General features: G+C 37.0%; 2 protein-coding genes across 3 annotated transcripts; one reads left to right on the forward strand and one right to left on the reverse strand.

The window, feature by feature from the left end:
* Positions 1-5,642: 5,642 nt before the first annotated feature.
* LOC110798032 (cysteine-rich receptor-like protein kinase 25) lies at positions 5,643-24,381 on the reverse strand. Its single transcript, XM_056830868.1, has 9 exons — positions 24,255-24,381; positions 23,030-24,049; positions 22,172-22,303; positions 21,947-22,068; positions 8,206-8,416; positions 7,473-7,713; positions 7,019-7,075; positions 6,467-6,617; positions 5,643-6,053 (listed from the first exon to the last, which is right to left on the reverse strand). Exons 2-9 carry the CDS (start codon positions 23,964-23,966, stop codon positions 5,841-5,843), a joined length of 2,064 nt encoding a protein of 687 aa, XP_056686846.1. The 5' UTR covers positions 23,967-24,049; positions 24,255-24,381; the 3' UTR covers positions 5,643-5,840.
* A 561-nt stretch (positions 24,382-24,942) lies between these two features.
* On the forward strand, positions 24,943-30,250 carry LOC110798030 (cysteine-rich receptor-like protein kinase 44). 2 transcript variants are annotated; one of them, XM_056830869.1, is made up of 8 exons: positions 24,946-25,817; positions 25,902-26,033; positions 26,604-26,699; positions 27,635-27,657; positions 27,739-27,949; positions 28,593-28,821; positions 28,908-29,067; positions 29,652-30,249. In XM_056830869.1, exons 1-8 carry the CDS (start codon positions 25,058-25,060, stop codon positions 29,970-29,972), a joined length of 1,932 nt encoding a protein of 643 aa, XP_056686847.1. In that variant the 5' UTR covers positions 24,946-25,057; the 3' UTR covers positions 29,973-30,249. The 2 variants fall into 2 exon arrangements, with proteins under 2 accessions (XP_021858852.2, XP_056686847.1); XM_022003160.2 differs by lacking the exon at positions 26,604-26,699 and having other exon boundaries at positions 24,943-25,817; positions 27,608-27,657; positions 29,652-30,250.
* Positions 30,251-72,089: the final 41,839 nt, after the last annotated feature.

The following is a 72,089-nucleotide window of genomic DNA, read 5'->3' on the forward strand; positions in this document are numbered from 1 at the left end:
TTATTCAACATCATGCAACCCACATTCATTTTCGCCCCACCATGTATAAGAGTACGTGCATCACCGTCATTGAAATATTTTGACCCCTGCGCCCCTGAATATATGGCCATTAAAGGCCCGAATGGAACAGGATCAGCATCGTGATGAGTGTTGAAATAATATGCAAGCCAAGCATAGAGATAATGATCTGGGAAGAAAGTCTTGGAATAAGAGGGCTTCGAATTGCTTGAAATGATTTAAACCACGGTAAGTGCTGGTAAACACAGGCACCGCAAGACTAAATGTATCACCTTGCGCCATCAGAGTAGCAGTCTCAAAGGTTCCCAGTCTAATCAGCCTGTCCTCAGACTGAGGAAGCACAAATGTACACAACCAACACGATAAAAAGGCTCCAACATAAGTGATTGCTCTCCTGTTAGCGCCAACAACTCCAAGAGAGTCAAACAAGTCATTTTCTTCTTGTGACCAAGATATTGGTTGAGCTTCAATGTTCACATCAGGGTTGCTAGTAACCTTCGGGTGACTCTCGGTATACCTTCGTCTTTTAAGAGGGACTTTGTGAATCTTTTCCCTTTTGCACCAAAAGTCAATCCATAACTGAGCGGTAACCCCTTTCTTTGACTTAGGATCCTTTGCAAGTCGATGATAGACCGTAAAAAGAATTACGCAAGATTGAGATATTTGTCGATTACCATTCTCATCTCGCGCTCCAAACATATGATAATCAGGGATCGTCTCATCATAAATTCCTCCAAGAATGGGCAACCCCCCAAGCTTATAAATATCCCATAGAGAAACGGACCATTCCCCAGTCATGGTATGGAGTGTGTTTGTGGTGGGGCTCCAACTCTCACAGAATGCACGGATAATGTTGGGGTCTTTATCGTATAAACAAAGAGAAGCCTGAACTGCCTTGTACACTGAGCAAACACGAAGAATGTCTCCAAAACGGGATAATACAATCTGTCCACTCCCACCAGCCAGGAAGAAAAGATGCCTCACCAGGGACCCTTAAATTTTTGGACTTTCAACTCACTGAACTCGAAAGAATGCGACGACCAAGAATTGGAGACAAGGCATCTAGTTTGTACCTATTAGGGAGAGTGCTCTTAAGAACATAAAAAGGAGGATCGCTAGAAGTTCCTGGAGTCACTTGGATTGCCATCTCACTGCGAAAGATTTCCTGATCGATAGTTGCCATCATACTGCCAGTAGGACGCCGAAGCGACCTCTGAATGATAAAATGGGTTCCAGTTTTTAGATCATCTTTCTCGCTGTCTCTAATCGAAAGATGGATGTCATCACCTTTCTTGAACTCTGAAAGGTATACCATTCATGCAATAACAACAAGAAAGAATGAGAAAGAATCAAACAGGATTGAAAAAAAAAACAAAAAAAAAAAACAAAACTTAGTTGCTAATGACATTAGGCGGTCTTCAAACGGATCATCTGAGGATGACAGGTTCACTGTGCAAACACGATGACCTGACACCCCTGATGGGTTCACTGTGCACACACGATGACCCATCACGATAAATCCTTCTTCAAAAGCATCCAGGTCGTCAAACGGATCATCTGAGGATGACAGGTTCACTGTGCAAACACGATGACCTGACACCCCTGATGGGTTCACTGTGCAAACACGATGACCCATCACGATAAATCCTCCTTCAAAAGAATCCAGGTCTTTTAACAGATCATCTAAGGATGACAGGTTCACTGTGCAAACACGATGAACCTGACACCCATGATGGGTTCACTGTGCAAACAAGATGACCCCATCACGATAAATCCTCCTTCTTTCCATTTGAGCCTCCACTAAGCTGCAACAAAATAAAACGGCATATAAAAAAAAAATGTGCAAGTAAAAAAAAATATAGTCTAAAAAGGTGTACAACAATCACGAGTACGAGGCGACGAAACAATAAGTCTGTCAAAATTGAAGACCTACACACACAAAAGTCACACGTATCAAGGATACACCCCTTCGCATCTCAATAAAAAAGTATACAAAGTACGTAATGCCAAATTTAAGTTAATGTGTCGAGCTACAAAAACTAAGTTATTGGAAATTCCCTCTTCAAGCAAGCAGCAGACTAATATCTCAAGTCACATATCGGCAAATAAACAAGAACAACTTACATATAAGACGGGCTTGCTGAAAAGAGTCGATATGATGTCAATAATTTTCTTGAGTAAATTTACTGGATGATGATATTTAGTAGGAAGAAAAGTCGACGAAATTAATTCTGCTGTAAAATATAGACACACGAAGTTGTGTGTTTAAAAAAATCTTGCGGATACTTTAAAAGAAAAGGGGGCAGCATAATTATTAATCAGGTGCATGCAAGTTGTATGAAGAAGTAAAACACTTTGATTTGCTAATTAGTCTATACAGTGAGACGCAATTGAGCAGTTTATAGTCAAGTAACAACAATATACTGATATACATAGCCAGGAAAGCATACATGGCATTGAGAACTCATGCATAGCAGTGAACATATTTCATATGTCAAAAAAAAAAAAAGGGGCTGCTATTACATATTTCGTACATCAAAGATAAATGTCAAAGGTCTAGGTTCAACACGATTGATCAAAGGAAAAAGGATCATTACTCTTTTGATTTAATTACCCATCATGATGATGATGACGACACAAATTGCCAAAAAAAAAAAAAAAAAAAAGATGATGCTGACACATTTAACTATAAAACAATAACCAGGCCAGGCCAGTAAATAAGTCTCAGCTGTTTGAAGAAGAAAAGACGCATACACAGGCGGCATCAAAGAAAGTAAAATACTTACCGGTTGCGAGTCGAACAATTGATATTTTGCGAACAATCACTACTTACGGTTGATATCTAGAAGGGTCTGCTGCAAGATATAAAAAAAACAGTCTTGATTAACTTATCATTGATCTATTGATTTTATGGATAAAACAAAGAAAGCCACAGTAATTTTCATTGCATCAAGGAAGGTGAACCAAGAAAGCATGCATGACATTAATAATTCATACGAAGTGGAGTATACGGCAGTAGATGTACTTCGCATGTCAAAGATTAGTTCTTGGAGTTAAGCCGACGATTCCTATCGCAAATTATGAACTCAAGGGGTTAAACCCATAATCATAGATAGAATGATAAAGCCAAACGAAGAGGGCGAAGTAAAGACGGAACAAAAAATGGGTTAACTCGTACGAATGGCCATAAAGTACGAAGTAAGGAGTATACGGAGTACTTGGGAAGAACAAGGTCAGCCTTTCTATTCTATGGTAATTGCGATAGGTACCATGCAAATCTCGGAAAAAAATATATACATAAACGTTGGTGAGATATCAATTACCTTCCTTGGAATACCACTGCAGATGTCGATCGAGGATGAAGATTTAGAGAGTAATGGGCTTTTGTGCGTGCTTTCTCTGTATTGCAGTTGTGGGATAGGGATGAGCCCCTTCTTATTATACGTTGTGGGGATCTCTAAGTGCAAAGTGCAAACCCTAGTACAATTCTAATCTACGGATGACAAGGATTTTGTTGGCGGTGTTATATCTTGGCAAACCCTAGTACAATTAGGATTCTTGGATGTGAAGGCTCTTGTATACTGCCGGGTAGAAACCAAGTGAGACGTAAACAGGAGACTGTTAAGTCAATTTTAAGTTGAGAGACTGTCAAGTTATGATGGTTCGAGACCACGTCACGCTCAAACGCTTCAAGTTGTATATGTGACATAGTCTCGAGGGGGCAATTTGTAGACACTAAAAATTTATAATGTATTACAATTTAAATAAATTAATTAATTTGAACCGATATCATAATATTAATCCATTTTTATTAATTTAGCCCACCCAAATTAAATATCCGAATTACTCAAATACAATTTGGATCAAAAGTGTATTGGGCTAAGTCGTACTGTTAGCCCAAAATAAACAAATCAAGTGGACCAGGTTAAAGACTCTTAAGTCACAAAATGGGCCCGAGCCTAAACCTATCAAGTCCAGTAAAAGAGTTTTCATCTCCTATAAATACTACTCGTCTATTTTAGTGGCGGGGGATCAGAAATTCATTATTCTCAAGAGTCCATAAATTCTCTGGGAATTCTCTCTGAAAGTAGTCAATAAACACATCAAATTTGTGTCGACTGCTTAGCCAAACTCAAACTCAGGTTGACATCATCAGACGACTGTCACCTAAACCCAAACTCAGGTTGACGTCATCAGACGACTGTCACCCTAAACTCAAACTCAGGTTGACGTCATCAAACGAATGTCACCCTAAAACCAAATCCAGGTGTCATACACGTGTCAACGTCACCTGCGGAACAGAATCAGAGGACTTAGTTATTTTCTTGTAAACTGTCAATATTAGAGATTGTACCCAAACATTCAAATATCAATAAAATTACTTTGTTGCATTATTTTCTATTTTATTTGCCTAGACTAGAAATTTTTTGTAAACAGAGGTATTTTGGTAATTTTCTTGTGATAGTGGGTCCCACTAAGAGGCCCGTACATTATCCCCACGCCAAATATATAAGACTGGTCGTCTTAAGATTTAAACAAGGACAATTAGATTGGGGATGACACTACAATATCATAGTAGGGGTTGCTCGAGGAATGCTTTATCTCCACCATGATTCTCGTTTGAAAGTCATACATCGCGATCTCAAAGCGAGTAATGTGTTACTCGACATGAATATGAATCCAAAGATTTCAGATGTCGGCATGTCAAGGATTTTCCAGGTAAATCAAACCCAAGGAAATACAAGCAGGGTTGTCGGAACTTAGTGTGTACTCCCTCCGTCCCTTAATACTCGTACCGGTTTGACCGGTGCGGAGTTTAAGACACTTGAATTGACTTATTAGTTTAATAGGTGGTAGCTAGTTGATAGTGGAGTATTTTTTAATATGGTTAGTGGAAAATGTGTAAGGGAGTAGTGGGGGTGTGAATTTTTAAATGATTTTTTGGTAGGGAGTGGGTTAGTAGATAAGTGTGAGAAATAATATAATATCGATAATAATTTCCATTTATAGAAGTGGTGCAAGTATTACGGGACGGCCCAAAAAGGAAAACGGTGCAAGTATTAAGGGACGGAGGGAGTATAATTCTAATTATAATTCCAATTATTTTCTTGTAGTGGTTATTTGTCTCCGGAGTATGCAATACATTGAAACTTCTCTACCAAATCAAATGTATACAACTTTGGCGTGCTAATCTTAGAGACCATTAGCGGCAAGACAAATAGCACTTTCTACCAATCAGGCTATGCGGAGGACCTTCTATCCTATGTGAGTATCGTTGTTTTCCTTTTACCTCTTTTATTTGCAAAGAAACTCCTAGAGGAAAGAATTGAATGAACTATTGATTGAGTATACAGGCATGGAAGCGATGTTTAGAAGGGACAACTTTGGAATTTGTGGATCCAACAATAAGATCGAGATTCGTGCTTAGCTAATGAAGTCGTAAGATGCATGCATCTTGGTTTGTTATGTGTTCAAGAGACCGACAATGGCGAGAGCTGTCCTCATGTTGGACAGTCACACTTAGCGACGCCTCAATAACCTTATTTTTTCGTCAAAAGTGGATCATACTCATTCATTACAAAAAACATCGAGTCCATACCATGGTATGTACACATGATCGTCTTAATCTTTTTGGAGGCCTTGTGGAGATTCAAAATTTGGACCCCTAAATATGAATATATATGATCCATAATAAATATATATTCTAAATTCGATGTCAAAAAAAAAAAAAATACTCTTATAATGTAGTTTTTTACAAATTTGCTAGATTAACCGTCTTTTTAAATTTGTAAATAGCTTTTCCTCTACAATATATCCCTTTCTCATTTCTCAAATTCTACTTCGAAATTAGAAAAAACCTGTACTACCATTCGCATTGTCGGTCTCACTTTCGGGTCCTTTTGAATGCACAACAGGCCTAGATGGATGCACATTAAGGCTTGATCTCTCATTTCTTCACTTGGAATTCCATTCTCTGATACTAAAGCCTCATCAATCAATGCTAAGGGAGTCCCGGCTTTCCATTGTATCCAAGCCTGTTGATTAAACAAAAAACAGATTTTAATTTATATAAGTAATCACACTATAAAAAGTACGTTGTACCATTAACGATAGGAAATACCGTCGCTAAAGTCAATAAATCGTTGATTAATGACGGGATTTCCTGGTTCGAACCCGTCATAAACCAGGGTCGTTGTTAATAGAAAATCCCGTCGTTAACCCGTCGTAAAAGACATTTTCGACGGTTGTTCCCCTCTTTGTTTGGTTGTTAACTCCGTCGCAAAAGGCTTTTACGAATAGAGTTTTGACCCGTCGTAATTAGATTGTCATTAACGATACAAATTCTTGTAGTGTCAGCATATGTGAGTAATAACAATAACTAATGATCGGTAATAATTGACATCATTTATTGATGGATAGATGTTGGGAGATGGCAATTGGTGCTTACATAGCTAAGCAAGTCCTCTGCTAAGCCTGATCGGTGGAAGCTCGTATTTCTTTTACCAGTAATTATCTCCAAGATCATCACACCGTAGCTGTAGACATCTGTTTTTACAGAAAACTGTCTTCTCTGTGCCATCTCCGGAGCCATGTAGCCGCTACCATATGTTACCATATAACACAAAATTCTTAGATAAGGTAGTTTGCAAAACAGTACTACATTCGTCCCAGATTAGTTGTTAGTTGTTACACTTATCTTTACACAAAGTTTTGGGTGATAATTGGTTATTTGGTTATCAATTGTTATTTTATTGAAAAAATAAATGTGATAGGAATTAGTGGAGTATTTTTTTAATTGAATGAGAGAGGATGTGGGGACCTAGAGAGACAATATAATAATTGTGGGGACATTCCTAATTTAAAAGTATAACAACTAATCTGGGACGGACGTAAAAGAAAAGTGTAACAACTAATTTGGGACGGAGGGAGTACAAAAATTCAAAGGTCAAGGTAATCATGCATGCCCTTACAAAAGATTACAACCACTTTCTAAACTTACATTGTTCCACCACCTCTGTGAGTACTCTGATGTGTTGGATCAATCCCAGAACAATTCCTGGTAAATAAACATATCACTTAAAACAAAAAATGATTGAATCTTTCCTTAAATATTAATGATATATATACTTCTTCTTTTCTTTTTGAAATGACACAATTATTTAGGCACGTTTGTCAATGCACAATTTCAAACATTAATATCTTCATTTACTGATACGAAAAAGTTATAAAAAGGTTAATATTTAAAAAATAATTATTGAGACGAATCTAATTAGACTCCACACGACTATGTTTTTTCTGAAATATGCAGTCAAAGCAACTTGTGTAAATAGTGTTCAAAATCCAATTATGTCATCTAATAAGAAACGGAGAAAGTATTAACAATTTAATTGCTTAGATTTTGGATATTTGACTGGTATGTAACAAATAAAAGGCATCAAAAGAACGACACGTACAGGGTTCCCCTAGCTTTAATCGCTCCCTCAAATTCTGCTTGCTTTAGGCCAAAAAATCTTGCCATGCCAAAATCTGCAATTTTGGGGTTCATTTGCTCATCTAGCAAAATATTGCCTGGTTTAAGATCGCGGTGTACAATACTGTGCCGAGTCTCCTCATGCAGATACAGGAGGCCTCTTGCAATGCCTACTATAATTCTAAAACGCGTCAACCAACTCAATTGATTTCGCTCTTCTGTACCTGTTTCATACATTGTATCAAGTAAGGCTCTAGATTAAGGATTTATTTGGTTGACATGGAAATTTAATTTCCGTAAGAAATTTAATTTCCATAAGAAGTTGTAATTCAAGGAAAATTAGTTCCCTTGTTAAATTCATGGGAATTTCTCTAAATTATTTGGTTGACAACATGGGAATTAAAAATTTCCATGAACTTTGATTGACCTAGCAGAGGCTAGGTAATTTACTTCCCACGTTTTGTAGGAATTCAAAACTACCCATGAATTTCAACTTCCTCTATTTTTACTTTTTTATGTCAACCAAACAACTAGTCAATTTATGAATTCCCATTGAATTCCACTTCCCAATTTTTAAATGTCAACCAAACAACCCCTAGATACCGTTATCAACCACGTAATAGCTTAGCTCATCAGAAATTACGGTGACTTTGTGTGAACAAAAAACTATCGCAGTCAATAATATTGAACTCAGGGTATTGTCGAACATATCATACCGAACAGTAATTTGTCAAGGCTTTTGTTTGGAACGTACTCGAAAACAAGCATATTTTCGCCTTCACCCAAGCAAAATCCAAGTAGTCTCACCAAATTCCTATGTTGAAGTTTAGCCAAGACTTCAACTTCATTCTTAAATTCTTGTTCAACTTGGCTGCTGCTTCTGAACAGCTTCTTGACAGCGATTTCTTGCCCATCTTGTAAGGTTCCCTGCAACAATAGTAGTAAGTTTCGACATTACAAGAATTTGTATCTTTAATGACAACCTAATAACGACGGGTCAAAAAAAATTCCGTCGCAAAAGTTTTTTGCGACGGGGATAACAACCAAACAAAGACGGGAACAACCGTTGCAAATATTTTTTCGGGATTTTTCATTAATGACAACCCCTTTCATGACGGATTCGTGACAGAAAATCTTGTCATTAATCAATGATTATTGGTTTTTGGCGACGAGGATTTCCATCGTTAATGGTACAATTTCTTGTAGTTCGAGTTAATATATCACTCCAAGAATTTGTATCTTTAACGATAACTTAATCATGACGGGTCAAAAATCCCGTTGGAAAAGCCTTTTGCGACGGGGCTAACAACCATCGCAAATGCCTTTTACGACGGGTTAACGACGGAATTTTCCATTAACGACGTGTAGAATTTGTGAGTGAAGGAGGAAAGAAGAAGAATAGAGGAAGGAGATAAGTGCGACGCCATTATTGAGCTTGAGAGCTCACTGAAGGAAATAATGCCCTTGGTCCAAGTATGCATTCTATGTTAAGTCTAATAAGTGCGGTTCAGTATTAATTAACAAGTTAATAAATTCAGTGAGATCAAGTGAGCTGAATGTCTAGCTAGAGGCCGCTTCAGTTCAAGTGGAATTAATGATATTAATCCACAGCTCACTCTTGACTGAACCCGTAGGGTCACACAAATAGTACTTAAACGGATCAAGTATTTAATGGCATTAAATACTCCATCTATGGATATTCGGAATCGACGGATCTTGGTTTCAGTGGGAGCTGAGATCGTCACAAGCAAGAAATGAATACTCCGGAAACAATGATATTGCCGGAAACGGAAATATGGATCGTATCGGAAATATAAATATTATCCAAGTCGTAGATGTTGCCGGAAACGGAAACATGGTACGTATCGGAAAATATTATCGGAAATGGAAATATTGCCGGAATCGGAAATATTGCCGGAAACGGAAATATTGTCAGAATCGGAAATATTATCGGAATCGGAAAATAGTTCCGGAAACGGAAATATTAAATATTTGTTCGAAACGGAAATTGATTCCGGAATCGGAAATATTAAATATTGTTCGTATCGGAAATGAATTCCGGAACCGGGAATTTAATCGGAAGCGTATCGTACGAATAAGCATCGGACGAGGCCTGCCGGACGAAGGCCCAGCACGAAGCCAGGCCATCGCCCAGCAAGCCAAGCGCGCCACACAAACAGCCAAGGCCACGCCAGGCCCAGCGCAAGGCCAGGCCCAGCAGGCCGTGGCAGCGCGCACAGCACGCGCAGCAATGGGCTGCGAGCTGTGCTGCTGCTCGTGTGGGCTTGCGGCTCGCGTGGGCCGAGCAGCCGTGTGGGCTGTGCGCGGGCATGGCCTGCACGCTCGTAGGTCATGCACGTGTAGAGTTTGTGTTCACATACGAAACCTAAATTGTATAGGATTTGTTTGATGATTAAATTCCTAATCCTAAAAGGATAAATATTAATTAATTAGAGTCCTACTAGGATTCTAGTTTAACTAATTAGTATCCTAATAGGATTCCAGTTCCTTTTCCATACCTCTATAAATAAGGGCCTAGGGTCATTATTTGCAAGAACGATTGAAGTATTCAAAGGGTAAGTTTTTGAAATAAAATTAGCCATACACTTGCAAACACTAGCCGAAAATCCTAGCAACCTTAAGGGCGATTCTAGTTGGTCTAACTTGAGGCGGATCCGGACGTACTGTGGACTATCTACGGAGGGACGACATTTGGAGTCCTAAAGACTTGTTCTTGTTCGGTTCGGGCGCAGCTAGGGAAGGCACGCTACAACATGTATGCATCAATACTATGCTAAATGATTATGTGAATATAATATGCTTTCCTGGCTTTATGGTTTTTCCGCATGATTTATGAACTGTCATATGTATCATAACCTAACAGTGGTATCACGAGCCTCTTATTATTTTCATAATCTTAATTGCATAAACATGGTTAAATATTACAAATTTGCAAGAATTAAAAGGGGTGATTAATTTTCGTAATTGTTAATTAATTGCAAATTGCGTTTATTTAATTATACGTACGCAGTTTTTCGGCAGTTTCTTCGTTACTCATCCAAATCGAGTGCTTTTTGTGTCAATTCCGCATGTAAAAGGCATTCTAAAATTTTGACAAAAATAGGATTTTTCGGCCGAACGCAGAATTCTCAAATTCGAAGCCTAACTATGACTTTTCGGAGGTTTTAGTTTTTCGAATGCAAAATTTCGTAAATTTAAGATGTTAAATTAAATATTTGCGATTCTTGTTGATAAATCTTAAATTTTTTATTGACCTACTTTATATGTTTAACAAGTTTGAATGCCTAGCCTTGTTAATTATGCAATCTAATTTGTAATTATGATTAATTTGTTGAAAATTGAAATAATTTAGAATTAATTTGATTTTCATAATTAGTTATAATTTAATTAGAGACCTATGATTAAAAACCACCATAAAAATTGTAAATTTATGTTAAATTTTAAATTTTTATGACCTAGACTTGAATCCATGTTAATCGGAAATCAATTAAATAATAAATTTTCGATTTTTTCGCCCTAAAATTATGAAATTAATATTATTTATTAATTTGTCATTAATTTTGAATATAAATTTTTAATTTTTATGCGATTCGCTCATATAACTTGCACGCACAAAGCAATGGACGCTACGTGTTACCCTTAATGGGTGTTGTATAGTGCGGGCGTGCGACGACGAGCAAGGGAGCTCGTTGCCCATGCGGTACGAATACAGCGAGCAAGGGCATGGTGCACGAGCACAAGGCAGCAGCTCTGCCTTGTGTCGTAGGCTGTGAGAAATGGGCGTATGGGCAGGGGCGAGAGCAAGGCACGAGCAGTCGCGTGTGGGCAGCAAGCGTGCTGCGCCACAGCGCGCACTGCCTCGCGCAAGCATGCGGAGCCTCGCGCGCAGCGAGCGCAAGCTCGCGTGCCACGAGCGCTACGCACAGCGTCGATGGCTCGCGCGCAGCGAGCGTCAGCTCGCATACAGCTGCCTCGTGCGATGAGCGCAAGCTCGCGTGCGGGAAAGGCAGGCGCGCAGCGAGCGATGGCTCGCATGGATCGAGCGCTGGCAAGCGAGCGCAGCGAGCAATGGCTCGCGTGCAGCGAGCGCTGGCGCGCGCAGCGAGCACCAGCTCGCGTGTTCGATTGATGCCTTGCGATGGTGAGCAGCAGCAATGCGACGCAGCGCATGGGCTGCGGGCACATGGCCAGCAATGGCTGTATGCGTGTAGCCCATGGGCGTGCGTTGCGTGGGATTGTTGCGTTGCGATTAGATCGTTTTGAAATTTTAATTTGAAATTTTCAGTTTACGTAATTTTAATTAATTTTAAAATTAATAATTTAAATTATTTTCTTGGATTTTAATTTTGAATATTGTAATTATAATAAATTTTATTTATTCTAATTATTTTACTAAAATTAAAATCATAAATTAATTTAAATACGACTGAAATTAAATTAAACTTTTTGGATTCAATTATAAATTTATATGAGCTTTAAATTTTAATTAAATTTGTATGTTTCCGGTTAGACTAGAAATACATTTTTATGTTTAAAATTAGTAAAGCATATGAATTTATTGGTTTAAGTGGGAGCATTTTTAGTCATAAACTCTTGATTAGGTCTACAAATCCTTAAGGTTAAAACAACTTGATTAGAATTAATAAGGACTGAATAATTTTTAGATTATTGGTGCCCTTGATTAATTGCTGCAAATGTTTATGTGATGCATAATGTGTTTTACTAACCAGCTATGTGGGCCATTCATGATAATGAATGGGTGAATGGTATATATTGTATATGTACTGTTTTGCAGGTTATGAAGTGACTAGTATGGCCCAAATAGGATAGAAAATATGGTCTGCGTACCATTAATTTGAATGTAATTGGTCTAAAGTACCAAAGTTATTTTTCAATTCAAATATGGTCTGTGTACCATCAAATAGTTGTAATTAGTTTTAATTATAGCTTATTCTATTTGAAGAAAATGGTGCCTCCCACGGAGATTTTCAAGACGGACTTTGAAGTTGAAGCTTCAAGATGAAGTCGGGCCATACTAGATCACATTTATCTTATGCATGTTTTAAGTTATTTATTGCTTTTAAATATGTCTTAAATATGCATGAGATCAAAGCTTGATTATGTTGCATGATTAAGGATTTTAGTTCACTTAAAATCTAACCAACATAGTAAGAGCCTTAAGTTCCAAACTTAAAAAAATTGAGTTAAAAGGTGCCATGCCAAAATATACACTTGCTTGGATATCCTTTACATCAATCTAGTAATAGTTTTCGCTCAGCGAGGTGTTACTTATTGGTCCTAATGGGGCAAGGTACACAAATAATTGTGAGTACATGTTAGTTTTGGTGAAACTCAACGATATAAGTAAGGAGTCATTTTATGTCATGGCAAAATCGATAGGTTTACCTAATAAGTTCTTAGACGTACCTATCAACCAAGAATAGTTTCTAGACTATTAGCAAAAGGCTTTTGCTTACCTAAGATGTTTTAGGATGAAGTCGACAAACTGTGCTTAGTTCTTCAATGATTTTAGGATCTTGGAATCATTTTATTCACACCTGCCGGAACACATAACTTGAATAAAATGCTTAATGAACATTGAATTATGCATGTATGCTAGAATTTAAGTTTATTAAGAGAAACTGTGAATGGTTATTTATTTGTTTATTCTTTTCAATTGTAGTTTTAACTATGGCAAACAACAATCAAAACATCATCATGGGTTCTGAGCTTATGGTCAAGCTGAACCTGGCAAATTTTCTTGAATGGGAAGCTAAGCTAGTTGAAATAGTCAGACTCAATGGACTTGAATATGTACTATCACATCCCATGCCAAGCTACTATGCCAGAGACATGACCCCTGAGAGATTTTTCGCCTGGGATGCGGATCTCAAAAAGGTTATGAGTCTCATGCTGAACAATATCCCTGATGATTGGGCTAGAAGGTTTGTAGCCTATGAACCTTTTACGCTCATCAAGAATCTGAGGGATATCTGTCGTGGAAGCACGGAGGAGAGGGACCTGAACGTCCATGAGTTGATTGAATCAATGTCTGGTCTAAAGGTTAGTTCTCCCAACAGGTGTTATAGGATGGAAGTCCAAGAAACACATGTTCAGCTCCTTCGCACTAAACAGAGGGTAGGCGTCCCACTGAGGTTCCATGTGGATCTTATGCGTTCATACTTTGATCGCCTAAGTCTACTAGGAACACCAATAAGCGAAAGGATGGCAGTCTCTATCTTGCTCAATTCACTACACAGTGGGTTTGGTCGCTTTAAGCAACTACCTAAGTGAACCAAGAGAAGAAACAGTTGCAGAATTTGTTCACCTTGTCAGAAAGGCTGAAATAATACTGGACTGTGAAGCCAAAGATTTACTCAAGGCTAGAAGGAGACCGTTCAAGAAAAGCGGAAAGTCCAAGGGCAATGCTAAATCAAAGCAGGACAAGTCCACATCAAGCTGTCTTTATTGTGATGGAAAAGGCCATTACAAAAGAGAATGTCCAAAGCTAAAGGAAGATCAGAAGAACGGAACAGTCGTTCCATCTTCAGGTATTTTCGTTATAGACTGTATACTTGCTAATTCAACTTCTTGGGTATTAGATACAGGTTGTGGCTCACACTTATGTTCCAATCCACAGGGACTAAGAAGAAGTAGAAAGTTAAGCAAGGGTGAAGTCGACCTACGAGTGGGAAATGGAGCACGGATTGCTGCATTAGCTGTAGGAACTTATTATTTGTCGTTGCCCTCCGGGCTAGTTTTGGAACTGGAAGAATGTTTCCATGTTCCAAGTTTTACTAAAAACATCATTTCAGTTTCTTGCTTAGATGCTAAGGGATTTTCCTTTTTAATAAAAGACAATAGTTGTTCGTTTTATTTTAAAGAGATGTTTTATGGATCTGCTAGATTAGTCAATGGACTTTATTTATTAGATCACGACAAACAAGTTTATAACATAAATACCAAAAGGGCCAAAAAGGATGATTCAGATCTCACCTATCTGTGGCATTGTCGATTAGGCCATATAAACTTGAAACACTTAGAAAGACTTCAAAAGGAAGGAATTCTAGAACCATTTGTCTTAGAGGATTATGGTAAATGCGAATCATGTTTACTTGGCAAAATGACAAAGCAACCTTTCTCTAAAGTTGAAGAAAGAGCTACTGAACTATTGGGTTTAATCCATACAGATGTATGTGGACCAATGAGTACAAATTCTAGAGGTGGTTTCAGCTACTTTATCACTTTCACTGATGACTTCAGTAGATATGGTTATGTCTACCTAATGAAGCATAAGTCTGAATCCTTTGACAAATTCAAGGAATTTCAGAGTGAAGTAGAGAATCAATTAGGCAAGAAGATCAAGGCACTGCGGTCTGATAGAGGCGGTGAATATCTGAGCTATGAATTTGATGACCATCTGAAAGAATGTGGAATTCTATCAGAATTGACTCCTCCTGGAACACCACAATGGAACGGTGTGTCGGAACGGAGGAACAGAACCTTGCTAGACATGGTCAGGTCAATGATGGGTCAGGCCGAACTTCCATTAGAATTTTGGGGACATGCACTAAATACAGCTGCACTCACTATAAATAGAGCTCCGTCTAAAGCTGTCGAAAAGACTCCATATGAGTTATGGTTTGGAAAGCCTCCAAAAGTGTCTTTTCTTAAGATTTGGGGATGTGAAGTATACGTCAAACGATTAATTTCAGACAAACTTCATCCAAAATCTGACAAATGTATCCTTGTGGGCTATCCAAAGGAAACAAAGGGGTATTACTTCTACAATACATCTGAGAACAAGGTGTTTGTTGCTCGAGTTGGTGTCTTTTTGGAGAAAGATCACATTTCCAAAATGACAAGTGGGAGAAAAGTAGACCTCGAAGAAATTTGAGTCGAACAACAAACTCTAGAGAATGCTCAAGATGACATTCAGGATGAAACTCAGATATCTTTAGAAGAATCTGGTGAGTATCATGGTCAATCTAGAAATGTTACCCCGCGTAGATCGCAAAGATATAGATCTCAACCGGAAAGGTACTTAGGTATTTTGACGAACGAGAGCTATGACGTTCTATTACTTGAAAGTGATGAACCTGCGACTTACAAACAAGCTATGACGAGCCCTAGCTCCAAGCAATGGCAAGAAGCCATGCAATCTGAATTAGACTCCATGTCTGAAAACCAAGTATGGGATTTGGTCGATTTGCCAGATGGCTACCAAGCCATTGGAAGCAAATGGGTTTTCAAACTGAAAAAGGAAAAGGATGGGAAACTTGAAGTTTTCAAAGCTAGATTGGTTGCAAAAGGTTACAGGCAAGTCCACGGCGTGGATTACGATGAAACCTTTTCACCAGTTGCAATGCTAAAGTCTATTCGGATAATGTTAGCAATCGCTGCATATTACGATTACGAAATATGGCAGATGGATGTCAAAACTGCTTTCTTAAACGGCGTTTTAACAGAAACTGTGTTTATGACACAACCTGAAGGTTTTGAGGATCCAAAGAATGCTAAAAAGGTATGCAAGCTAAAGAAATCAATCTACGGATTGAAGCAGGCATCCAGGAGCTGGAATATACGTTTTGATGAAGCAGTCAGTGACTTTGGTTTCATCAAGAACGCAGACGAATCTTGTGTATACAAGAAGGTCAGTGGGAGAAAAATTGCTTTCCTAGTATTTTATGTCGACGACATATTACTTATCGGAAATGACATTCCTATGTTGAACTCTGTCAAGATTTGGCTTAGGAAATGTTTTTCGATGAAGGATCTAGGAGAAGCACAGTACATATTGGGCATCAAGATTTACAGAGATAGATCTAAAAGGATGATTGGACTTAGTCAAAGCACTTATATCAATAAGGTGCTTGATAGGTTCAAGATGGCATACTCCAAACGAGGCTACCTACCCATGTCTCATGGAATAACTCTAAGCAAGACTCAGTGCCCAAAAACACTTGATGAGCGTAGACGAATGAATGGGATACCATATGCATCATTGATTGGTTCAATAATGTACGCTATGATATGTACACGCCCGGATGTTGCGTACGCACACAGTGCTACGAGCAGATACCAGTCAGACCCAGGAGAGGCGCATTGGACTGCTGCCAAGAATATTCTGAAGTACCTGAAAAGGCACAAAGATGACTTCCTGGTCTATTGTGGAGATGATGAATTAATTGTTAAAGGCTATACGGACCCAAGTTTCCAAACCGACAAAGATGATTTCAGATCACAGTCTGGGTTTGTCTTCTGCCTCAACGGAGGTGCAGTAAGCTGGAAAAGTGCTAAGCAAAGCACCATTGCGGAATCTACAACTGAAGCGGAGTACATTGCTGCACATGAAGCAGCAAAGGAAGCTATATGGCTAAGGAAGTTCATAGGTGAACTTGGTGTAGTCCCCTCCATTAAAGGACCAATAGCCCTGTATTGTGATAATAACGGAGCTATTGCACAGGCAAAGGAGTCTAGACACCACCAGAGAGTCAAGCATGTACTTCGTAGATTTCACCTTCTACGAGAGTTCGTTGAAAGAAAATAAGTCGAGATAAACAAGATTGGAACTGATGACAACATATCAGATCCGTTGACTAAACCTCTGCCGCAGGCGAAGCACAACTCGCACACTGCAGCTATGGGAATCAAGCATATTGGACAATGGCTTTGATATCCTTGTTTAATGTTTTAAAGTTTTAGAGTTTAAATCTTTGTAAAACATTATTGGTTAATCATTCACAATAAATGAAGAGAATTCATTTTTCCATTTAATTTGTGGTTTATTAAATGATGAGTCCCTTCAATTTGACGATATATTCAAGATAGACTGTCAGGACCAGTCCTGTGACTAAGAAATGTCTATCAAGTGAACTAGAATGTCAAAGGTTGAAAGTGGTCCCTAGTCGGAGTTTTCTATAAAATTGGACGCATAGAAAACGTTAGACGATTAGAATGCAAGATGACTAGTAGTTCTGTTTCTTGAACTATGTGGACATGGCAATGTCATAATCATTTGCATAGATACTTACTTTGGGAAGACTAGTATCGGACAAGACCTATGAAACTTTACTGTAAGAGATGAGAATCTGTCATAAGAAAATTTCATTAATTTTATTAGACACTAAATCCTCAATACCTGAGTGATTTGAGATTACTTGTTTGAGAACTGGTTGCTTTGACGTTGACCAACCGTCGCACCGTAAAAGGAGGCTATAAAGGCAACGCTCAGGTAATCACCTATCAAACGAAGTCTAATCTCAAGATCGCAAGATTGGGATTGTCCTCCCATAAATCGGGATGAGATGCTTAAAAGTTGTACAAGGCCACTCGGAGAGCTAGAAACTGTGAAATGCATGGCCGTGCTCGGATGAATCATAGGCTATGATTATCTGTTTATTTGATCAGTTGAACTCTGAAACCGAGAAACACCTCTGGACATAATAAGGATGACAACTCTTACCTTATGTTCAAGAGCAAGCATCGAGCGACAAAGGAATTAGGAAATGCACACTTGTCCCTAAGGACAAGTGGGAGACTGAAGGAAATAATGCCCTTGGTCCAAGTATGCATTCTATGTTAAGTCTAATAAGTGCGGTTCAGTATTAATTAACAAGTTAATAAATTCAGTGAGATCAAGTGAGCTGAATGCCTAGCTAGAGGCCGCTTCAGTTCAAGTGGAATTAATGATATTAATCCACAACTTACTCATGACTGAACCCGTAGGGTCACACAAATAGTACGTAAACGGATCAAGTATTTAATGGCATTAAATACTCCATCTATGGATATTCGGAATCGACGGATCTTGGTTTCAGTGGGAGCTGAGATCGTCACAAGCAAGAAATGAATACTCCGGAAACGATGATATTGCCGGAAACGGAAATATGGATCGTATCGGAAATATAAATATTATCCAAGTCGTAGATGTTGCCGGAAACGGAAACATGGTACGTATCGGAAAATATTATCGGAAATGGAAATATTGCCGGAATCGGAAATATTGCCGGAAACGGAAATATTGTCAGAATCGGAAATATTATCGGAATCGGAAAATAGTTCCGGAAACGGAAATATTAAATATTTGTTCGAAACGGAAATTAATTCTGGAATCGGAAATATTAATTATTGTTCGTATCGGAAATGAATTCCGGAACCGGGAATTTAATCGAAAGCGTATCGTACGAATAAGCATCGGACGAGGCCTGCCGGACGAAGGCCCAGCACGAAGCCAGGCCATCGCCCAGCAAGCCAAGCGCGCCACACAAACAGCCAAGGCCACGCCAGGCCCAGCGCAAGGCCAGGCCCAGCAGGCCGTGGCAGCGCGCACAGCGCGCACAGCAATGGGCTGCGAGTTGTGCTGCTGCTCGCGTGGGCTTGCGGCTCGCGTGGGCCGAGCAGCCGTGTGGGCTGTGCGCGGGCGTGGCCTGCACGCTCGTAGGTCATGCGCGTGTAGAGTTTGTGTTCACATACGAAACCTAAATTGTATAGGATTTGTTTGATGATTAAATTCCTAATCCTAAAAGGATAAATATTAATTAATTAGAGTCCTACTAGGATTCTAGTTTAACTAATTAGTATCCTAATAGGATTCCAGTTCCTTTTCCATACCTCTATAAATAAGGGCCTAGGGTCATTATTTGCAGGAACGATTGAAGTATTCAAAGGGTAAGTTTTTGAAATAAAATTAGCCATACACTTGCAAACACTAGCCGAAAATCCTAGCAACCTTAAGGGCGATTCTAGTTGGTCTAACTTGAGGCGGATCCGGACGTACTGTGGACTATCTACGGAGGGACGACATTTGGAGTCCTAAAGACTTGTTCTTGTTCGGTTCGGGCGCAGCTAGGGAAGGCACGCTACAACATGTATGCATCAATACTATGCTAAATGATTATGTGAATATAATATGCTTTCCTGGCTTTATGGTTTTTCCGCATGATTTATGAATTGTCATATGTATCATAACCTAACACTCGTGGCTTTTGAGAGAGGAAACCAGAGACTACATTTTTATTAATTGTGTTACTTAATGAGATAGTACAAATCTAGAGTATTTATACTAAGTAACAAACTAATTACAAGCTAATGTTCTATACTATGTTATATACTCCAATACCCCCCCCCCCCTCAAATTGGAGATGGTGTAAACATCTTCAGTTTGAAAGCTTCAAAACAGACTCTTTCATTAACTTTGCACCAAGAACTCCTCATGAACAAGCATAGATGGTGGCCACTGCTGTTGCTGTTGTACCAACTGCTCATATCAAACTGCAACGTCCAATATTGCCTTGAAGAAATGAGCCTCAATGGGTCTCATCAAAAGAATGATCACAATGGATCAATGAAAACTAACCTCTTTGGGTCTCAAAATTGACCTCTTTGGGTCTCAAAATTGACCTGTTGTTAGAGGTTCTGATTCTCCAGATCTGTTGCTGGGAAAAATGAACAAAATTGACCTGATTATACAGGTACTGAACTCCAGATCTGTTGCTGGAAATAAATGTTGAATCGTGCCAACATTCAAAAGAAAAAGAAATCCCAAAAAATGGCAACAAAGCATGCCAACAATCAACAATCAACCTTCATTATCTGCAGGATCAGTCCTGCATAAGAACAACCATTTCGGAGAAAAGTATCCTCCTCCTTTATTTACCCCACTCCACAGCAAAAGTATGCTTTGCAGAACTTCTGTTCCTGCATAAGCTTGAGTATAACTGCGGCAGCATCTTCGTTTATGAAACTAAACCTTCGTACACAAACTGACTTCGCACAACAATATCCCCAACTTCAGCAGGGTTTACATTAACAAGCAACCTGCAGCATCATCCAACAATACTCTTCTTATCACTCCTCGATTTATTCGCCTTTTCTTTGACAAACTCCTCCATTGACCTTAAAACATCTCACTAATACTCTCATCAGAAGGCGTAGCAGCAAACTCTACACCCTTACACCAAGAATGGAACTCAGCAAGATCATCAAATCTCTTTGCAACAGTAGCCCAAGTCCCATAAGTCTTAACAGAATTAAGATACTCCATCTCCCAGAAGCAATCAGACAAGAGCGAAAAACCCCCCACATACATCATCATACAGAACAATATTGTCCTCAATCACAGGAGTAAGAGCAAGAACAGGTCGAAAATCCCAGAAATCAGTCAACACACACAGCAATCAAAACAAACGCAAGAAAATACTCCATTAACGACACTGTGATATTCTCTACATTGCACAGAATTATCAAGAACTCGCCAAATTCACTGACTCAAGATCATCCGAGTCAACACCAATCAGACACCAACAAAAAAAAAATCAACCCAAAGCTATCAACCCATAAATCCAAACTCATAACCAGAGAAAAGTTTGGGTAATCAAACCTTGAAGTATCAGAAGCAGATGTCGAAGAAGACGACGACGGAAGAGCACGGTCAGAAATCGCAACCAAATCGATCACAGATCAAACCTCCGATCAAAAAAATTCGGTCAATCCTTCGATTAAAAACACCGAAGAACGTAGAATCACAAATTGCTTCAAGAATCTACCAACAATACCAGAATCTTGCAAATATTTCAAAAAAAAAATTTCAAGAACCCTAGAATTTGGGGGAAAACTCAAGAATCAAAATCGTTTGATTCAAGGTTGGAAATAAGATTTGTGAGCGGAATTAAGAGATATTAGGACGAATTACATCCTAATTCGTCGAATTTTGACTTAATTCAACCCAAAAATAAATTCGAAGCAGAAAAAATTGGGGAAAAATTGATGAGTTAAACCGAACGGAAATTTTATGCGGAATCGTAGAGTCGGGGTCGTTCCCGCTCTGATACCATGTAGAATTTGTGAGTGAAGGAGGAAAGAAGAAGAATAGAGGAAGGAGATAAGTGCGACGCCATTATTGAGCTTGAGAGCTCGTGGCTTTTGAGAGAGGAAACCAGAGACTACATTTTTATTAATTGTGTTACTTAATGAGATAGTACAAATCTAGAGTATTTATACTAAGTAACAAACTAATTACAAACTAATGTTCTATACTATGTTATATACTCCAATACGACGGCCCCCTTTTATGACGGGTTCGCGACAGGAAATTCCGTCATTAATCAATGATTATTGGTCTTTAGCGACGGGATTTCCCGTCATTAATGGTACAATGTTTTATAGTGTATGTCATATGTATTAGTTGCGCAGTTGTGTGACATACTCGTGGTGGGTGTGGGTGATAACAGAAAATAATAAACTTAAATTTCACATTAAGTATATCAGTATATATCTTTGCAATTGACAGTCAATCAAGGCCACTTTCATTAATCTAGCCATTGATCAAGAAGCATATGATTGACCAGCAATTTTATACCAAATCATTTTTATAAAATTAATAATAGTATTATTATGATGAGATATAATTTAGTCTGATGAACAGTTATTTTATACCTTGTATACACAACCAAATCCTCCATGACCTATCTTGTTAACATCAGAGAAGTTCTGAGTTGCAGCTTTAAGCTCATCCAAATTGAATAACAAGGACTCAACAGGATCAAAATCATCATCCCCTGGTTGCAAAATAATAATTTGTAGAACATGAAGATGAAAGTGACAACAATACACATATAATAGCCATTATTATTGAAACGAAATAGGTGAGAGCTTTTTTACTTGTTGGAAAGGTTGAATAGTTATTATTGTGCTTTGCTTTCCAAACACAGAGACCAATTCCAAATGTTGCTAGGCCTAGTAAGACGGCTGCAGGAACTGTGATGGCGATGAGTACCTTGAGAGATATCTTCCCTAAATGAGCAAATAATTATAAGTTGAAACTACTATATATTGCATCTCACAACTACTACAACTACTACGTACCTCTGTTTTAAAATAATCTTTGCGGTTGCTACTTGCACAAATATTAAGAAAAAAATAGGAAAAGTATGTAAAAAGATGCATGGGTGAATATATTAATATATGTATAAAGTATGGTAGATGGGTAAAAAGATGGGTGGGAGTTGGAAAAAAAAAAGAACAAAGTATGAGAAGTTAGTGGAAAATTGTAAATGTTGTTGGGTAAAAGGGGTTAGATAATAAATTTTCATGTTTGAAAATACAATAAAGCAAGGTGTAAGAAGTTTATTATGAAACTTACTAAAACAAAAAGTGTAAAAATCATTTTAAAACGGAGGAAGTAGCTCACTACAAGAAATTGTACCATTAACGACGGGAAATCCCGTCGCTAAAGGCCAATAATTGATGATTAATGACAGGATTTTCTATCGTGAACCCGTCATAAAAGGGGGCTGTCGTTAATAGAAAATTCCGTCGTAAACCCGTAATAAAAGACATTTGCGACGGTTGTTCCAGTCTTTGTTGGTTTGTTAGCTCCGTCGCAAAAGCCTTTTACAACGGAATTTTTAACCCGTCGTTATTAGTTTATCATAAAAGATACAAATTCTTGTAGTGAGTGTTACAATTATTACCGGCCAAAACAATTCTACTTTGAAACTAAAAGGTCATGATTATTACCTAATGGATGATTTTCCGCATTAGATGTCATAGGAGAAGCTGTGAAAAGACAAGGCAGAGAGGCCTCCATCGGCTTCATAGCTGCAGTGATATTGTAAAACGGATAGGCATCATATCTTATAAAACAATTTTGAGTAACCACTCTTCCACCTAACCTTCCGTTACAACACTTAGAAAGTTGGGATATCATGGATGTTAGGCACTTATTGCAGTCTTCCACGGAGAGGTCCGGTGTGCACTGTACCATCTCATACAAAGTAGTTACATGCTTCCGATTACCAAAACTATGCGTAGTAAAGTTAATTACCTTGGTGCCAAAATACTTGGATCCTCCTCCTAAAAAAGATGCTTCAATATTATCCATGTAATCAGTATTATTGTTGATTGCTACCTGTTTGGCTAACTCTGAAATGGTAGTCGCAACAAAGGCAGTTAGAACTGCAGTGTCGCCAGCTAACACTCTTTTGTTGCTCTTCAGGAACCATATAGGACTTGATGACTGATTATAGATTCCAAAGAAATTGATATTGGAATAGTGAAAACTGCAATCCTTGTACCAAATATGAGCTGATATCGACATTGGGCATCTCATCGATAGAAGCCTTGTTGCGTTTTCCACACAGTTTTTACATTCATCATTGCTGTAATCACCCTGACAGAAAAATTGGCTGTACAAAGTAGTGTTGGAATCAATTTCAGGACCTGTGATGATGTCAGAAAACAACCCGGTCGAGTAACCGTGGTAGGTGGTGTTTAAAGCATGGGACTCCAAGCGTGGTAGGTGGTGTTTAAAGGTTTCGTGTGAGCAATTAATAGCGAGGAACTTTTGTTTGGATAAGGATATGGGAACCATAGCAGAGAAACAAAGAAATACCAGACAGGAAAATAATGGAAGATAGGACATATTATGCTTGTATAGTTTCAGCAAATGAAACATTAAGAATTCAGAATATCAACTTTAAGATAATTGAAATGGTCGCCAGAAAACTTGTTGAAATTCTTCTTCTATTTTCTTCTCACCTACAACAGTTTGATTTTCGCGCTCGTTAATACAACAATCACATACATTGAGAAAAATATAATAAGTATCTCACATGACTATGTTTATCCTAAAGTATAAATTACAAAACGTTACTCCATGAATAAAGTAGGGTCAGTGAATAATAAAAAATCAAAGTGTTGAAACAGAGAAAATGTCACCAATAGTTATTCATACACCTATTACCTCTCTTGATATCACTTCTACTAGTCAAGCTTCGAGCATTAATGTGGCAAATTATGACAGGTGAAATTTCTTTGAAAATATGACTTCCTAATTTCCTACTCTATATATTAGCAGCCACCAATCTTTCCTTTACTTTTTTTGTTTTCTTTTACTTTTTCGTGGGGGTGGGGGACAGGGGAGGTGTACACACCAAAGGTGTTTGGTGTTACGTCCTTTTAACAAATTAATTGGTCTAAAAAAAAAAGAAAGGACCAACATAGTCAACAAAAGGGTGGTCATTGACTCATTCGTTTTCTTTTTAATCACGTCACCTCTATAATTTGCCTAAAACTTTATACTCCCTCCGTCTCTTAATACTTGCACCGCTTTTTTTACGGGCTGTCTATTAATATTTGCATCACTTCTATAAATGGAAAATTTTACCAATATTATATTGTTTCTCACACTTATCTACTAACCCACCTACACCCCTACTCCCTACAAAAAATCATTTAAAAATTCACTCTCCCACTCACCACTCCTCACTCCATACACATTTCCCACTAACTATATTAAAAAAAATACCCCACTATCAACTAACACGCATTAAATTAATAAGTCAATTCAATTGTATTAAATTCCGCACCGGTCAAACTGGTGCGAGTATTAAGGGACGGAGGGAGTATTGGTCAAACTTTATGTTATTTAAAAACGAAAGGGGTTGAAGTACTAAAGGAAAATAAGAAAAATCAAACCTTAATTGGGTATCCAATTATGAATTCTTAATCCCAAATTGCATGAACAAGCTAAGAAAAATTTGAAAAATGGCGCATCGATGTTCTTTGTTTTTTCCATTAATCTCACTGCATATGGCCTTGATGATCATATGTACACCCATTAAACCTGCCCCAACCTATTTAAACAGTATATGCCCAAGTAAAACAATGTTTCTTCCAAATAGCTCATTCGAGATGAATCTCAAGGCACTATTTGTTTCTCTCGCCTCAAGTGCTTCCATAAGTAGTAACAATTTTAACTATTCTATGGCTGGCCACAAGGCACATGATACTGTTTACGGTCTCTTTCTATGTCGCGGGGACTTAAACTCGACATCTTGCAAAGATTGTGTGGTTGCTGCCATTGTGGCTTTACAACGATCATACTGTCCTTTGAAGAAAGTGGCTCTGATATGGTACAACGAGTGCCTAGTAAGATACTCCAATGAGTCCTTAGGCGGAAAAATGGAAGACTCACCAAAACTTGTCATTGCAAATAGGCTTAACATAATTGGGAACCAGGAACATTTTGCAGAGTTATTGCAGAATATGATGATCAATTTATCAGTTCGAACTGCAAGTGATACGAAAAAATTTGCTATAAAAGTAGTGAATTTTCCTAGTTCTCGACAAGTTGTGTATATGTTGCAGCAGTGTACTCAAGATTTAACAACTGATGATTGTACTTTATGCCTAAACATCGCCATCCGTCTGCTTACAGTCAGAATTGGTGGGAGAGTTTTGCTGCCTAGTTGTAATGTTTGGTATGAAACCACCCTGTCTAATTCAATGTCCACTAGTTCAAAAGGTAAAAGTGATTTTTCTTTGTTAATTAACAGTTAAATAAAATGGTATGCCTTGTTATAATCATATGGAGATGTTATTATTGCAGGAAATGATCAATTAACAATCAAGGTGATGGTTGTGACCCTTCTTCCACTAGCTTCAATCATGATAGCACTTCTTGCTCTCTGCCTTATGATTCAGAAATCCAAGAAATCTAATGATGATGATGATGAAAATGGTAATTATATATGATCCACCTGAATTTAATGAATTACAACTGCAATTCTGTTTTGCTAATGCATTCAAGAGTCTTTAATTTATAATAGTGTCTTTTTGAGGGAGGATATTGCATTGTTAAGCCTCGAAGTAGTTCTGCACCATGTTGACTCCTTAATTAATAAACTAAAACTCAATAACTACGAAAATGATAAAGGTCGCAACATGCGACCTTTAAGCCTTGTCACAATGATGTCATAGCATGCTTATGTATCATGATCTAAATTGGAAATTAAAATATTTAACTTATATAACTTATTATACATGTTATAAAAAAATGTAGGAAATTCTGAATATTCTAATTTGTTTTCTTCTCATACCGACTACCTTATTTACATATTTTCATAGTGAAAATATTGTATTGATAGTAAAAATATTCTTATGACACATAGCTTACGTGTCGCCTATGTATACCAATTAAACTCCGACACGTAAGATTGCGATAACTAAATATTGTCGCAACTTGCGATCATTATCATCACCCCTATAACTAAGTATACGATAGCGTAACAGGTATAACGTACTCTTGCAGGGCAAGACATGGTTACCGTAGAATCCTTGCGATATGATTTTAGTACACTTCAAAATGCAACCAACAATTTTTCAGATGATAATAAAGTAGCTGAAGGTGTATATGCAGGGCCGGCCCTAGGCATAGGCGAGGAGTGCGCCCGCCTAGGGCCCAAGGCCGAAAGGGGGCCCAATCTTCCAACTGAACCACTATAATTCTGTACATATAGCAAAACACGCATGTTTGTACTTGATACGGTAATGTGGCGTAGTGGTTGTTGCTTTAAAGTTGCATGCATGCATCGCGGGTTCGAGCATCAATCGCAGAATTTTAGCTTTTAGCCTTTTAATTTCTCTGTGTTTTTTTTAAAATGTACTTTTTTTTTTTTACTTTTTATTCTTTTAGCTTTTAATTTCTTTGTGTTTTTTTTTAAAATCGAAATTTCTTTGTGTCTCTTGCCAAGAAGATAAATGTGTCTCGTTTTTTATTTCTTTGTATTTTTTCTTTTCATGGAAATTTGTTTGGATTTCTTATCTAGAAGATAAGTCTGTCTCATTTTTTATCTGGATATCTTCTATTGATCTATATTCTTTTTTTAGTGAGTTATTTTCAATATTATAAAACTAACAAAAATATCAAAATATATACTAGTAGTAAATATTTGTTTTGAATAAAATATTGTGATTACATTAGTTGTTGATTCAAGCTTAATAAGACAGTGTTAATAAAACAGACTTAAATAGTATATGATTAAATTGATTGTAGAAGTAAAATACGAAGTATAAATATTTAGCATACCTTTTTTTTTGTACGGAGTAATTAGTACTTCGTACTTCTTCTTCTTCTTTATTTTTTTTTTTTCAGAATCTTAGTTCCTATTATTTGGTTGATTAACGTAATTATACATAGTATTGGAAAATAAATTAAAATTTAACGAAATTCACTTTGGTAGCAATGAATTCTAGCTAATTCTTAATAGTAGATTTTTTTTTAAAGAAGGGGCCTTTTCTTCTTGTTTCGCCTAGGGCCCATAAAATGTCAGGACCGGCCCTGTGTATATGGTTGCATTTATAAGGTAACTTCTCTTTGTAAACTACGGAGTAACTTCTTAATTATAAGTTTTGTAAAAAGATAATTGCTCATATGATTGTCTCAGGGGAAACTGTCAAGTGGCCGAAAAGTAGTAGTGAAGAGGTTGTCTAAACGATATGAACAAAACGAGCAAGAATTCAAGATGGAAGTATTGTCACAGGCCAAAGTGCAGCACCGGAATTTGGTGGAGTTCATTGGATTTTGCTTAGAAGGGGAAGAAAAGCTACTAGTACATGAATATATTCCTAACCTGAGTCTCCACTATTTTCTTGTTGGTATAGTATTCTTCATTTTAATTGATCATGTATGTAACACCTGTTTCTTGTACTATACTACAAAAAATTGTACCATTAATGACGGAAAATTCCGTCACTAAAGGCCAATAATCGTTGATTAATGATGGGATTTTCTGTCGCGAACCAGTCATAAAAGGGGGCCGTCGTTAATAGGGAATCCCGTCGTAAAAGACATTTGCGACGGTTGTTCCCGTCTTTGTTTGGTTGTTAGTTGACCCGTCGTAATTAGGTTGTCGTTGAAGATACAAATTCTTGTAGTGTAGCTACTTCCGTTTCGAAATGATCTTTACATTTTCCGTTTTAGTATGTTTCATAATGTTCTTTACACTTTATTTTATTCTATTTTTGGACATGAAAATTTACTAACTTACCTTTCTTACCCTATAATATTTACAATTTTTCACTCACTTTCTCTTATTTTATTCATTTTTTTCTTACAACCATCCACCTTTTTACCCATTTCTCTTACTTGATCCATAGTTTATTATATTCAACTAACTTTTCTACTTTTATCTTAATCTTTGTAAAACAGTAACAGTAAAGATCATTATAAAATGGAGGTGGTAATATGCAAAACAAGTTGATTTATTCAGTTATGGTTCACCTTGTGATGTATGTGTAGACCCTGAAAGGCGCAAACATTTGGATTGGAATACACGGTACCATATTTTATGTGGCATTGCAAGGGGACTGCTTTATCTTGATCAAGATTCTAGGCTAAGAATAATACATTGTGATCTTAGACCCTTGAACATCTTGTTGGATGCGGGAATGAACGCTAAAATTTCACATTTTGGCCTAGCAGTCACTTCAGAAACTCAGCGACAAAGAGAGACATTTTTTGTGTCATAGTGAGTGTTATTTGGCTAAAAAAATCTGTTTGATTCAATTGGCAGTGATGTTGTGCATGATTAATTAACATATTCGTGTCTTGCAGTGGACACATGTCAACAGAAGAGACAATACAGCATGAATTCTCTATTAAATCCAATGTATTTTGCTTTGGTGTGTTACTTTTGGCGATTATTGGTAGCGAGAGGTACACTAATTTGACTAAATTCTTCAAACTAAATGATGCAGAGAATCTTCTAATCCAGGTAATTTTCACTTAGGCTGTATTTAGTTTGATGTAAAACGTTTTTATTGTAAAATGGTTTTTTATAGAAAAAGAAAATGGGAGTAGATGGTCAAGATCATTTCAAATGGAAAAGGTTTTCCACCTCTGAGGAAGTTGTTGAAAATTAAATTTTGTATCCATTGTCAAATCAAACAATGTAAAATATTGAAAATAGAAAAATCGTACTACAAGAAATTGTACCATTAACGACGGGAAATCCCGTCGCTAAAGGCTAATAATCGATGATTAATGACGGGATTTCCTGTCGCGAATCCGTCATAAAGGGGGCCGTCGTGAATGGAAAAATCCGTCGTTAACCCGTCATAAAAGATATTTGCGACGGTTGTTCCCGTCTTTGTTTGGTTGTTAGCCCCGTCGCGAAAGGCTTTTGCGACGGGATTTTTGATCCGTCGTAATTAGGTTGTCATTAAATATACAAATTTGTAGTGTCGTTTTCCATGAAAATATTTTACACTCTATCAAACGTAGCCTTAATGTTCCTATAAGGTTTAAAAAATTATGAAAAATTATTGTTAATACATGGTAAAATTTGAGAACTAGCAGGCTTGGAAGGAATGGAGAGAAGGGACACCCCTCAACTTCTTGGATCCAACACTCATGGATTCACGCTGGAGTGGTGAAGCGTTAAGATGTATGCATCTAGGGTTGTTATGCGTTCAAGGATCTCAAGATGACAGACCAACAATGGCATCGGTTGTTTTCATGTTACAACACGGCTCCAAGGTAACTCTTCAGCCACCTGAAGAGCCCGCGTTCTTCTTCCTGTGTGATGCAAAACCAAAAACTAGTATTAGTAAAGAAGGAGCAAACACAATCCCCTGTACTATAAATACTGCATCAATCTCGAAACTTCAACCAAGATAAGCTTGCTGATTATCTACAATATATAGTTATATACACAATGAGAAGGGGGGAGTATGTATAGAGTGTATAGCGTTACTTCCCTTAACGACTGATTTGTTCATATATGTAAAGTTTTGTAAAATGTGCATTTTTTTTTCCTCTGTTTTTAGAGTTAGACATTGTTAGTAGTACTAAATTCAGAATATGCAACACATGTTTCTAGAATTCTATGGTTTACACAATTAGCAGTTCATTTTATATATTATATTGCCTTTGCCTACATCCCCTCTTGTGTAAACGAGTTCTCAATTACCGCAAATATGATGGTGCAGGGGTGTGCACAGTGCTCTTGGTGCACTGGTGTCCAAACGACATGCAATAAATGTAAAACGCGGATATCTTGTTGAATCCGGAGAAGAAAAGAACAAATGTTATTTTTTTGATAAAAAAAGAACAAACGTTGTTCTTTTGGTAAAAAAAAGAACAAACGTTGTTCTTTTGTTAAAAAAAAGAACAATGACTGCTCTGTCCCTTTTTTTTTCGTTCTTTTGTTTTTCACTCTATTTTTCTGGTATATATACCTTCTTTTTTATAATTTTCGAATCAGAATTTGTGAAGAGGAGAGAGAAAAACTATGGAAAGGAGAGAGAAACTGTGAAGAGGAGAGAGAAAGTAATGGAAAATTCTCAGATATTGGTTGATTTTTCTACTTCAATATCAATTTCTATTGATTCTTCTTCTTCAAATTTGAATTCCTCTGCTGATAATCTGATTTGTGAAGGTAATTTTTCAATTTTTTAAAACGAATTACTTATTTATGATGATTTTGATTTCCATGTTCATTATTTTCATCATTTCAATTTATTTTGATTTTTTTGATCATTTCGATTTCTGCATTTCTCAATAACCTTGATTAATGTATTTTGATTCTATATTTTGATAATTTTGATGATTAATGTATCTTGATTATATATTTCTGATGATTTTGATTTCTGTTCTTTTTTCGATTTTATATGTTCTTTTAGTCTTATCTTTTGTTCTTTTATATATTGGTTCTCATATATGTATTAAGAGATTGTAATAATACAGAAAATAATTATTGAACATGTTGTTCTTTTTTGCTTTAGCTTGTTGTTCTTTGTTCTTTTTTGCTTTAGCTTGTTGTTCTTTTGATATTACGCACTTCAGATCAAATTGTTCTTTTACCATTTTTGTTGTTCTTTTATCTTTTTTGTTGTTCTTTTTTCACATGGTTAAAATAAGTGTTCTACATGATATGTTCTTTTTCTTTACTTTATTATGTCCTTTTATGCTCTATTGTTGTTTGTTTTTTTTATTGGTAATGTTGTTTTACATGGTTAAAATAAGTGTTCTACATGATATGTTCTTTTCTGTATTTATAATGTTCTTTTTCTTTATTTATAATGTTCTTTTAGGTTCATCCTCTTTTTGTTCTTTTGAGGAATTGCTCTGTTTATTCAGCCTCTCTTCTTGTTCTTTCAGCTGTTTTTGAAGATTTAACATCATTTGTTGCTGGTCAAGTAAAAGCTTCCTTTGCTCTTCAATACTGTACTTTTTGAAAAAAGAACAAACATAAAAGAACATTAAGATTTATATCAATAAACATAAAAGAACAGAACAACAAAACCCAAAAAAAAAAAACAAGTGCACCGTTCTTATCATGAACATGGCTTGTATTTCTTCTCCTTCCCCCTCTTTTGTTTTATTTTTTTTATTTTTCATTTTCTATATATATAATATTTCTCCTATTGGATTCATAACTTCTCATTTTAGAAACACATTCTTGAGAGAGAAAGAGGAGAGCTTTTAGTTTCTCCCAACAAAAGAGAGATTTTATGAGAGAGAAAGTTCAAAACAAAATTTCTCCTCCTTCTTCCTCTGAAATGTGATTTTAATTGAATTACGTTTACAAAAAACTAGTTTATTAAGCGAAATACTTTTTCAATTTCGCTATTTTTTGAATTTTTTTATTCATTCAAAGAGGTTTATGCTGTTGATGAAGGTGCATCGGGTGATTAAGGTAAATTTTCTCGTTCTTAATTCTATGTTCTTTTTAAATTTTAATGTTCTTTTCTTACACTACTACAAAAAGTGGCTAAGAAACCATACCAAATAGACTTAAGAGACCAAAAATAGTATGGTTTATATCTCAATGGTCTCTTTGCATAAGAAACCATACTTTGAGTGTGGTTTGTTAGAATGAACAGAAAAACCAGACTTTTAAGAAACATGGTTTCTTATACTCATTTAATTTTCAAAAATTATTAAGGCAAAGAAACCACTTTTCTTAAGTAAGATGGTATGTTTGTTGGAATCAAAGAAATCACATACGTAAGTAGTGTGGTCTCTTTGATCGTTAATTTTTTTTATTTTTTTTTATAATATAATTTTTGGAAGTTATCTTTCCTTGTAAACTGCCCATGGTTTACGCTTAAACCGTCATAGCAAAATTAATTCTATCAAAATGGAAAAGCGTACAATACAATTATACAAATCAATTCCTAATATTCTTCATTCATTTCATCTAAAGTTCTTAATCTACAAAATTAATGAGTACCAAGTAATTAATATGATCAATAATTGAAAATATAATTAAAAATATTATATATCCATCTCAAAAATACAGAAGTATATGACTACTCCGTATCTGAGTTTGAATAATCTTAAATGTGTTCTTAACGGATTGTATCCCTTTGGTTTTCTCTCTCCTTTAGAGGATGTGACATTGCGATGTGTGCTGCACCATTACGCTGCCCCCTGTGTGGATGTGTCTGTAATCTCCGACCTGTATGACGTTAAAACAAAGATAACCTAGTTAGTCCATCAGATATAATCAATGAAGGAGGAAAGGAATATAGACAACTGTATCTCACGTTTCACACTTGTTCAAACATCATTTACCCGCTGAATTATTTAACCACATCACATGTCCAGAAATAAGTTCTCAAATTAATTAATAAAAGAAATAACTAAACATAAATAAGGTTTTAAAGAAAACAATAAATCAACTCTAAATCAATCACGTAAAACCACCATCAAAATTAAAGGAAACATCCTAATTTACTTCAAGGTTGCAATATTCTACAAATATAAAAAAAAAAAAGTAAATATGAAAATTTTTAAACCAATCTTGTGTAGAAAGAAAAGCATTTCCATTTTCTAATTACAAAATCAGGCCCCAATTGGAGTTGTTCGTTCAATTGAATCTCCTTTTAACATAAAATTGAGATGCATCTGGTTATTAAACTTAACATATTTTGTTGATCAATCGCCTTAGTACACGCCATCAGAGTATGAACCAATATTAACAACCAAAGATGAAGAAGAAGGTGATGGAGGAGGTAAGCTAGCTTTACCTGGAATAGCTTTGAGATCATAATCCGAATACGGGTCCGATCTTAACAGGAAACTGAGGAGTTGGGTTGACAATAAGAGGATCTACACCAAACCCAATAGAAGGCAGTAGTATCGGATTCGCCGGGTCAAAAGTAGTGGTTTTTCATAGTGTTGGTGATTACATGTTCCGCCATTGTTGAGTGTTGCTTCCAGCGATAATAGAGGCGGCATGTAAAAAAAAAAATATGAAAAATAAGATAACAGAGGCGGCAAGGAGGAGAAAGTGAGAGAAAGATGAAGAATACCAAACCCTACTTTGATGGACTCTCGATGCTACCACGTTTAATAATTAGTTTTTGATTTTTTTTATTATTTTTTAATTTTAGATTTATTTCAATTTGTGTCAGATTATTTATACGGAGTTCACAACATTTGCATAATAAAACGGATACCACTTCTCATTTAAATGTGGTTTCTTTGTCCCCACTTTTCATTCAATTATTAAAAAAAATATTTATATTTATCTAAGAAACCATATTTTTTTTAACATTTGGTATCTTATTAATTTTCTAAGATACCATGTTTTAAAATAGTATGGTTTCTATACATAAGAGACCTATAAAGTGTCTTAAAAGGTTTCTTATCAATGGTTTCTTAGCTACTTTTTGTAGTAGTGTTATAACTTTCTATTTCTGTGGCATCAAAACAGTGTGTTCTTTTTTAGAATCAGCAATTGTTCTTTTTACATATTTATAGTGTTGTTTTCAGATATCTTTTGATAAATAAAATAACGAAATTAGAACATAAATTGGTTGAAAAAGAACATTTTCAGAACTTAAAAGAACAAGAAAAAATATAGATCTGGTTTTAAAGTTCATCAAAGGTTCGTCGTTTTATTTTTTAATTAGAACATAAATTGGTTGGAAAAGAACATTTCCAGAACTTAAAAGAACAAGAAAAATTATAAATCTGGTTTTAAAGTTCATCAAAGGTTCGTCGTTTTATTTTTTAATTAGAACATACTGTAAATTGGTTGGAAAAGAACATTTTCAGAACTTAAAAGAACAAGAAAAAATATAACTGCTTTTTATATTTGTACCTTTTGTCTGATTTGTCAATATTGATGTTCTTTTTGTTAGTGTTCTTTTTGTTAATGTTCTTTTGTTAATGTTCTTTTTTTTTGCGGTTTTTATTTTTGTTGCGTTTTAATGTTATTTATGTACGTTTTGGGATAGGTGCACCAAGAGCACCATGTACACCCCTGCACAATCTGAGCGTTGCTCAATTACGGAGTAATTAAATGTCATCCGTTTTCTTTCACTTACAACTGTTTAGAACGGATGGTACGGATCAAGCATGCAATAATTTAAGTCAGACGTGATACAGATTACAGAGTGCGCCGAATTTTTTTTCTTACAGATAGGGCCTGGGGAGCTAATAACCAAAGGAAATAGGCCAATTCAAAGTTTAACCCAGAAACCCAACTCTTAGTGCCTATGCCCCTATCCCTTTGGCCCAGCCCATTTTGACAGCGCACGTTCCCCAGTTATTTTTAAGTTCTTGTACATAGGACAAGCCAACAAGGTGGTAGGCTGTAGAGCTGTCAAAAGCTGATCCGACCCGAAAAATCGATCTGAACCGCCCTGTATTTTTAAGAACCCGGATCCGATTCGAGACTCGAAATGTTGTTAAAATAGAAAATCCGTAACACGATCATATCCAACCGTTAAAACTGGCGACCTATTTCGACCCGTTAATGCATGACCCGAACCTGGCACCCGACCGAAACATAGCCGGTAACAGAACCGAGTCAACTGGCCCGACCGAAAAATGACCCGAACCCGATTCAACACCCGACCCGATGTTAACCCGAAATCGATTATAACCCGATGAAACATGTTATTGACCCAACTCGTGACTTCGAGTTACCTGATTTTACACGACCTGTTGACAACCCGATTTGTCATTGACCTAACTAAATAAATATTATTTTTTATAATAACCTAATCAGGAACAAGTGAAAGGCGTTACACCAAATTTAACCAAATTTATAAAAGTTAATTATAAGGTTAAAACTTGACTAGACCTGATAGTTATCAGACTCGGTCTTAACTCGTGCCCGATAGTGAACCCGGCCTGAATTTTAACCGACCCAATAATTATCCGATCCGAACTTGAGTACTACAAGTCTGACTCAAACCCGACTCGTTAAGACCCGAACCAAAAATAGTACCCGACTAGGAAAAGACCTGACCAAACCCGACCCGAACCCAACCTATACCGAAATGAAAAAATAACCCGATATGACCTGACAAGTAATCAACCTGACCGAACCCGACCTGAACCCAACCTGCATCCGGGTGATAAATCACCTAACACGACCCGACCAGATCATGACCCGAAACCCGAGATGACCAGACCCGGGCCCGACTCGAGTAACAGTTTTGACGGCTATAGTAAGCTGTAGCCGGGAATCAAGATAGAAAAGTCAACGATTTATTACTCTCTTACTCCTTTTTAAAATGACTTGTACCCTTTCCGTTTCAAAATGTTCTTTAAATTGTGTTTTATTTTATTTTGGCAAAAAGTCTTGCGCGCATAAGGTGTACAATAAATTTATTGTACACCAAGATAACTTTTATGTAGTTTTTTGTAACTTTAACATAGTTTTTTATAACGTTTATATTATAAAAAAAGTTGATAGATAAACATTTTAAATGGTTAAATGATTAATTTTATACATTATTAGTGATTTTGAAGAAACTTTTTTATTAAAATGAAAAAAAATTATCACTAAAAAGTAGATAATTTTTACATATATAAAGGTAACTTTCAAGCATTTTGAGTCAACTTTTACTAAATATTGTACACCACTTGTAAATAAGAATTTGTGTTATTTTGGCTATGAAATTTTAATATCTTACACCTTTTACCCCACTACAATTATGATTTTCCACTTACTTTCTATTATTTTATTCATTTTCCTTACATCCACACACCTTTTACACTCCCTCACTTACTTTAATCCATATTTTATTACATTCACCCGCCTTTTACACTATTTTCTCTATTTCATCTTAATATTTGTGGAAATAGGAACCGTAAAAATCATTATGAAGCGGAGATAGTACTAGTTACTATCTTTCTTTCTACATTAATAAAAAAACACCTTCCTTTCTAGATTACACTTTTTAACTTTTACTTTAGTTGGGACTGAAAATGATCGTTATAGACAAAATATGTCCTATAACGGTCAAACGAGCCTCAAATATGCATAAGTTGACCAAAGTATATGTTAATGAGTCTTAGAAACCTAATACTAATTATATTAAACGTGTAAAGGATTTAGAATACCTATTTGGCTTCATTAGTTTAGAGTTGGGACCGAAAACGACCATTATAGTCAAAATATGACTTATAACGGTCAAACGGGCCTTAAATGTGCATAACTTGACCAAAGTTGATGAGAATGAGTCTTAGCAACCTAATACTAAGTATATTAAACGTGTAAAAGGTTCAAAATATTTATTTAGGTTCATTAGTTAAGAGTTGGTACCGAAAACGACAATTATAGTCAAAATATGTCCTATAACGGTCAGACGAGCCTAAACTTTGCATAAGTTGACCAAAGTAGATGTTAATGAGTCTTAGCAACCTAATACTAAGTATATTAAACGTGTAAAGGGTTTAGAATACCAATTTAGCTTCATCAGTTTAGAGTTGGGACCGAAAACAAGCATTATAGTCAAAATATGTCTTATAACGATCAAACTAGCCTAAAATTTGCATAACTTGACCAAAGTAGATGAGAATGAGTCTTAGCAACCTAATACAAAGTATATAAACGTTTAAAAGGTTCAAAATACTTATTTAGGTTCATTAGTTAAGAGTTGGGACCGAAAACGATCATTATAGAAAAAATATGTCCTATAACGGTCAAACGAGCCTCAAATATGCATAAGTTGACAAAAGTATATGTTAATGAGTCTTAAAAACCTAATAATAATTATATTAAACTTGTAAAGGATTTAGAATACCTATTTAGCTTCATTAGTTTAGAGTTGGGACCAAAAACGACCATTATAGTCAAAATATGACCTATAACGGTCAAACGGACCTTAAATGTGCATAACTTGACCAAAGTAGATGAGAATGAGTCTTAGGAACCTAATACTAAGTATATTAAACGTGTAAAAGGTTCAAAATACTTATTTAGGTTCATTAGTTAAGAGTTGGGACCGAAAACGACCATTATAGTCAAAATATGTCCTATAACGGTCAAACGAGCCTCAAATATGCATAAGTTGACCAAAGTATATGTTAATTAGTCTTAGCAACCTAATACTAAGTATATTAAACGTGTAAAGGATTTAGAATACCTATTTAGTTTCATTAGTTTAGAGTTGGGACCGAAAACGACCATGATAGTCAAAATATGACCTATAACAATCAAACGGGCCATAAATGTGCATAACTTGACCAAAGTAGATGAGAATGAGTCTTATCAACCTAATCCTAAGTATATTAAACGTGTAAAATGTTTAAAATACATATTTAGCTTCATTAGTTAAGAGTTGTGACCGAAAACAACCACTATAGTCAAAATATGTCCTATAACGGTCAAACGAGCCTAAAATTTGCATAAGTTGACCAAAGTAGATGAGAAAGAGTCTTAGAAACCTAATACTAAGTATATTGAACATTTAAAGGGACTATAATACCTATTTAGCTTCATTAGTTGAGAGTTGGGAGCAAAAACAACCATTATAGTCAAAATATGACATATAACGATCAAACGAGCCATAAATTGCATAAGTTGACTAAAGTAGCTGTGAATGAGTTTTATCATCCTAATATTAAGTATCTCTATCATATAAGCCAGCTCATGAGGGCATTTTAGTAACTTGAGTTTTCGTGTCCACTTGCTAAAAGATGAAAATACCCTCTTCTACTGTCAAAACACTTCGTGAACAATCCATGTTCCATTCCTCCGCCGCCCTATCGTTCTCACATACTTTCTTTCTCCAATCTTCGATCCCTCAAAACTTCATCTCCTTCGATCTCCCTCGAATCTTCGATCTCCTTCCCCCGCAAAGGTCTTCAATCACCTCCACCCTCAACCGCCGTCGCCACCATTATTTCCCCAAATAATGGTCATCGGAGGGTGGGTTCCTCTCTTTTCTCTCTCGCTTCCATCGTGCGCTTCCGATCTCTGCCGATCACCGCCTTCGCCACCATTATTCCAGAAGTTGAATTCATTTTTCCATTTTTGTTTTGGTGTTAAATTGAGATTTATATTGATTATCTTTCTGGGTTTGCTTTGATCTAATTTGTTTGGTTTTATTTGAATTATTTATTCGTTATTTTGATAATTTTGTTCTTGATAGGTTGTTCTTGAAAGTATAGTTCCTATTGCTAAAGATAGGATTAGTAAAATGCCGCCTTCTACTGCCGAAAAAGCGTAGTTCTAGGTTGTTCTCTCTCCTCTGTGATTTGAATTATTTTGTTTTTATTTTTTAAAATTATGATAGTGAAAAATACTTTTTGTATTTGAATTACTCATTTAATTGGGTGTTTTTTGTTGGTTCTTCTCTTTGGTAATTTGTTTGATTTTGATGGAGTTTGTACTATATTGAAACTATTTGTTATATTTATGTATTACAGGTATTGAATTTTGAATGAATTTAGTTGTTGAATTAATTTTCTACATTTTTGAATTAATATAGTTGTTGAATTAATTTGTTATACAGGCTAAGAGAACCAAGAAGGTCGGTATTGTCGGGTAATACGGTGAGTTCTGATGTGATGATAGATGTCATATTGCATAAATTTAAGCTTATTGTTTTGAAATAATGTCTGTGACCTCAGTGAGAAAAACAATAAATCATCTGGCATTTTTTATTAGTATGCAAATGTATTTTTGTCTAGAACAACTCGAGAACCAAGAATCAATTCTAACATTGCCTATGTTCTTAACAGGACTAAAGTTATCAAGGCCCGACTTGAGAAAATGGACCGCGCTACTGCTGTAAATCGCCGCCTATCTCCTGAATTGATCGGTAAGGACCATTGATCTCGAAACTAATTGCGGTTTGAATTGTTTGTAATGTTTGTTCTGCAAAATAAATGTTTGGGATTCTTATTCACCAGTGATTCGTGTAATTGAGGTTAAATGCATATTTAATCATCCAAGATTGTTGTTTTTTATTTGGGTTAAATCCTCATTAATAAATCTGATCTAAGATGTAATATGTACTCTTTTTATGAAATTGATGCCAAGTTTGTTGCTTGGAGCATTAAAAATCCCCTGCCTTTGTCGTAATTAGATTAATGAGATATCACTGCCATCTTAGGTAAGAATTTTTATTTGTCAAAGGTTTTGTCAGATTGATGAGCTTGATGAGCCGGAGAGATCTTCCGGCGTTGATGGTGGTGATATAACGGCTGATGGAGTTCCTACTGATTCTTATCTTACTAGGTGAGGTTTTTAGAAGGATCTGTATTTGACTATACATTCAGAGCTTTGCTTGGTGAATTTGATTAGTGTTTTGTATTTCTTTTTGCAGATTTGTCTAAGGATGTAGCCAAACCACTGCTCAACTGCTCATGCCAATTTAGAGGAGAGAGAAAATTCATCAGCATCTCTCAAATATCAAGAAGAGCAACAATGGAAGTTAAGGAAGAACAACAAGGGAAGCAGCAATTCCCAGCTCTTAAAGGACATAATTCGTTGTCTGGTTAGTGTTCTTCTTGACCATTTCTTACATTTTCGTGTTTCTGGGTTTTTATTTTCTGCCTTTATCACCTTAATTGATGGTTGTTGTTTCAAGTTGGTGCTAATTGAGTTACTGTGGATTAAGTGGGGTTTCTCTGCTATCTTTGCAGGTTTAGTTTCTGTGATTTTTACTGGGTTTGATGATAATTTGTGCAATTTGAGTTTGCTTGGTTATTTATGATCTAATATTTTGGCTGATTAACTGCTGATAAATGTTATGGATTGTGGGCTAAGGTAGGACCAGGATTGAAAAAATAATTAACTTTTGAGCCTTTTAAGGTAAATTGAATTTAGAAAGTACGCCAAGAAATTGAATTTATGGGCAATGGTAAATGTTACTTAAACTGTAGAGCATGGGATTCGTGTATGCTTTATCGTGTTGTTATGTCATTATGCCTAAGATTGTTATCTATGCATATAAGGCCCTTGATCCCTCAATAACATTTAACAATAAGCTGTAGTAGATGAGTCAGCTGTTGGAAAAAGCAAGTGAGAAATAGGACAACAAAAAAGTGTTCTGATTCTGAGTTCTGATTTCTGTTAACTCAAGAAAATTAAAATTATCCCAACATTATCTCTATTATATAAAGGAACAGCTGAGGGTATTTTGGTAATAACACTTTTGTGTCCCCTTGAAAAAGACTAAAACACCCTCTGCCTTTTAGTCTCAAACCCTTCGTGTTTCGCTCTCTCCTCCCTTCACTACTTCCTCCGCCGCTACAGTTCCCTCTGCCAGGCACGCCTCTTCAGTTCACTCTCCTCCCTTCACTCAAAAATCTCAAATCTCCAGTTCTCTCTCATCTTTGATCTTAGCCTCAGGTAATTCAGATAATCAATTCATTTTTTATAATTTTTTTTAATCATAGTCTTCATTGCAAATACCTCTTCGTAATATTACATTTCTGAATTATTGGGGAAATAATCTACACTTATATGATTACATGAATTGATTAGATAGAGAACGCCAGTAATCCCCAAAATTACGATAGAGTTCAATCAGTCAATTCCTCGATCTGGAGAAGTTTGAAATTATTATTTTTGATTTGTGAAAACAAATCCTCTATATTTATTTTATTACAAATCAATTTTTTTTTATCTGTAATTGAGTTACTGTTTTTTATTTGAGAGATTTTTTATTTGTAATTGACATGGCGTTGAAATTTATGCTCATGAAGATCTTCTTCCTGTTCTTGGCTCGAATATCAATGAGTTCCTTCTTTAATGCCCTATTGCCGAATCAGATGGTATTTACCTTTTCTTCTATTTAATTTGATTTGATTTTTATGTTTGTTGTTGTTGATCATGATGATGATTATGATGTTGATGATGGATTTGATCGGTTGATTTTGTATTGAAGTTGAAATTTTGGTGTTTGTTGACTAGGTTAGGTGGATTTTTACAGAAGATACTATTTCTCAAAGTCAATTTTTCTCAAACTATAACTGATCCCCTAAACATTTATCTAACTGACTGCTGCTCATTATGTGATTAATAACAAACCCTTTATAGCTATGGTAATTCATAATTCCTCTCCAATCCCACCTACCCTTTAGGCAAGAAAAATATACTATATTAATCAATATTTGAAAGATTTCAAAAGAAATCCATAACCGACACTATGCAATGATGTACTTTAAATCAAACCCCCAAGTCCCCTAACACTCCTACCGACAATAGAGGGTAAAATGGACTCATAATTTATACCTGAGTTATAATAGGAGCAGCACCACGAGTAAGTCCCGTGGAATGAAGAGAATTGAGAGATGGATCTGACCCATACAGTGACACTGCAAAATAAGGAAACTGCGATTTTGGTGTTTGTGATTATGTTAGGTGAAATTTGGTTTATATGATTAGATTCTTTGTGATATTTATGACTAGTGAATTTAAAGTAATCTTTTGGGAAAATGACCTGTTTTTATAGGTGATTAGAGTTGAATAAAAAATTGAGGTTAGGGATATGAGAATTGTTCTTGCACATGTCGAATCAGTCATTTTATAACTCCGTGATTGATCAAAAGGAGGTTTTTATATTGGAAGTTAAGGAAGAACAACAAGGGAAGCAACAATTCCCAGCTATGGTAATTCATAATTCCTCTCCAATCCCACCTACCCTTTAGGCAAGAAAAACATACTATATTAATCAATATTTGAAAGATTTCAAAAGAAAGCCATAACCGACATTATGCAATGCTGTACTTTAAATCAAACCCCAAGTCCCCTAACACTCCTACCGACAACAGAGGGTAAAATGGAATCATAATTTATACCTGAGTTATAATAGGAGCAGCACCACGAGTAAGTCCCGTAGAATGAAGAGAATTAAGAGATGGATCTGACCCATACAATGACACTGCAGAATAAGGAAACTGATATTTTGGTGTTTGTGATTAGGTTAGGTGAAATTCGGTTTATATGATTAGATTCTTGGTGATATTTTTGACTAGGTTTGATGAATTTAAAGTAATCTTTTGGGAAAATGACCTGTTTTTATAGGTGATTAGAGTTGAATGAAAAATTTGAGGTTAGGGATATGAGAATTGTTCTTGCACATGTCGAATCAGTCATTTTATAACTTTGTGATTGATCAAAAGGAGGTTGTTCTTTACACCATCATGAATCATAATGTAGCATTAACTTGGATTATGATCAGGAAATGAGGCTCAATTAGAGTTTGATCTGAGGTATTGGGATAATCAATGGAAATGGTGGAAGGAATTGAGTATCATTTTGGGTTCTAGGTGCTATTTCTAGAATTAATGTGGGTGATGAATCAATTTGTAGTTTCACCCTATTCAATTATGTTGCATGTGTGACTGATGATTTGTTTCTCATGTCAAGTTTGAATGTTCTTTTCAGATAATCAGTGATATGGATACCCTCCAGAATGTTTTTGCTCTTCTGACATCTGTTGGAATAAACTCCATTCTCTTCGGACATCATCTCTTCTGGTTTGATTCCAAGGTCCTTCATTATTCGGATTAGGACTTAAGTTTATGAATGGAGCATTGGTTGTGTATCTCCTCATCAAATGGCCGTGAAAAACTGTAGAAAGTTTTTCAAAGAGTATAATTGATGAAGTTCATAAATGGCGTTAATGAAACAAAATGGAGTAACTCTTAGGTAGATGATGGAATTTTGGAATTTATATTATTTGTCATGTAAAGGCATGATTACTCTCTTACACTATTTAGATGTATGATCGTATAGTATAACCTTAATTTTTTTTAAATATGAACTTTGTGAACATTTTTTTTACCTAATATTTATACTTCGTATTTAGTTGTTGTAATACAATTTTAAGTTTTTATATAATCCCGCACGCATTGCGTGCATATAAGACTAGTATTGAATATGTAAAGGGCTTAGAATACCTATTTAGCTTTATTAGTTGAGTGTTAGGAGCGAAAATAACAATTATAGTAAAATATGACATATAACGATCAAACGAGTCTTAAATTGCATAACTTGACCAAAGTAGATGAGAATGAGTATGGTCATCCTAATATTAGGTATATTTAATATGTAAAGGGCTTAGAATAAATATTTAGATTCATTAGTTGAGAGTTGGGAGCGAAAAGAACAATTATAGTCAAAATTTGTCCTATAACGTTCAAACGAGCCTTAAATGTGCATAAGTTGACCAAAGTAGATGAGAATGAATCTTATCATCCTAATACTAAGTATATTAAACGTGTAAATGGTTTGGAATACATATTTAGGTTCATTAGTTAAGAGTTGGAACCGAAAATGGCCATTTAAGTCAAAATTGTTCATATAACTCAATTATTGTTTTAAAATAATGTTTATATTATATTTTACAATATTCATTTCTCTTACTAATTTATTACGTGTTTTTTTGTTGGATTTGATTATAGGAATTCGTAAACAAACCAAGGGAGCTTACTTCACGACTGATGAAATACTATGTGTTCCTGACAAGTTGGCACGATTTATTACTAATGAATGTCTTTGATTGTTAGCGTTTTTAGCATTATAATGAATCTAATACTGTATTTTGCTACCTTTTCCATTAACAATTTAGATACAATATAATTTAACCCGTTGTTTGATATTTATTTTGATTTTTTTTTCATTTGTGTTATTGAATGGTGTATGGATGAGCTAAGGGCATGTTTATTGGTGTATAGTATATACATTGTGGTTGAATGAGGTTGTTTGGTGTAGGTACAGGTTTTATAGCTATAACATATTGTTCTAAAACGGTACGGGCCTGACAAAATTTACAAAAAAAATTATATATTATGTGCTTGGGGTATTTTTTTTTTAAATACCCCAAGCACTTGATAGTAGCAGATTTTATTTAAAAATATTGTTAATATCAAGTGTTTGGGTGTTTTGGAAAACCCCAAGCACTTCACAACTCAAGTGCTTGGGGCTTTCCTAAAACCAAAGCACTTAACATGTCAAGTGCTTGGGGTTTTCCATAAATCCCTAGTCAAGTGCTTGGGGTTTACGAAAAACCCCAAGCACTTAACATGTCAAGTGCTTGGGGTTTCTGAAACCCCAATCACTTAACATGTTAAGTGCTTGGGGTCAACCCCAAGCACTTGAAATATTACAAAGTGCTTCACCCTCAAGTGATGGGGGCATAATCACCAGCACTTGATGGCATTTTACCCCCAAGCACTTGAGGTTTTTTCTACTAGTGAAAGTTGCAAAGAACACTAGTTTTCTGAATGTTTTTGTTTTACATACTACATATATTTATAATAATTGTATGGGTGAATCTTGAACGACTAGTTAGGTTATATGTTGGCCAAAGTATGACATGATCCTCCTCAAATATACCAGTCCCCTGCTTAACTGTATAGTAGTATGTACACCATCCGTTCCTATTTGTTCTACCCGTTTCTATTTTAGGCGTTCCTATTTGTTTTACCCATTTAGAATCTTTTCTATTTTTGGCCATACATTTTTTCCCAAAATACCCTCACATTTCTATCTAATTACCAAAATACCTAAAGATTCTACCCATATTTCCACCTAAATTTACCAACTCCTAATATTAAATTAATTTATTTTCTCAACCCCTAATATTAAATATGTTTCCCCTTCCCTATATCCCACTTCCCTGAAGGAAATAATGCCCTTGGTCCAAGTATGCATTCTATGTTAAGTCTAATAAATGCGGTTCAGTATTAATTAACAAGTTAATAATTCAGTGAGATCAAGTGAGCTGAATGCCTAGCTAGAGGCCGCTGCAGTTCAAGTGGAATTAATGATATTAATCCACAGCTTACTCTTGACTGAACCCGTAGGGTCACACAAATAGTACGTAAACGGATCAAGTATTTAATGGCATTAAATACTCCATCTATGGATATTCGGAATCGACGGATCTTGGTTTCAGTGGGAGCTGAGATCGTCACAGGCAAGAAATGAATACTCCGGAAACGATGATATTGCCGGAAACGGAAATATGGATCGTATCGGAAATATAAATATTATCCAAGTCGTAGATGTTGCCGGAAACGGAAACATGGTACGTATCGGAAAATATTATCGGAAATGGAAATATTGCCGGAATCGGAAATATTGCCGGGAACGGAAATATTGTCAGAATCGGAAATATTATCGGAATCGGAAAATAATTCCGGAAACGGAAATATTAAATATTTGTTCGAAACGGAAATTGATTCCGGAATCGGAAATATTAAATATTGTTCGTATCGGAAATGAATTCCGGAATCGGGAATTTAATCGGAAGCGTATCGTACGAATTAGCATCGGACGAGGCCCGCTAGGCGAAGGCCCAGCACGAAGCCAGGCCGTCGCCCAGCAAGCCAACGCGCACCATCGCACGCCAAGCCTCGACCAGGCCCAGCGCAAGGCCAGGCCCAGCCAAGGCCTTGGGCGCGCGCGCGGGAGCACAGCAGTGGGCCGAGCGCTGTGCGCCTAGCGTGGGCCGCAAGGCTTGCGCGGGTGTACGGTGCTCGTGCAATGCTTGTGCGGGAATCCTGAAGCAATCGGGATTCGAAGTGTGATTAAATCCTAAAACTATTAGATAATGATTATTTAATTAGAGTCCTAGTAGGGTTACAATTAAATAAATTAGTATCCTAATAGGATTCCAAAACCCTTTCCATAACTCTATAAATAGGTGCCTAGGGTCACATATTTTCATAGATTATTCAAGTATTGAAAGTGAGTTTTTGAGAGAAAATTCAGACACATTCCTTGACTAAAAGTGCCGAAAATCTTTAGTACCTTAAGGGCGATTCTAGTTGGTCAATCTTAAGGCGGATCCGGACGTGCTGTGGACTATCTACGGAGGGGCGACACTTGGAGTCCTAAAGACTTGTTCTTGTTCGGTTCGGGCGCAGCTAGGGAAGGCACGCAACAAAGAGTATGCATCTAAACTATGCTATATGATTATGTGTAAATAATATGTATTCCTGGCTAAATGGTTTTTCCGCATGATTTATGAATTGTCATATGTATCATAACCTAACAGTGGTATCAGAGCCTCTTATTATTTTCATAATCTAAATTGCATGAACATGGTTAAATATTACAAATTTGCAAGAATTAAAAGGGGTGATTAATTTTCGTAATTGTTAATTAATTGCAAATTGCGTTTATTTAATTATACGTACGCAGTTTTTCGGCAGTTTCTTCGTTACTCATCCAAATCGAGTGATTTTTGTGTCAATTCCGCATGTAAAAGGCATTCTAAAATTTTGACAAAACAATATTTTTCTGCCGAACCCAGAATTCTCAAATTCGAAGCCTAACTATGACTTTTCGAAGGTTTTAGTTTTTCGAATGCAAAATTTCGTAAATTTAAGATGTTAAATTAAATATTTGCGATTCTTGTTGATAAATCTTAAATTTTTGATTGACCTACTGTATATGTTTAACAAGTTTGAATGCCTAGCCTTGTTAATTATGCAATCTAATTTGTAATTATGATTAATTTGTTGAAAATTAGAATAATTTAGAATTAATTTGATTTTCATAATTAATTATAATTTAATTAGATACCTATGATTAAAAACCACCATAAAAATTGTAAATTTATGATTAATTTTAAATTTTTATGACCTAGACTTGAATCCATGTTAATCGGAAATCAATTGAATAATAAATTTTCGATTTTTCGCCCTAAAATTATGAGTATAATATTAATTTATTAATTTGTCATAATTTTAAATATAAATTTTTTAAATTTTATGCGATTCGTTCATATAACTTGCACGCACAAAGCAATGGACGCTACGTGTTACCCTTAAGGGGTGTTGTATAGTGCGGGCATGCGACGACGAGCAAGGGAGCTCTTCGCCCGTGCGGCACGAATGCAATGAGCAGGGGCATGGTGCACGAGCACAAGGCAGCATCCCTGCCTTGTGTCGTGGGCAACGAGCTATGGATAAATGGGCATGGGCGAAGGCAAGACATGGCAGTCGCGTGTGGGCAGCAAGCGAGCTGCGCCACAACGCGCACTGCCTCGCGCAAGCGCGCGCAGCCTCGCGCGCAGCGAGCGCAAGCTCGCGTGCCACGAGCGCTGCGCCCAGCGCTGATCGCGCACAGCAAGCAATTGCTCGCGCACATCGAGCGCTGGCTCGCGTGCATCGAGCGCTGGAGCGCGCGCAGCGAGCGCTGGAGCGCGCGCAGCGAGCGCTGGCGAGCGCGCACAGCGAGCGATGGCTCGCGTGCATCGAGCGCTGGCGCGCGCGCAGCGAGCACCACTTGTGCGATGGCTTGCGATGGAAGATGCAGCAGCTATGCGACGAGCGCATGGGCTGCGCGCACATGGCCAGCGATGGCTGTGTGCGTGTGGCCCATGGGCGTGCGATGCGTAGGGTGTTTGCGTTGCGATTAGATCGTTTTGAATGTTTAATTTGAAATTTTCAGTTTACGTAATTTTAATTAATTTTAAAATTAATAATTTAAATTATTTTCTTGGATTTCAATTTTGAATATTGTAATTATAATAAATTTTATTTATTCTAATTATTTTACTAAAATTAAAATCATGAATTAATTTAAATACGACTGAAATTAAATTAAACTTTTTGGATTCAATTATAAATTTATATGAGCTTTAAATTTTAATTAAATTTGTATGTTTCCGGTTAGACTAGAAATACATTTTTATGTTTAAAATTAGTAAAGCATATGAATTTATTGGTTTAAGTGGGAGCCCTTTTAGTCATAAACTCTTGATTAGGTCTACAAATCCTTAAGGTTAAAACAACTTGATTAGAATTAATAAGGACTGAATAATTGGTAGATTATTGGTGCCCTTGATTAATTGCTGCAAATGTTTACGTGATGCATAATGTATTTTACAAACCAGCTATGTGGGCCATTCATGATAATGAATGGGTGAATGGTATATATTGTATATGTACTGTTTTGCAGGTTATGAACTGACTAGTATGGCCCAAATAGGATAGAAAATATGGTCTGCGTACCATTAATTTGAATGTAATTGGTCTAAAGTACCAAAGTCGTTTTTCAATTCAAATATGGTCTGCGTACCATCAAATAGTTGTAATTAGTTTTAATTATAGCTTATCCTATTTGAAGAAAATGGTGCCTCCCACGGAGATTTTCAAGACGGACTTTGAAGTTAAAGCTTCAAGATGAAGTCGGGCCATACTAGATCACATTTATCTTATGCATGCTTTAAGTTATTTATTGCATTAAATATGTCTTAATTATGCATAAGATTGTGGCTTGACTATGTTGCATGATTAAGGATTTTAGTTCACTTAAAATCTAACCAACATAGTAAGAGCCTTAAGTTCCAAACTTAAAAATTGAGTTAAAAGGTGCCATGCCAAAATATACACTTGCTTGGATATCCTTTACATCAATCTAGTAATAGTTTTCGCTCAGCGAGGTGTTACTTATTGGTCCTAAAGGGGCAAGGTACACAAATAATTGTGAGTACATGTTAGTTTTGGTGAAACTCAACGATATAAGTAAGGAGTCCTTTTATGTCGTCGCAAAATCGATAGGTTTACCTAATAAGTTCTTAGACGTACCTATCAACCAAGAATAGTTTCTAGACTATTAGCAAAAGGCTTTTGCTTACCTAAGATGTTTTAGGATTAAGTCGACAAACTGTGCTTAGTTCTTCAATGATTTTAGGATCTTGGAATCATTTTATTCACACCTGCCGGAACACATAACTTGAATAAAATGCTTAATAAACATTGAATTATGCATGTATGCTAGAATTTAAGTTTATTAAGAGAAACTGTGAATGGTTATTTATTTGTTTATTCTTTTCAATTGTAGTTTTTAATATGGCAAACAACAATTCATTCAACATTCGATCAATTCTCGAAAAGGAGAAGTTGAACGGGAAAAACTTCCTTGACTGGCAAAGGAACTTGCAAATAGTTCTTATGCAGGAAGAAAAGGAGTATGTCCTAGATGAGGCGATGCCCGAAGCCGCAGGCGACGGGGTCACTCAGGCAGCCCTCAATCGTTGGATTGATGCCAACAAGGATGTGAAATGTCTAATGCTCGCCACCATGAGTGCGGATCTGCAGAAAACATTCATCAACTCAGATGCTTTCACAATCATCAGTGAGTTGAAGAACATGTTCCAAGATCTGGCTCGAGTCGAAAGATTCGAGACTCATAGGCAAATTCTTGAGACCAAGCTTAAGAAAGGCGAGCCCGTAAGTCCACATGTTCTCAAAATGATTGGACTCATTGAGAATATGAGTCGGCTGGATCAGCAATTTTCTCAGGAAATGGCTATAGACACCATCCTCCATTCTCTTCATAGCGGGTATGATCAGTTCAAACTGAACTACAGTATGAATAGTCTGGACAAAACGCTCACTGAGCTTCACGGTATGCTAAAGACCGCTGAAAAGACGCTCAAAAGTGATAAGCAGGATGTGCTTATGGTGCGTGGGGGCAAGTTCAAGAAATCTGGAAAGAAGAGGAATGCTAAGAAAGGTGGCGACAAGGCCAGCCCAACTAAGCAAACTGGCTCCAAATCTGTAAAGAGGAAGGTCAGTCAACCCACTTCTGAATCCGAATGCTTCTACTGCAAGAAGAAGGGGCATTGGAAGAGAGATTGCTTGAAGCTAAAGGAAGATCAGAAGAACGGAACAGTCGTTCCATCTTCAGGTATTTTCGTTATAGACTGTATACTTGCTAATTCAACTTCTTGGGTATTAGATACAGGTTGTGGCTCACACTTATGTTCCAATCCACAGGGACTAAGAAGAAGTAGAAAGTTAAGCAAGGGTGAAGTCGACCTACGAGTGGGAAATGGAGCACGGATTGCTGCATTAGCTGTAGGAACTTACTATTTGTCGTTGCCCTCCGGGCTAGTTTTGGAACTGGAAGAATGTTTCCATGTTCCAAGTCTTACTAAAAACATCATTTCAGTTTCTTGCTTAGATGCTAAGGGATTTTCCTTTTTAATAAAAGACAATAGTTGTTCGTTTTATTTTAAAGAGATGTTTTATGGATCTGCTAGATTAGTCAATGGACTTTATTTATTAGATCACGACAAACAAGTATATAATATAAATACCAAAAAGGCCAAAAAGGATGATTCAGATCTCACCTATCTGTGGCATTGTCGATTAGGCCATATAAACTTGAAACGCTTAGAAAGACTTCAAAAGGAAGGAATTCTAGAACCATTTGACTTAGAGGATTATGGTAAATGCGAATCATGTTTACTTGGCAAAATGACAAAGCAACCTTTCTCTAAAGTTGGAGAAAGAGCAAATGAACTACTGGGTTTAATCCATACAGATGTATGTGGACCAATGAGTACAAATGCTAGAGGTGGTTTCAGCTACTTTATCACTTTCACTGATGACTTCAGTAGGTATGGTTATGTCTACCTAATGAAGCATAAGTCTGAATCCTTTGACAAATTCAAGGAATTTCAGAGTGAAGTAGAGAATCAATTAGGCAAGAAGATTAAGGCACTGCGGTCTGATAGAGGCGGTGAATATCTGAGCTATGAATTTGATGACCATCTGAAAGAATGTGGAATTCTATCAGAATTGACTCCTCCAGGAACACCACAATGGAACGGTGTGTCGGAACGTAGGAACAGAACCTTGCTAGACATGGTCAGGTCAATGATGGGTCAGGCCGAACTTCCATTAGAATTTTGGGGACATGCACTAAATACAGCTGCACTCACTATAAATAGAGCTCCGTCTAAAGCTGTCGAAAAGACTCCATACGAATTATGGTTTGGAAAGCCTCCAAATGTGTCTTTTCTTAAGATTTGGGGATGTGAAGTATACATCAAACGATTAATTTCAGACAAACTTCATCCAAAATCTGACAAATGTATCCTTGTGGGCTATCCAAAGGAAACAAAGGGGTATTACTTCTACAATACATCTGAGAACAAGGTATTTGTTGCTCGAGATGGTGTCTTTTTGGAGAAAGATCACATTTCCAAAATGACAAGTGGGAGAAAAGTAGACCTCGAAGAAATTCGAGTCGAACAACAAACTCTAGAGAATGCTCAAGATGACATTTAGGATGAAACTCAGAGATCTTTAGAAGAATCTGGTGAGAATCATGGTCAATCTAGAAATGTTACCCCGCGTAGATCGCAAAGATATAGATCTCAACCGGAAAGGTACTTAGGTATTTTGACGAACGAGAGCTATGACGTTCTATTACTTGAAAGTGATGAACCTGCGACTTACAAACAAGCTATGACGAGCCCTAGCTCCAAGCAATGGCAAGAAGCCATGCAATCTGAATTAGACTCCATGTCTGAAAACCAAGTATGGGATTTGGTCGATTTGCCAGATGGCTACCAAGCCATTGGAAGCAAATGGGTTTTCAAACTGAAAAAGGACAAGGATGGGAAACTTGAAGTTTTCAAAGCTAGATTGGTTGCAAAAGGTTACAAGCAAGTCCACGGTGTGGATTACGATGAAACCTTTTCACCAGTTGCAATGCTAAAGTCTATTCGGATAATGTTAGCAATCGCTGCATATTACGATTACGAAATATGGCAGATGGATGTCAAAACTGCTTTCTTAAATGGCGTTTTAACAGAAACTGTGTTTATGACACAGCCTGAAGGTTTTGAGGATCCAAAGAATGCTAAAAAGGTATGCAAGCTAAAGAAGTCAATCTACGGATTGAAGCAGGCATCCAGGAGCTGGAATATACGTTTTGATGAAGCAGTCAGTGACTTTGGTTTCATCAAGAACGCAGACGAATCTTGTGTATACAAGAAGGTCATTTGGAGCAAAATTGCTTTCCTAGTATTATATGTCGACGACATATTACTTATCGGAAATGACATTCCTATGTTGAACTCTGTCAAGATTTGGCTTGGGAAATGTTTTTCGATGAAAGATCTAGGAGAAGCACAGTACATATTGGGCATCAAGATTTACAGAGATAGATCTAAAAAGATGATTGGACTTAGTCAAAGCACTTATATCAATAAGGTGCTTGATAGGTTCAAGATGGCGGACTCCAAGCGAGGCTACCTACCCATGTCTCATGGAATGACTCTAAGCAAGACTCAGTGCCCAAAAACACTTGATGAGCGTAGACGAATGAATGGGATTCCATATGCATCATTGATTGGTTCAATAATGTATGCTATGATATGTACACGCCCGGATGTTGCGTACGCACTCAGTGCTACGAGCAGATACCAGTCAGACCCAGGAGAGGCGCATTGGACTGCTGCCAAGAATATTCTGAAGTACCTGAAAAGGCACAAAGATGACTTCCTGGTCTATTGTGGAGATGATGAATTAATTGTTAAAGGCTATACGGACCCAAGTTTCCAAACCGACAAAGATGATTTCAGATCACAGTCTGGGTTTGTCTTCTGCCTCAACGGAGGTGCAGTAAGCTGGAAAAGTGCTAAGCAAAGCACCATTGCGGAATCTACAACTGAAGCGGAGTACATTGCTGCACATGAAGCAGCAAAGGAAGCTATATGGCTAAGGAAGTTCATAGGTGAACTTGGTGTAGTCCCCTCCATTAAAGGACCAATAGCCCTGTATTGTGATAATAACGGAGCTATTGCACAGGCAAAGGAGTCTAGACACCACCAGAGAGTCAAGCATGTACTTCGTAGATTTCACCTTCTACGAGAGTTCGTTGAAAGAAAATAAGTCGAGATAAACAAGATTGGAACTGATGACAACATATCAGATCCATTGACTAAACCTCTGCCGCAGGCGAAGCACAACTCGCACACTGCAGCTATGGGAATCAAGCATAATGGAGAATGGCTTTGATATCCTTGTTTAATGTTTTAAAGTTTTAGAGTTTAAATCTTTGTAAAACATTATTGGTTAATCATTCACAATAAATGAAGAGAATTCATTTTTCCATTTAATTTGTGGTTTATTAAATGATGAGTCCCTTCAATTTGACGATATATTCAAGATAGACTGTCAGGACCAGTCCTGTGACTAAGAAATGTCTATCAAGTGAACTAGAATGTCAAAGGTTGAAAGTGGTCCCTAGTCGGAGTTTTCTATAAAATTGGACGCATAGAAAACGTTAGACGATTAGAATGCAAGATGACTAGTAGTTCTGTTTCTTGAACTATGTGGACATGGCAATGTCATAATCATTTGCATAGATACTTACTTTGGGAAGACTAGTATCGGACAAGACCTATGAATATTTACTGTAAGAGATGAAAATCTGTCATAAGTAAATTTCATTAAAATTATTAGACACTAAATCCTCAATACCTGAGTGATTTGAGATTACTTGTTTGAGAACTGGTTGCTTTGACGTTGACCAACCGTCGCACCGTAAAAGGAGGCTATAAAGGCAACGCTCAGGTAATCACCTATCAAACGAAGTCTAATCTCAAGATCGCAAGATTGGGATTATCCTCCCACAAATCGGGATGAGATGCTTAAAAGTTGTACAAGGCCACTCGGAGAGCTAGAAACTGTGAAATGCATGGCCGTGCTCGGATGAATCATAGGCTATGATTATCTGTTTATTTGATCAGTTGAACTCTGAAACCGAGAAACACCTCTGGACATAATAAGGATGACAACTCTTACCTTATGTTCAAGAGCAAGCATCGAGCGACAAAGGAATTAGGAAATGCACACTTGTCCCTAAGGTCAAGTGGGAGACTGAAGGAAATAATGCCCTTGGTCCAAGTATGCATTCTATGTTAAGTCTAATAAATGCGATTCAGTATTAATTAACAAGTTAATAATTCAGTGAGATCAAGTGAGCTGAATGCCTAGCTAGAGGCCGCTGCAGTTCAAGTGGAATTAATGATATTAATCCACAGCTTACTCTTGACTGAACCCGTAGGGTCACACAAATAGTACGTAAACGGATCAAGTATTTAATGGCATTAAATACTCCATCTATGGATATTCGGAATCGACGGATCTTGGTTTCAGTGGGAGCTGAGATCGTCACAGGCAAGAAATGAATACTCCGGAAACGATGATATTGCCGGAAACGGAAATATGGATCGTATCGGAAATATAAATATTATCCAAGTCGTAGATGTTGCCGGAAACGGAAACATGGTACGTATCGGAAAATATTATCGGAAATGGAAATATTGCCGGAATCGGAAATATTGCCGGAAACGGAAATATTGTCAGAATCGGAAATATTATCGGAATCGGAAAATAATTCCGGAAACGGAAATATTAAATATTTGTTCGAAACGGAAATTGATTCCGGAATCGGAAATATTAAATATTGTTCGTATCGGAAATGAATTCCGGAATCGGGAATTTAATCGGAAGCGTATCGTACGAATTAGCATCGGACGAGGCCCGCTAGACGAAGGCCCAGCACGAAGGCCCAGCGCAAGGCCAGGCCCAGCCAAGGCCTTGGGCGCGCGCGCGGGAGCACAACAGTGGGCCGAGCGCTGTGCGCCTAGCGTGGGCCGCAAGGCTTGCGCGGGTGTACGGTGCTCGTGCAATGCTTGTGCGGGAATCCTGAAGCAATCGGGATTCGAAGTGTGATTAAATCCTAAAACTATTAGATAATGATTATTTAATTAGAGTCCTAGTAGGGTTATAATTAAATAAATTAGTATCCTAATAGGATTCCAAAACCCTTTCCATAACTCTATAAATAGGTGCCTAGGGTCACATATTTTCATAGATTATTCAAGTATTCAAAGTGAGTTTTTGAGAGAAAATTCAGACACATTCCTTGACTAAAAGTGCCGAAAATCTTTAGTACCTTAAGGGCGATTCTAGTTGGTCAATCTTAAGGCGGATCCGGACGTGCTGTGGACTATCTACGGAGGGGCGACACTTGGAGTCCTAAAGACTTGTTCTTGTTCGGTTCGGGCGCAGCTAGGGAAGGCACGCAACAAAGAGTATGCATCTAAACTATGCTATATGATTATGTGTAAATAATATGTATTCCTGGCTAAATGGTTTTTCCGCATGATTTATGAATTGTCATATGTATCATAACCTAACATTCCCCACCCCCTATAAACCCACCCCCTATAAACCCATCCATTTCACCCCGCTCTCTCACTCATTCTCTCCGGATTCCTCTCTCTCTCTCTCTTAACTTAATCTCTCTCTTTCTCCTCAAAAAACCATACGTTTCCCAAGAAACCCTAAATGTTTCCGCCTCTGTTCTTCGTTGTTTCTCTAGAGATCTCTCAGATCTTTGGTTATATATTTCGCTCAAATTTGTTCTCAAATTTTAAACAGAACTTGATTCCGATCAGATCCCCTCTTTTTTTGTCCCCTAATTCGTCCCAAATCGTCGTCGGTTTTTGATTTTCTCTCAAAATATTTCAGGGGAAGTAAATCAGAGTTTTTTAGGGTTTCTTCATTTTTTCATGGGATCCTCTTCTTCCAAATCTCTGTCGAGTTATTTGATGGGTACTTTTGGGCAACGCATTCCTAACCCAAACTGTGATTCGGGATTGAAATGCAATTATCCCAACAACGAGCACTCGTATTCTGGACAATATTTGAATAATTTGATGTTGGCCAAGAAAGAGAATACGAGTACTCGAAATTATCTCAATGCTTGGTTTGAGAAAAAGGAATTGGAGCCTGGTGAAGAGGTGGAGTCAAAATATGACGATAGGATTCTCACACCAGCAGATATGAGATTCTTTGGAGGAGACGAATCTGACGACGTATATTTTCCAGTTATTTGGCGATTTTTGTGATTTCTAAGTAAATTAGGGTTTACTCTGTTTTTTGGGATTTACTTTGAATTATTTGGAATTTTTTGTGACTTTCTGTGGAAATTTCTGATTTCTAAGGAAATTAGGGTTTACTCTATTTTTTGGGATTTATTCTGATATTTAGGGGATTTTTGTGATATTTTGTGATTAATTCGACCCTAATGCGATTTAACAAGAAAAAATTTATTTTTCGGATTTTTTCAACTTGTATGTCTGAAATATGTTGATCGGGTGATATTTTGTGAATTTATGAATTTGTTTGATTTTTTTTTTTTTGTGAATTTATGATTTTTTCGATTTGCATGTCATCGATCCCATGGATTTCCTGTGCAACTGTTTGAATTTGTGAATTTGTTTGAATTTATGAATTTGTTTGCATGACATCGATCCCATGAATTTATGAATTTGTTGGAATTAATGAGTTTTGGAAGAAGAGGGTCTCATGAATTTTATTTTTTAGTTCTGAATTTATTTGATTTCATATGTTGTTCATTTGCATGTTTGATTATTGATGATCTTTATGTAATGAAGTTTATTTGGATTTCTTGTTCAATTGCATGTCTGATTTGAGATGAGTTTAAGTGTTAAGAGGTATTTTGATTTTTTGTTCATTTGCATGTCTGATTTGAGTTTATATGAAAATAGGAGTATTTTTGATATCTTAGTCAGTTGCATGTCTGATGTGCAATGATCTGAAAATTGTGAAACTTTTTTTGATATGTTGTTCATTTGCATGTCTGATATGAGATGATCCTTATTTAGTTATGCATTTTTTTTGCTATGCTGTTCTATAACACCCCGACCTCTAATTCAAGTATTAAGGCTTACTAAGCAGCGAAATTTACCTAATTCGGTCGGGACAGTACTGTCGTAACTCCCTCTTGGAATTACAAGGCAAACATCATAATAATATCAATTAGAACTCCAAATTAATATAATCATCCTTTATATCTCCAAAATAAAAGTACATAACTCACTAAAAATCTTTAATTAAACTATTAAAACTTAGAACTTTAAATAGGTGAATATTATTAAAGTGAATTCCTCGCAACTACTCGTTTCCATCGTTCCCAGCAGTACCTAAAACAGAAAACAAAAAACGGTTAGCCGTAGACTCAGTAACGAACTATTCTAGCAAAGTAAATTCATTGCAATTCATTTTAGTTAGTAATACAGGGAGAATAGAATAATGTAAATTTTTTTATAAAGCCATTTATTTAATTCATTCATAACTTTTGGGTGCACATGCTAGCCGTGGCAAGTATGACATGGTGGAACGTCTTCCACGATGGACCGATATGATGTCCATAAAACATGGGGCCTTGGCCCGAAAACATGAGAGCCTTGGCTCAATGGGAGGATGCCCCATTGGTACATGCATGACCGAGAATCGTAATTTGTGAACATATACTGCAAAATGGACTAAGGTCTTTCACTTTCATTTATCATGTTTCGTTTAATTTTACATTTTAGCCTTTTTACTTCAGTTGAAGTAACATAATTCCTTTAGATCATGTGATCAAAATAAAACATCATTTAGATCCTGGGATCAATAAAATATCATTTCTTTCATGGCATCACATAACATCATTTCTTTCATGGTTTCTCATAAACATCATTTTATAAGAAATTCAATCAAACCATATTATAGGAAACAATTCAACTCAATCACATTTAATTTTCCGCATTTCATAAAACATGTCAAAACATTTAGTTCATAAATTCAATCATAACCTCATAATTTCATAATCACATTTACAAGGGAACTGCGGGTACTAGCAATAGCCGTTACATCACTTCCGCGATTTGCTAAGGATTTTCCTTGGTTCGTTCGTTCTGAGCTCCGAGTCCAATTTCTTTCAAAATATTAAACCATTGAATTAGTATTAAAGCGATAAATAATTTAAATTCAATATTTTATAAGTAATGGTTTTTATAAATAGCGAATTTTAATAAAAATATAATTTCTTAAATTAATGAAAATATTATTAAACGAAATTTCAATCAAATATATTTATATTTCATACATCGATTTATACGAATAATATTTAAATTCCGTTTTTGTTAAATAAAGCTAGTAATTTATTTTGGAAAATTTGTAATTATTAATCCAACCTTTGCCCGATTTTCTTTAGTTAAGCCTACCTATGCGATATTTCTAAATAATCCAACCTTTATGACCCAACTACTATTATTAAGCCTGGATGACCGGTTACCTGCTACAAAGTCAAGGAAAATTTGTAATTATTAATCCAACCTTTTCCCGATTTTCTTTAATTAAGCCTGCCTATGCGATATTTCTAAATAATCCAACATTTATGACCCAACTACTATTATTAAGCCTAGATGACCGGTTATCTGCTACAAAGTCAACGTTAAAAACGTTGACAACCTAAAGTTGGTTTCCCTCCTAAAATATTGGACACGTCATCATCACTTGCCACCTAAACAAGGATTTCATTTTTTTTTTCAAAAAACCCTTAACCCTTCTCTTCTCTGTACCATGTTTCAATTCCTCTCTCCTCCATTACTGCTGCTTCAACCACAATTGTACTGGTTCATGACATCATCAACGATTTTCTTGTGGAAATAGGTGACTTCATCCACGCGCATTCAAATTTTTCGTCTCCAAAATCGTACAATTCAAGGTGAACTTACGAACCTTAGCGTTTTTGTTCCTTTTTTGGTAAATTTTGAATTTTGGGCTTCCTTGATGGTCAGTTCGTAAAAACCCGAGCTGTTGCAATAATATAGTTTTTTTATGTTGTGGGATGTTGGTTATTATGGTCTTGTTGAAAATTTAGAAAGAAAAAAATACCTTGAATTTGAAAAAGATCCAGATCCAACAGACAATTGCTGATAGTCTAATAGGAACACGCACAAGAGGGGGGGGGGGGGTGAATTGTATTTGGAACTAGAGTGAGTTTCTTTTCACTTTAAGACAATATAAGGAACTGAAAAAGACAGAAACGAATGTTGCTCAATTTGAGGAAACTTCTTGACACTAATCAAGAAGAGAAAACCTCAAAACTCTTTTATATTAAAATAATTCCTCGATTACAATAATATAACAACTTGAGTTCCACTCAAACTCAAGTATCTCACAGTAATCTACTCTGATTACTCTCTCTTCTTTTTCTCTCTTTCTCGACTTTAACTCAAAGCCTTTACAAGATTACTCAATCTCTACTCACTCAGATTACAATTTGTTTTGAAAACTCTAGTTAATAAAGCTCTTCTGATATTTGTGGAACTTAGTAACTTTAATATTGCTAGGACACAAATCGTTTTAGCGTTTTATAGATAAGAAAGCTGGTGGAGTGTTTGTGTGATTTTACCAGAAGGAAAACGACTCTTTATATAGAGATGATCCTTAGGGTTAGTTCCCTTCAAATCTCAACTGCCCACACTCCTACATACTTGGTCTCCACGATCCATGACTTGTGGATCAAGGGAAGACCACTTCCCTTAAAACGGTTTTTAGAGAAAATCGTGGTTTAGACTTTGTCAACCACTAAAAGATTTGTGAAATTATTTACTGAAATCAAATCAGATATTTAGGAGAAGTTTTAGGGAAAGTAAAACTGTTTTAATCAAGAAGGATAAAAACAGATTTTATTTAAAGAAAATAAAACGACACTTTATTTATGTAATTTTTCCTTAAAACTTGCTGTTAAATAATTTGATAAAATCTTTAATAAATATTTAATTAAGCATCCTAGTTCCACAATGTATCTTAATAGCTGTTATTATTTTACACAGAAATCTAAGAGTATTTAACTACCTAGGTTCGTGTTTTGCTCTTTTACTGGAGCTACAACTCAGCAGCTGCAATGGTTCCTACTCTGGAACAGGTGAGTTCCTCTAAAGGGACAGAGGAACTCATCACGTGGAAACTTCATCCTTCTTTGCATTGTTGTTCCTCTGTTGTGTATTAGCTTGGAGTTCCTAGCTTTGCGCATTCCACCTCAGGAACATCAGCAGCCATCTCAAGTTCCTCTCTGGAACAAAAACACTTTACTTGTAGACACACCAGAAACTTTAATCAGGAAGTTTGCTATTTGTCATCAACCAAAATCAGGGTCAACAATATTCCCCCTTTTTGGTGATGATAACATCCGCAAACTTTTTACCATATGAGATTAAAACACATAGAATTGATGAAGTGTGGATAGTAACAAAAATAAACAAAATAATCAAATTGAAAAATAAAATTTTACCCTTACAGTAGATAGAACATGAAGAATCCGAGTGTTAAACCAAGTTTGATCTCCTTAAGAAGTTTGCTCAGTGATCTTCCCCCTGTTGACATTAACAAAAAGAGCAATGCAGATACATATATTCCAAACACAGTGCCCTACGATCAACGTTTGGCAAGTCAAGCTAGCCTCAAAGTATTGTACCTGCTTACACAACATAATAATCCGAGAAGCAACAACCATATAAACAGCAATATGTAGATTTTCAACCAAGCAAGTTTGAAAAATTTAAATAAAAAAGGGAAGATTCCCATTGTTTAGTTATACAAAACCAAAAAAATATTGTTCCATAACAGCATTTAATATAAAAGATATGAAGGGTTGTTTAGGCTTGGTTAGGAGAATCTGAGGCAGCTGTTTCTTCCACCACAACTTCCTTAAAGGATTCAAGGTTGTTGATTTTCTGCAGAATCTCAGTGCGAGTGTTGTTGGCTTGATCAGCATATTGTTGTAGATTGGATTGGAGTGTTTGAACAGCATTGACCAAGACATTCATTTGAGTCTGCATTTGTTGAACTCGAAGGTTTGAACCTTCCTGTAGTGCCATTAAGCGAGTCAACGAACCCTGGAGTTCTTGAAATTTTTCAGCAGTAACTGGTGGTGTTCCAAACCCAGAGGAACCAGTGAAACCAGCAAAACCACCCAGAGAACCTGGAGTTTTAGTAGAAACAGCTTGAGGAACAGGAGTGGTTCCAGTTCCTTTGGTGAAAGGAACAGACGCAGGTTTCTTAGGAACTGGTGATTTGGTCCTAAGAATCTTTGTCAGTTCCTGTTTTTCCTGTGGAACTGGCTTAGTTCCTGTGTCCTCTTCCTCTTCTTCTTCACAGGTGATATCCATATAAACAGGTGGAGCAGGAACTTTGCGAGGTCTGGTGGCAATTCTCATACTTTTTCTATGACCCCTCTTAGGAACACTCTTTGTCTTTAATGACACAGTTTCTTCCAAGATAGGAACTTCAGGTTCTACCTCCCTTTTTCCAGAGAAACTTAACACCTTATCCACCACAACCAACTTCAGATTTCTTAGGAATTTTTCTTGAATAATTTGAGAAGGGGTTAGGGGTTGGGATTCATAGGAACTCAGGTCAACTGCGAATTTGTTGAATATGGCAGTGAGTAGGGAACCATACCCAATTTTGTATTTACCAGAAATGTAGTGGGCTAGGTGTTTGATCATGATGGCTGGAAAATTGATTGGAACATCAAACTCAAGGCAGTAGATTAGGCATGCATCATAAAAACTGACATCATCCCTCTTTTGAGTCCTAGGAACTACCCCCCTCCAAACCAGGTTGAAAAGCAATTTGTGGAGTGGTGAAAGAAGATTGTGGTTAGTGATGGATGATTCTTTGAGATTTCCCCCTATGTTTGCCACAATTTGATTACTATCAACTTCATTTATTGTGATTGTGGTTTTCTTTTTCACATATTCCTCAAAACCCTCATTGGGTACACCAAACATATTGGAAAAATAGGTTGCATCAAAAGAAATTGGAGTTCCATTTACAATGCTGGAAACAACCCCATCTTTGCACTCGAAATGATCACAGAATTCATTGACAGCTAAGGGATAGATTGGTAGTCTTGCATGTGTATCAAGAGGCTTACCCATTGTTGGTGATAAAGAATTCCAACGAGCTGTTCCAATTTTTCCGATTTGCAGCACACATAGTTGATCGCAAATCCACCAGTGAGACCCTTTGCCAGTTCCTCTAGCTTCTCTGTTTCCCCCTGAGTTTCAGCCTCCTGTTCCTCAGACTTGTCGATTTTTTGTCTTTTGGTTCTTGAGGAAGATCGACGGCCAGGTGGTGGAGTGGGACTTTGGGTTTCCATTGGTTGGTCGGTCCACTCGCCGTAGGTGAGAGCGAGTACAGGGGGTGGTTGGATTTGGAGTAGAGATGGTGATTTGGTTGGTGATTGAGCGGGTGAGGTTTCCATCGGAATCGGAGAGTTAGGGTTTCTTTTTCTTTTGAGTTGGAGAAGTTTGATGGTGTGATTTGAGGTACTCATGGTTTTAGGCGTTTTATAGGTGTAGGGAATTTATGAGGTTAAGTGGGAAAAACCGTGTGGGAGGTGAAGGAATTGAGAAAGGGGGGTGGATGGAAGGTGAAGAGTTTCTTTTATATTGCTGATTTGTTTTGGAACGAAAAAAATAGGATTTCGTTTTAAAAAAATTTAAAATCGTAACAACTTTTTATTTTTAAAAAAATTAATAAAAATTTCTTGGTTAATTTTCTAATATTTACTGATTTATTAGGAAGGTGCTTACCTGGCTTAAGTGTTGAGTGAGTCGATCTTTTACGATGGTAAGCTTCACTTGTGTTTGCACACGAAAATTGTGTTTGAAATAATCAGTATCATACACCATTGTTGTTGTCTTCGTCTTCAGAGGAACTTCACTTTTGCATTTATCTTATTTTGATCATCCCGAGTTCCATCCTCATTTTCTCATGTTTCTCCCTGTTTAAGGGCTTAGTCAAAATGTCAGCAATTTGATGATCAGTTTGACAAAAATCTAATTTAATTAAACCTTTCTCGACATTGTCTTTAAGGAAGTGATGTCTAATGTGAATGTGTTTGACCCGGGAATGATGAACCGGATCCTTTGAAATACAGATAGCACTAGTGTTATCACAATATATAGGAACACAATCATAGATAATACCAAAATCTCTTAACTGTTGTTTTATCCATAGAATTTGTGAGCAACAAGCTGCAGCAGCTACATACTCAGCTTCAGCTGTGGATAGAGCAACAGTATTCTGTTTCTTGGAACCCCAAGAAACCATGCATGGACCTAAGAACTGTACCATACCTGATGTGCTTTTTCTATTTACTAGATCACCTGCATAATCAGCATCAGCATATCCTTTTAGCTCGAATGACCCACTTCTTGGATAGAATAGGCACAGGTCATCAGTTCCTTTGAGATATCTAAGTATTCTTTTTACAGCAGTTAAGTGAGACTCCTTTGGATTGGATTAGAATCTTGCACATAGTCCTACACTGAAAGAAATGTCAGGTCTACTAGCAGTTAAATATAAGAGTGATCCAATCATACCTCTATACTTTGTTTGATTTACACTTTTCCCATTAGGATCTGTGTCTAATCTGGTGGCAGTTCCCATGGGAGTGTGATTCACTTTAGCAGAATCTAGCTCATATTTCTTTAGGAGTTCCTTCCACTAGTAGAAAAAACCCCTGTTGCAGCCCCCTTGTTGCAGCGTACATGTATTAATACGCTTCAACAACCAATCGGTCAACGCGGGTCAAACCCTTTAAAGGGTTGTTGCAGCGTACAATTTAATAGTCTCTGCAAAAAAATTTATTGCAGCGTACATTTTAAAAGCCCCCTGCAATAGCCCGTTTTTGTTGCAGCGTACAATTTAAAGCCCCCTGCAATAACCAGGGAAACAAAATTATTCTCTAGCTAATTCATAACAAATTAAGCCGCGTCTCAAAATTTTAATTCTGGCGCTCAACTCCCTTCTTCTTCCCTTACCTTTCCCTGCGTCGTCCCCTCAAAAAATAAAAAACCTAAACCGCATCCCAAAGTTTCAGTTCTCGTTGCTCGCATCCTGTTCTCCGTCAACCTTCTCGCCGCGGCTAGTTCTCTTCGTTGTCCCATCTCTTTTAGGTTTGTTCAATTCGTTTATCTGATTTTTGTTTTAAGAATTAGGGTTTGTTCAATTCGTTTTTAGGGTTCTGTGCTTTTGTTCAATTCGTTTTTAGGGTTTGTTCAATTCGTTTGTTCAATTCGGTTTTAGGGTTCAATTTGTTTGTTCGATCAATTCTTTTGTAGGGTTTGTTCAATTCGTTTTAGGGTTGTTCTCGAAGATGGATATGCCGAAGACATTAGATGCGACTGGGGCAGCTGGTGAGAAGCGGACATTGGAGGTGGATGCTGTGATTGGAGCTGATGGGGCCAATTCTAGGGTTGCTAAGTTTATTTCTGCTGGGGATTATGAGTATCTATTGCCTTTCAGGTTAGTAGATTTATAATGGGGATTATAAGTCATATATTCCATTGTGAAAATGTCCAATTTCAGTAGGATTATAATACACTAGTAGAAAATACTCAAGTGCTTTGAGCCAACTGCTTGGGTTTTAGAAATAACTGCTTATTAGCATTTGGTTTTGTTCTTCTTTTGCTTCTTTGTTGTTTGGGTTGTAAGCAGACCTGTGTTGGTTCTGCAGTTGTTGTTAGTTTATCTGAATTTATGAGAAAGGTAAGAATTTCTTCAATTGAGTATGTGGTGATAGTTTTTTGCGTTTTCTTTTTTTGTTGAGGTTCAGTGAATCAGTGATTGTCTAATGTACTTGAATTGCTTGTAATATGTGATTTCTTTATGTAAATTATTCCTTCTTAATGCATATGCTTATGACTTGCTGGTTATATTTGCGGGTTTCCGAGCTTGTTATGAGGTTTTAACTAGAAAGAAAAAGGTGTGTGTTTTTTTTTTACTGAGTTAGTCTCTGTTGCAGTTGGGAAACAGATCATGTCGAGGCTGACCATTTAAAGGGTAGTAGAAACAGAGATTCAACATCAGTCTTTTCATTTAAAGGCTGACCATTTAAATTCCTATTTTCACATTCCTTGCCTTGTTAATTGTTGCCCTGTTCATGCTTTGCCTTGTTTATTGTTGCCTTGTTTTGGCTGCCTTGTTCATTGCTGCCTTGTTCATTGATGCCTTGTTCTTGCTACCTTGTTCTTGATGCCTTGTTCAATGATGAAATGGTTGTGTAACTCGAATATTACTTCTGTTGGCGCATCGGCTTCTAATGGGAAGAATTTCCCTCTGAAAATGATGTGATATGCACTCATTCCATTTAGAAGCCGATGTGTTTAGAGATGTGATTTTGTATGTCCTGAGTTTCCCGAACTCTTAGTATCCTCTATCAAATGGGTGAGTTTCCTTTCCCATTTCTGTTTGTGTTAGTCATTTACTCCATTTGGTAGCAGGATATTAAAGTCATAGGATTCAATGATGAAAAACAACTAAAAACTGAGAACAACAACAATGATGTAATTATGTTGCTTTGATGGTTGAAGGAATGTATGTTTACTTATAGTCCTTGTTGATTCATTCCATGCATTACTGACTAATTATATCCCCTTGTTTTTTCATGTCCCCTTGTTCCATGCCTTGCCTTATAAATTAATTATGTTGTAATTAACTACCGCCTTTGCTAGCTTGTTCATGCCTTGCCTTATAAATTAATTCATGTCCCCTTGTTCATGCCTTGGCAATGTATGCATGTAATTATGTTCCCATCATGATTTAAGGAATGGCTGATTCATTCATTTGATGTTTTGTGTTTAAGTTACACTTAGAATAAAACATGAATGTAATTATGATGAACAAAAACTAAACTATGATTAACAACAATAAATTCATTCATTCATTCTTCCAAAAGATATGTTGCTTCCAAATGTTTTGCTTACATGTGATGCTTTCATTCAAGCTTACAAAATGGACATAATATTTGTTTTTGTAACTTTCAAAACATGTCCCCAAAACACAAAAAGTAATCTATTTGTTTGCTCTTTGCTTCACTGATTTGCTTTCCATTCTTCAACAAGTTGTGTGCACTCATTCACAGCCCACCTTGGTGCCTTCACTTGTTCTGGAAGATTGCCCTCATCTTCTAAAATCTTTTTCTTGTTGTGTGGGAGTTGTAGTTGTTGTCCCCCTTGTGTTTCAATATTTCATTTCCAACATATTGAAGTGACATCAACGCATTAGATAGAGTCTTTGCATGCAGTTCATTAAATGAGTCAATCACCACACCACTTAAATCTTCCACTGTTTTGGACATCTTTTTGTGCAAAAGTGATTGTATTGACCAAAAAAACTCCAAGTCCAAGATGTTGCAATCTGGACTGTTTGCTGGCAGTTGAGTCAATATCAATGTAAACCCATCTTGCTTGTAGTGTTGTTGCCATTCTTGTTTAGATTGCAAAATGTGTGCCTTTGCATTGTCTTGAATGATGTATATCACCTTTTCCCCCTCATGTGGTGGCCATTTCTCTTTAATTCATGGGATTAAGTAGTTGATTAGCATGGCCCTACTTGCAATCTGATTAACTCACTTGATTGGTTTTGTCTCAATTGTCCCCTTCACTCTGTTTTTGGATGTTCTCTTTGCTGCCACTGCATCTGTGAATGGAAATATACCTAGTTTGCCATCAAACTCACACTGCCCATCTTCTCCCCACCTTGGCCTTGGTACTGCTGCCAAGAACATGCATGAACTTTGGAATCTTTGTTCTTGATTTTTCCTTTCTGTGTGGAAATGGTTCATTGTTTGCTAAATAGACTCTTTGACTTTTTTGCGTTAGATAGAATTGAACCATTTCTCATCGATGTGAATGAAATCATACATGTTGTAATATGTGAGATCATTTGGTATTCAGTAGTCCATTATGAGACCAAGTACCCACCTAATCCTTGCCATCTTGCATTCTTCTGAAATGCCTGGATGCAAGGGACTTAAATGTGCTTTGATATTTTTTCTTTTCACCATTCTCCAAACTGTTGTTGGTCCCAAATTCAGCATCTTTGCAAGAACTCTAATGCTTGTTCTGTCCCCATGCCTATTGATGCTATAGATTTGTATGTTACTTGAATTCTCTTCCTACCACAGTTGTGATATTTTCTCTCACAAAGATAGGAATCCATGACTACCTTTTGTGCCTTAGCTTCCTGCCATATCCCTCTAATTGTCTTCCTTGTGTAATCAAACTTTCTAACAACCACCTCAATTGTCCCATGAATGAGGTCATATGAGTGCCTACGTTTTCTTAAGAGCAGGAACAACAAGATTTTCAGCCTTAATTCATTCTTAATCCTAGGGTTTTAGGCTTATGATGATGTTGTTATGTTTCTACTTGATGTAATGGAGATGGTGGGGACTCTTGTTGTGTTGGCATGCTCAAATCAAACAAAAATGGAACCAATTGGTTATCTAATATACCTGATGTTTGGTGTACGCGGTCCCACTTCACATTCATGTGGAATTTCTTATGGCACTTCATTAAGGTCTGGCACTTGTTGGTACTGCACAAAGTCCCCATATTCATGAGGATTTACTTCACTTTCAGAATTTTGTACCACACCACCAGTTACATCATCATCATCAGATTCTGAATCAGAGTTTGTGCCGTCTCCATCATCATCGGAAAAATCGAGGAAGTAGTCCTCCTCTTGATCTGAAGCTATTTATGTCCCCTTGCTGTTGAATTTTAGTGAATTTATTGCTTTTGGAATTTTGTTTTTGTTACTGCTCTAAGAGGATTTTGTATTTATGATGGATTTTTGTTAGAAAGTCAGCCCTATTTAAAAAGGGTATGTGCTCTTTTTAGGAAAACGTTGGAGAGAAATTTTTGGGAAAATTTTAGAGGGAAACTTTTGGAAGGAAATGTTTTGGAGGGAAATGTGAGGAGGAAAATGGACTTTCCCAAAAAGGAAAGTCATTCCTCCGTTTTTTTATTGTTGCTATAAGTTCATTGGTTGATAAAAATCCACCTCATGTGTTTATGTCCCCATTTGAATCAGATTTTTTTTTTATTTTTGAATAATTTAATCAAATATCTCCCCTTTCCCTTATTTCTTTATTATTAATCAAATATCTCCCCTTTCCCTTATTTCTTTATTATTTTCTCTCTCTTTACTTTATTCTTTACAAAAGAATCTCTTACACACTCTTACACACAATCATTTCTCTTACACCAAATCATTACACTTATACCCATACAAATCAAGATTCCAATTTTTCTAAAAACCACCCAAGATTTTAAATGAGTAGAACAAATAGGATCGAAGTAGGTATTAAGTAGAATTATACTAGGCTGGTCCCCCGTTAACCCTATTAATAATCGTGTGTCGGTTTACCTAAAAATCGTTTAAAAGTCAAAAGTCAACGTAAATACACTACTACAAAAACACCTTTATAAGTCACCCTTTTAGAGTCGCCTCAAATTAATGTGCGACACCAAAACATTTAGAGTCCCATTTTATAAAACAGGCGACACACGAAGTTGCTAGCAGATATTCGAAAGAGACTAGTGTGTCGCCTGTGTTGTAAAGTGGGACTCTAAAAGTTTTGGTGTCGCATATTAATAACATGCGACACCTATTTCTTCTTAATTTTAATTTTAATTTTTTAAAAAAATTAAATTAAATACTTTCCGTGTCGCCTTTGTTTAACAATGAGACTCTACAAGTTTTGGTGTCGACAATTAATAACAGGCGACACATATTTTCCTTTTTCTAAATGAAATGAAATACTTTTAGTGTCGCATGTGATATAAAATGGGACTTTAAAAGTGTTGGTGTCTCACATTAAAACAAGCAACATCTAACCCTCTTTAATTTTACTTCAATTTTTTTCTTTAAAATCATACGAAATAACTACTAGAATTAGAACAACAAATTAATAACTACGAACTAAAATATCTATCGTAAAAGCTATTATTTTTCCCTTATTAACGAGAAGTAAAGTGTAGGTCGTAATTTGGCCAGCCTAAAACTATTGACGGTTTCTTTTACCATCTCCTCCAAAAATAATACTCCTCCGTTTATAATATTGTAGTGATGATATACCCTATTCTTTAAACATTCAATCCTCATACCGTTTCTCATCCTCATCCCTTCTATCAATTCAATTGGGAAAAAGCTTCTCCTCAGTATATATAGATGGTTAGTGTTGTGGGGTTTTTCCGGTGAGATACCTTGGAGGTTTTCCGGTAACTTCTAAGGATTTCACAAGATTGTATTTTTATAGAGAGAGAAAGTAGAGAGAAGGCAGAGCATCAATTACTCTTGAATGTATTGATTGTGACCCCTTTTTCTAGGGAAGTGGGACTATTTATAGTACTAGGTTTTTGTGGGAATGACCTAATATTCCCTTTACATGATTGGCTAGGGTATGGGAGGAGGACATGTGTCCTTTCTCCTTACAATTTCCTGGCCCCTTTTGGCAATAGTGGGCTTTTTGGGCCTATTGTGCTTATTCATACTACTTGGAATACCTACTACTTAGGCCCCTTTTCAGGTATAGGTACATTACATACATTTATACATTCTTAAATACAAATACATATACATTGTAGATACGTAGATTGATACCAATGCTGTGGACTAGTCTTCGTATGGTTTCTGCTTAGGGGGCGTAATACGTGCCATGTGTCGCATCCTCATTGGTACACGAAGGCATGGTAATTTTGCCCACAACATTTGCCCCTCAAGAAGGGCATTTCTGGAAACACTTTCCGGGTATCGCTTCTTGACCTTTGATTTGCATCTTCGTCTTTGGGATAGGTGTTGAGGTGGTGACACGTGTCACCTTTCTCCATTTTTCCCCTCCCTATATATAGAGGGGGGTAAACTTCATTTATTACATTTCGTTTTCACAGAGCTATTCACAGGCGATTTCCGGCGAACTCCCACCACCAGCAGGCGATTTCCGGCCACCGCGAGACTCAACCTGTTCTTCACCAAACTCAACCTGTTCTTCACCAAACTCAACCTGTTCTTCACCAAGCTCAACCTGTTCTTCACCAAGTACTTCACAGATCTTTCAAGGTTAGTTTTCGCCTTTCTTCCTTGTTTTTGTTATCCCCTCGTCATTTTTTCCCTTTGTTAGCGGCCGGCCTCCTAGTACTAGGTAAGGGTTTGAAGGTTTTAATTGAGATTTTTCCGCCGTTCGTCTTTTGTCGGGGTGGACGTCCAATCGCGTCTTTTTCTTCATTGTTGGTCACTCCTAAGCCGTGCTTCGTTCACTATGCAGAAGGCATGGCTAGAACCAAGCAAACGGCAGATCCTACGCGCCTGCGCTTGCGGGAGGAAACATTCACACCCCCTAGGGAGAGATATTCTTCCACCGCCCCGGCAGCCGACGAAGAATATGCCGAACTCTTTCAAGAGATTGATGAATATGTCGAGGTGGAGGAGCAAACGGCAAGCTCGTCAGGGGGTACAGCGAGCCAGGCAGTGGGGGAGTCGAGCATCGCTCCATCTCCATCGGCCGCCGAGGAGCAAGAGGCTGCTCCCCAGCCTATTAGGCCCAGAGGACGGGAGGAGGCCCAACTGCTTCCGTCGGAGATTCACCCAGACATAGGCTGGATGCGGTGGCTAGACAGGCATGGGGCCAAGATGAGGGACGACCTCTGCGTGGGGGAGGGGTACCAGATGCGTGTGCCGGCCGGTCTGGACTCGACCGTCAGCCTGCTTGCCGAGGGAGAATTCCCAGTGTATGCCGCATCCATCAAGCTCGGCATGAGATTCCTTCCACACCCCTTCGTTGTGGAAGTGTTAGATGGTTTTAACATTGGGGTGGCCCAGCTGACCCCCAACTCGTGGGCTGATATCTTTGGCTATATTGCCAAATGTGCGCTGAACGACGTGGAACCGTCTTTCAACGCTTTTCTGCATCTGGTCTCCCTCTCTCGTTCCCCCAGTGCCGCCAAAGGGTGGTTCAATCTGAGCAGCCGTGGTACATACCAGACAGTGGTCGGCAAGCTCAGCAAATGGCATATGTGGAGGAAAAGGTGGGTCGTGTTTTACACGGACGCCCAGGAGATGTACGAGAGGATGAGCCGCTGGAATTGCAACGCCAACTATATGGACCGTGACGAGCCCCTCCCACCCCTTACTGTCGAGGAGTGGGATCAAATAATGGTCCTGTTCAAGGCCAACACTTACCACTTAACCGCTGACAAGACTTTCGATGTGCCGGCCGAGTGGTTGCCGCACATTAGTCAGTTTCGGAATGAGGCCTTTCTAGCGGCCGTAGGCTTAGGATATTCTATGACTCGAGGTTGTATGCCAAATTATGTGCCGTCCCGCGTTGGTCTATTCATTTTTTCTAACTTTGGATTTCTTTTGTTCACAGAGGAAGGGATGAGCAAGTTATCGGCGGCGGATATTGGGAAGGGCGACATGACCGATTGGATGGCCGACATCTATGAGGCCAAGATGCAGAAGGCCAAGGCCGAGTTGGAGGAGAAGGTGAGTATTCTCTTAGGTTGTTGTCTTTGCAAGTTAAACTTTTCCCGTCCAGTGTCTACAGTGGGCGTCTTTTTTAGTGACGAGCCGTTATCTTGACATGTGACCCGTGTTTGCTAAGGTAGGCCTCGTCACTTTTTAATGACGGGCCCTTAAGTTAGTGTTTTTCTTGCGGTTGCCAAGGTGCGCCTCGTCACTTTTTATGACGGGCGTCCCTTTGGTGACGAGCCATTATTTTTCACAAGTGACTCGTGATTGATAGGGTACGCCTCGTCATTTTTGAGACGGGCGTCCTTTTTATTGACGAGCCACTATTCTGTGAGTGACTTGCACTTGATAAGGTACGCCTCGTCATTTTCGAGACGGGCGTCCTTTTTAATGACGAGCCACTATTCAGTGAGTGACTTGTGACTGATAAGGTACGCCTCGTCATTTTCGGGACGGGCGTCCTTTTTAATGACGAGCCACTATCTTGTGAGTGACTTGTGATTGATAAGGTACGCCTCGTCATTTTTGAGACGGGCGTTCTTTTGAATGACGAGCCACTATCTTGTGAGTGACTTGTGATTG

The sequence above is a fragment of the Spinacia oleracea genome, chromosome 6 (assembly GCF_020520425.1).
Source record: "Spinacia oleracea cultivar Varoflay chromosome 6, BTI_SOV_V1, whole genome shotgun sequence".
Taxonomy (NCBI): domain Eukaryota; kingdom Viridiplantae; phylum Streptophyta; class Magnoliopsida; order Caryophyllales; family Amaranthaceae; genus Spinacia; species Spinacia oleracea.

Coding starts and splice junctions, on each gene's coding strand:
- LOC110798032 (XM_056830868.1), bottom strand. CDS start 23,966: ATGTTTCATTTGCTGAAACTATACAAGCATAATATGTCCTATCTTCCA. Junction 22,304..23,029: donor TGCGGAAAATCATCCATTAG/GTAATAATCATG, acceptor TTGCTCATTTAG/GGAAGATATCTCTCAAGGTA. Junction 8,417..21,946: donor GATTTGGTTGTGTATACAAG/GTATAAAATAAC, acceptor CTATTGTTGCAG/GGAACCTTACAAGATGGGCA.
- LOC110798030 (XM_056830869.1), top strand. CDS start 25,058: ATGGCGCATCGATGTTCTTTGTTTTTTCCATTAATCTCACTGCATATG. Junction 25,818..25,901: donor AATGTCCACTAGTTCAAAAG/GTAAAAGTGATT, acceptor TTATTATTGCAG/GAAATGATCAATTAACAATC. Junction 28,822..28,907: donor GAGACATTTTTTGTGTCATA/GTGAGTGTTATT, acceptor CGTGTCTTGCAG/TGGACACATGTCAACAGAAG.